This window comes from Pristis pectinata, chromosome 20 (genome assembly GCF_009764475.1).
Source record: "Pristis pectinata isolate sPriPec2 chromosome 20, sPriPec2.1.pri, whole genome shotgun sequence".
In the NCBI taxonomy this organism is placed as follows: Eukaryota; Metazoa; Chordata; class Chondrichthyes; order Rhinopristiformes; family Pristidae; genus Pristis; species Pristis pectinata.
In genome coordinates, this window is record NC_067424.1 from 42,197,380 (window position 1) to 42,269,468 (window position 72,089).

At 49.7% G+C, this 72,089-nt stretch overlaps 1 protein-coding gene across 1 annotated transcript; it reads left to right on the top strand.

Annotated features, from left to right (window-relative positions):
* Nucleotides 1-14,166: 14,166 nt before the first annotated feature.
* On the top strand, nt 14,167-38,670 carry LOC127581009 (calsequestrin-1-like). The gene is given in 14 exon segments (XM_052035067.1): nt 14,167-14,400; nt 19,254-19,338; nt 19,660-19,760; nt 21,499-21,610; nt 24,578-24,651; nt 32,165-32,191; nt 32,193-32,235; nt 32,238-32,295; nt 32,543-32,588; nt 32,791-32,817; nt 32,819-32,842; nt 33,462-33,566; nt 34,190-34,264; nt 38,483-38,670. Coding segments are annotated over 14 exon segments (1,188 nt in total). The 3' UTR covers nt 38,660-38,670.
* The last annotated feature ends 33,419 nt before the right edge of the window (nt 38,671-72,089 follow it).

Here is a 72,089-nt window from a genome sequence, read left to right on the forward strand (position 1 = left end):
AATATCTTGTCAGGCCCGGGGGATTTATCTACCTCTATTCACTGTAAGGCAGCAAGCACCTCCTCCTCTTTAATCTCTATATGTTCCATGACACTATTGCTTGTTTCCCTTCCTTCCATATCCACTATGGCCATTTCTTAAGTAAATACTGATGCAAAAAAATGTTTAAGATCTCCCCCATCTCCTCAGGCTCCACATGTAGATGTCCACTCTGATCTTCGAGAGGACCAATTTTGTCCCTTACTATCCTTTTACTCTTCATATACTTGTAGAAACCCTTGGGGTTTACCTTCACATTGTCTGCCAAAGCAACCTCATGTCTTCTTTTTGCCTTCCTGATTTCCTTCTTTAGTATTTTCTTACTTTTTCTATACTCTTCAAGTACCTCATTTGTTCCTAGTTGCCTATACCTGCTGTACACCTCTCTCTTTTTCTTAACCAGATCGCCAATATCCCTTGAAAACCAAGGTTCCCTATGCTTGTTAACTTTGCCTTTAATCCTGGCAGGAACATGCAAACTCTGTACTCTCAAAATTTCACCTTTGAAGGCCTTCCACTTACTGAACACATCCCTGCCAGAAAACAACTTATCCCAATCCACTTTTCCTAGATCCTTTCTCATTTCCACAAAATTGGCCTTTCTCCAATTTAGAACCTCAACCCAAGGACCAGACCTGTCCTTATCCATAATTAACTTGAAACTAATGACATTATGGTCACTGGACCCAAAATGCTCCCCTGCACATACTTCTGTCACCTGGCCTGTCTGGTTCCCTAATAGGAGATCAAGTATTGCATTCTCTCTCATTGGTACCTCTATATATTGATTTAGAAAACTTTCCTGAATACATTTGACAAATTCCAAGCCATCCAGCCCTTTCACAGTGTGGGAGTCCCAGTCAATACATGGAAAGTTAAAATCCCCTACTATTACAACTTTCTGTTTCTTACATCGGTCTGCTATCTCCCTACAGATTTGTTCCTCCAATTCTCTCTGACTATTGGGCGGTCTATAATACAACCCTATTAGTGTGGCCCCACCTTTCCTGTTCCTCAGCTCCACCCATATGGCCTCTGTAGACGAGTCCTCCGGGCTGTCCTGTCTCCGCACTGTTCCCTGACCAGTAATGCCGCTCCTCCCCCTTTCATCCCTCCCCCTCCATCACGTCTGAAACAACTGAACATCATAATCCCACGTGCCAATCCACACCCTCAGCTCATCCGCCTTACCTATGATACTCCTTGCATTGAAATAGATGCACCTGAGAACATTACTATCATGTACAAACCTTTGATTTCTGTCCATACCTGCAGTCCTCGCATGACCTTCTTCCTCCTCCACCTCACTATCTGCTCGAACACTCCAGTTCCCCTCCCCCTGCAAATCTAGTTTAAATCCCCCGGAGCAGCACTAGCAAACCTACCTTCAAAGCAGGTCCTCTGGTGATTGACATTTCTACCCTGCAGAACAGATTCTGACTGTCTGCCCTATCTGTGCCTCTCATAATTTTAACAACCTCTATCAGGTCTCCCCTCAGCCTACGACACTCTGAGGGGAACAACCCCAGTTTGTCCAACCTCTCCTTGTAGCTCATTCCCCCAATCCAGGCAGCATCCTAGTGAAACTCTTCTGCACCCTCTCCACAGTCTCCACATCCTCCCTATAATTGGATGACCAGAACTGCAAACAACACTCCATCTGTGCTCTGACAAACTTGTTTCCCTTATCTCTTGAGCAACCATGATTTTCTCCTCAGTAAACACCAAGGAGAAATGTTCGTTAAAAATCCCACCCATCTCTTACGGCTCCAGACATCGGCGGCCCTGCTGATCTCTGAGGAGTCCTACTCTCTCCCTGGCCACCCTCTTACTCTTAATACAGCTATAGAACCTCTTGGGATTTTCCCTAACCTTCCCTGCCAGATCCACCTTACACCCACAGTTTGCTTTCTGATTTCCCTCGTGTATTCTTAACTTTTTATAGTCATCAAGGGATTCACTCTTCCCCGACCTCCTGAACCCAATGTGTGCTTCCTTCTTTTTCTTGGCCAAAAGCTCAATATCCCTCATCAGCCAAGGTTCCCTACACTTGCCAGATTTACCCTTCACCGTAACAGGAACTTGCTGCTCCTGGAATCTTGACATCTCACTCTTGAAAACCTTCACGTGCCATTTGTTCCTTTCCCTTCAAACAGGCTCACCCAATCAACCTCCGCCAGATCCTGCCTAATTCCCCCCAAATGAGCCCTGCTCCAGTTAAGGACCCTGACCTGTGGACCTGTCCTGTCCTTTGCCATCACTGTCTTAAAGCTAATGGAATTTTGGTCACTGGAGCCAGAGTGCTCCCCGACTGCCGCTTCTGTTACCTGCCCTGCCTCGTTCCCCAAGAGAAGGTCCAGTGTTGCAGCTGCCCGAGTAGGGCCCTCCACATATTGACTCAGGAAACTTTCCTGGAAACATTTCACAAGTTCCATCCCATCCAGGCCCTTAACACTCTGGGTGGCCCAGTCAGTACTAGGGAAATTAAAATCTCCCACTAATACAACCCCATTATTCTTGCAACTGTAGTAATTTCTCTACACACCTGCTCCTCAAGTTTCCGCTGACTATTGTGGGGTCTAGAATACAGCCCCACTCGTGACCCTCCCTTCTTGTTCCTGAGTTCACCCCACATGGCCTCACTGGATGATCCCCCAAGAATGTCATCTCTGAGCTCTGCTGTTATATCCTCTCCTCAAAAAGGCAACACCCCTCCTCGCTTCCCTGGACCTCTTGTCACCCCTGTAGCATCTGTATCCTGGAACATTGAGCTGCCAGTCCTGCCCTTCCCTCAGCCATGTTTCTGTTATGGCTATGACATCCCAGTCCCCAGAGCCGATCCACACTCTGAGTTCATCCGCCTTACCTGTTAAACCTCGAGCATTGAAGTAGATGCAGTTTAACTGGGTATTCCTTTCCCTGCATTTACTGTGCCCCCGGCTATCCCGCTCGTTAAACTTGCTCTCACTGGCCACTGCTCTATCCCATGACTTGCTCCTGCTCAGAGTCCCACCCCCGCCAGATCTAAACCCTCCTATGTAGCACCAGCAAATTTCCCTGCGGACTCACGGAGAAATTTCCTCTGCCTGTGGGACTGGGCAACACTGACCAGTCCAACATTTTATTGTCCATCCCCAGTTACTCCAGAGAAGGTGGGGGGCGGTGGTGAGCTGCCCCCTGGATCCGCTGCAGTCCCTTTGGTGAAGGTGCTCCCACAGCGCTGTTGGGGAGGGAGTTTCAGGGTTCAGACCCAGTGAGGGTGAAGGACTGGTGATAGAATTCCCAGTGAGGATGGAGGGAGGGGAACCTGCAGGTGGCGGTGATCCCCTGGGCCTCAGAGAGTCTGCAGCACCTTCGACCCACCAAGTCCGTGCCAACCCCCATCCCCATCTACACTGATCGCATTTCCAAGCACTTGGTCCGTACTGTCTCTGCCCTGGTGATACAAGTATGGTCCAGGTACTTCAGTGTTGTGGGAGTCTCTGCTCCCAAACCACCCGCCCCCCCCCCCCACCCCACCACCACCCCTCAGGCAGTGCGATCCAGGTTCCAGCCGCCACCGCTCCCCCCCCCCCGACCCCGCCACCGCCAATTATAAGACTCTCCCTCAGATCCCCTCTAAACCTCTCACTCACCACCTTAAACCTCAGCCCTCTGGTCCTGGACACCTCTGTGTTGGAAAAAAAAGTTTCCAATCGACGTCTGTCCCCACAGCTTCCCCACAGCAGGGAGAACAAACCCAGCCTCTCCAGTCTCTCCTTATCACTGAATCCTTCAATCCCAGGCACAGTCCTTCCAAGTTTCAAGATTTCGATGCACAAGGATCGGTCTGGACCTTTTGTTAAATTGGAGGAGGGTAGACGACAGAAGCATCCGGCAGGAACTCGGGAGAGTGAACTGGGAACAGCTGCTTGTGGGCAAGTCCACATCTGACGTGTGGAGGGTGTTTAAAGACCAACTGCAGAGAGCACAGGACAGGGATGTTCCAGGGAGAAGGACGGACAAGGATGGCAAGGTGAGGGGACCTTGGATGTTGAGAGCGGTGGTGAATTTAGTCAAGAAGGGAAAGGAAGAATCTTGGGGTCCAAGTCCATAGGTCCTTGAATGTGGCTGCACAGGTTGATGGGATGGTAAAGAAGGTGTACAGCACGCTTGACTGAGTTCAAGAGTCAGGAAGTTATGTTGCAAGCTTTATAAAAATCTGGTTAGACCACATCTGGAGTATTGCATTAGGTTCTGGTCGCCCCATTACAGGAAGGGTGTGGAGGCTTTGGAGAGGGTGAGGAAGGGGTTCACCAGAATGATGCCTGGATGTGCTGTAAGGAGAGGCTGGAAACACTTGGGTTGTTTTGTCTGGAGCAGCGGAAGCTGAGGGAAGACCTGGTGGAGATTTATATGATTATGAGAGGTATAGATAGACAGCTGGTATCTTTTTTCTCAGAATCAAAATGTCTAATACAAAAGGGCATGCATTTCAGGTGAGAGGGTGTAAGTTCAAAGGAGATGTGTGGGGCAAGTTTTTTACTGGTGGGTGCCTGGAATGTGCTGCCAGGGGTGGTGGTGGAGGCAGATTCGATAGAGGGGTTTAAGAGGTTCTTAGATCGGCACATGGACGTGCAGGGACTGGAGGGAGACGGACATTGTGTGGGCAGAAGGGTTTAGTTAGGCATTTAATTACTAATTTAATTGGTTCAACACAACATCGTGGGCTGCCTGCACCATGGCCATCTCCCTCCATTCCCTGCACATCAAAATGCCCATCTCCAAACCTCTGAAAAACACCTCTATCGTGGTCCTGTGCTGCATGTTCTATGTGCTGTATCCATTACCCCTCTGGCCCCTACACCCCGATCCGTCTCTGTAACCTCCTCCTTCCCCTACACCCCTCCCCGTCTCTGTAACCCCCTACTTCTCCTACACCCCTCCCCGTCTCTGTAGCCCCCTCCTGATCAAGATGCCCATCAAAGCTCATGCCATTTGTCCCTGTTTGTTCCATATCCCTCATACCTTTCCTATCCATGTAACTGTCTAAACTTTTAAATGTTGTTATTGTACCTGCCTCAACCACTTCCTCTGGCAGCTCGTTCCACACACTGACCACTCTCTGAGTGAAAAGCCCTGAACCTGTGCCCTCTAGTTCTTTATTCCCAACACTGGGAAAAGACTGAGTGCATTCACCCTGTCTAAGTCCCTCGTGATTTTATACACCTCTGTAAGATCACCTCTCAGTCTCCTATGTTAGAATGGAAAGTGTCCCAACCTGCTCAACCTCTCTCCATAGCTTCAAGGACTGATAATTACAAGGAGTCCCAGCAACATCCTTGTAATCCTCCTCTGTACTCTTTCCAGCTTAATGGCATCTATCCAATAGCAGGGCGGCCAAAACTGAACACAGTATTCTAAATGCGGCCTCACAAACGTCTTGTACAACTGCAACGTAACATTCCAACTCCTGTACTCAGTGCCCATTTTTATACTCAGTGCCCTGACTGATGAAGGCCAGTGTGCCAAAAGCCTTCTTCACCACCCTGTCTACCTGCGGCGCCACTTTCAGGGAACTATGTACCTGTAATCCTAGGTGCCTCTGTTCTACAACATTCTCCAGGGCCCTACCATTCACTGTGAAAGTCCCACACTCATTTGTCTTCCCAAAATGCAACACCTCGCACTTACCTGAATTAAACTCCATTTGCCATTCCTTGGCCAACTTACCCAGCTGATCAAGATTCCTCTGTAACTCCCGATAACCATCTTCACTGGCAAGGAAACCACCTATTTTAGCGTCAGCTGAAAACTTACTAACCATGGCCTGAACATTCTCATCCAAATCGTTGACATCGATGACAAACAACAACGGGCCCAGCACCGAGCCCCGGGAACACCACTGGTCACGGGCCTCTAGTCTGAGAAACAACCTTCCACCATCACTGCCTGCTTCCTACCATTGAGTGGGTTCAGCTATCTCTTCCTGGATCCCATATGATCCAAACTTCAAGACAATCTGTCCATGAGGGAACTTGTCAAAGGCCTTGCTAAAGTCCACACGGACGATGGCCACTGCCGTGACCTCATCAATTGTCCTGCTTACACAGAACATAGAACATGGAACAGTCCAGCACAGGAACAGGCCCTTCGGCCCACCATGTTGTGCCAAACTAATTAAGCCAGTAGTTAAAGACCTAACTAAACTAATCCCTTCTGCCTACACTGTGTCCACATCCCTCCATTTTCTGCACATCAATGAGCCTGTCTAAGAGCCTTTCAAATCCCTCTGTCGTATATGTCTCCACCCCACCCCTGGCAGCACATTCCAGGCACTCACCGCTCCCTGTGTAACAAAACTTGCCCCACACATCTCCTTTGAACTTACCCCCTCTCACCTTAAATGCATGCCCTCTGGTATTAGACATTTCGACCCTGGGAGAAAGATACTGACTGTCTTCTCTATCTGTACCTCTCATAATCCTCTATCAGGTCTCCCCTCAGCCTCCGCTTCTCCAGAGAAAACAACCCCAGTTTGTCCAACTTCTGCTCATACCACATTCCCTCTAATCCTCTTCTGTCCTCTCTTCAAAGCCTCCACATCGCTCCTGTAACAGGGCGACCGGAACTGAATGCAATACTCCAGATGCGGCCTAACCAGATTTTTATAAAGCTGCAACATAACTTCCTGACTCTTGAACTCAGTGCCTCGACTAATGAAGGCAGCATGCCGTACGCCTTCTTTACCACTCACTTTCAGGGAGCTGTGGACTGGGACCCCACGATCCCTCTGTACATCAACACTGTCAATCACCTTCATAAGCTCCTCAAAAAACACAACCAAGTTAGTAATTCATGACTTGCCCGGCACAAAGCCTTGCTGACCGTCCCCAATTAAGCTATGGTTTTCCAAATGCTCATGAATCCTATCCCTAAGAATCCTCTCCAATAGCTTCCCTACCACTGACATGAGATCCACCGATCTATAGTTTCGAGGATTATCCCTATTTCAAAGTGCAACACCTCACACTTGGCCGGATTAAACTCCATCTGTCATTTCTCCGCCCATATCTGCAATTGATCTATATCCCGCTGTATCCTTTGGCAATCTCCTACACTGTCCACAACACCACCAATCTTTGTATCGTCTGCGAACTTACTAACCCAGCCATCCACATTTTCATCCAGGTCATTTATATACATCACATACAGCAGAGGTCCCAGTACGGATCCCTGCGGAACACCACCAGTCACAGACCTCCAGCCAGAATGAGTCCCATCGACCACTTGTCTTCTATGGGAAGCCAATGCTGAATCCAAACAGCCAAGTCACCGTGGATCCCATGCATCTTAATCTTCTGGATGAGCCTCCCATGTCCATAAAGATTCACCAGGACATTGCCTGAACTTGGGGACCTGAGTCGCAAGGAGGTTGGGTAGACTGAGATTTTATTCCCTGGAACGTAGGATATTGTGGGGTATCCTGTTCGAAGTGTCTAAGATCATGAGGGGCATAGACAGGGTGAACGCACACAGTCTTTCTCCCAGGGAGGGGGAGCTAAAAGCAAGAGGGCATAGGTTTAAGATCAGAAGCAAGAGATTTAAAAGGGACATCAGGGGCAGCTTCTTCACACAAAGGGCGGTGCGTATTTGGAAAGAGCTGCCAGAAATAGTGGCTGAGGTGGGTACATTAGCAACATTGAAAACCGATCCAGATAAGTCCATGGTTGGAGAGGTCTAGAGGGCTGTGGGCCAAACGTGGGCAGATGGGAGCAGCTCGCTGGGGCAACACGGTCGGCACAGGCCAGTTGGACTTTAGGGCCTATTCCTGTGCTGTGTGACTCTATGTGGAACTTCGTCAAACACCTCACTAAAATCCACGTAGACAACATACACAGTTCTAATCAGAAGCTGAATCAGGTTTGTTATCACTGACTTATAGGTCGTGAAATGTGTTGTTTTGTGGCAACAATGCAGTGCAAAGATGTAACATTACTAACAAAATAAATAAAGAGTGCAAAAAAAAAGGAATAATGAGGCAGTGTGCATGGGTTCATGGACCGTTCAGGAATCTGATGGCGAAGGGGAAGAAGATGTTCCTGAATCGTTGAGTGTGGGTCTTCAGGCTCCTGTACCTCCTCCCCGATGACAGTAACAAGAGGGCATGTCCCGGTTGCTGAGGGTCCGTAGTGATGGATTCCGTCTTCTTCAGGCACCGCCTGAAGATGTCCTCGATGGTGGGGAGGGTTGTGCCCTTGGTGGAGCTGGCTGAGTCTACAGCTCTCTGCAGCCTTTTACAATCCTGCGCATTGGAGCCTCCGTACCAGGCAGAATGCTCCACACCATACATCTGTAGAAATTTGCAAGAATCTTTGGTGACATACTGAATCTCCTCAAATTCCTAATGAAGTAGACACTGGTGTGCCTTCTTCATGATGGCATCAATGTGTTGGGTCCAGGACAGATCCTCCGAGATCTACCTACCCTCATCAGAACTGAATGCAATACTCCAGAAGCGGCCTAACCAGAGTTTTATGAAGCTGCAGCATAACTTTCTGACTCTTGAACTCAGTGCTTTGGCTAATAAAGGCAAGCATACCATACGCTTCTTTACCACCCTAACAACCTGTGCAGCCTCTTTCAGGGAGCTACGGACTTGGACCCCAAGATCCCTCTGTACATCAACACTGTCAATCACCTTCATAACCTCCTGTGTAAACAATCAAGTTAGCAAGAGCTGAATTGCCCCACAAAAAGCCATGCTGACTGTCCCTAAATACCGACACCACATCCTCAATTAGGATCCTCCGCCTCCAAGCACATGTTCTCTCCTTTACCCTTGAGTGGGCCTACCCGCTCCCTAGTTATCCTCTTGCTCTCGATGTATGTATCGAATTCCTTGAGATTCTCTTTAATCCTACTTGCCAAGGACTTTTCCTGGCCCATCCTGGCTCTCCTAATTCCCTTCTTGAGTTCCTTTCTGGCTTCTTTATAATCTTCAAGGGCCCTTTGATTTTAGCTTCCTGAACCTTACATGAGCTTCCTTTTTCTTCTTGCCTAAGTTCACCACCTCTCTCCACATCCAAGGTCCCCTCACCTTGCCACCTTGTCCCTCCTTCTCACTGGAACATGCCTGTCCTGTGCTCTGTGCAGCTGGTCTTTAAACACACCCCACATGTCAGATGTGGACTTGCCCAAAAGCAGCTGCTCCCAATTAATTCTCCCTAGTTCCTGCCTAATGCTCTTGTAATTTGCTCTGTCCTAATTTAATACCCTCCCGCAAGGTCCATACTTATCCTCGTCGCCATCTTAAAATTTAAGGAGTTTTGGTCATTGTTCCCTAAATGTTCTCCCATTGAAAAATCAATCACCTGACCAGGTTCGTTACCCAACCCCTCCTCTCGTTCGACTGTCTGCAGACTGATTTATGAAACCCTCATGGATGCACTGAACAAATTCTGCCCCGTTTAATCCTCTTGCACTGAGGAGATCCCAGTCTATATTGGGGCAGTTGAAGTTCCCCAGAACAACAATACCTTTCCCTCATTTGCCTGCATATGTTCCTCAATATCCCGGTGCCTACTGGGGGGTCGGTAGTATCATCCCAGCAAAGTGACTGCATTTTTGTTACTATTGAGTTCCACCCATATCGGTTCAGTGGACGGGCCCTCCATTATGTCCCCTCTGAGTGCAGCTGTGTTACTGTCCCTTATTAATAGTGCAACTCCCCCCCCCACCCCACCCACCACTCCCTTTACCTCCCTCCCTATCTTTTGTAAAACATTGAAACTCTGGAACATTAAGCACCCAGTCCTGTCCGTCTCGCAACCAGATCTCTAAAATGGCCACAACATCACAGTTCCGATCCCAACAGCCTTAACCCTGACCAGAGCCTCAATATCCCTCACCAAACAGGGTTTCCTAAACTTGCCAGCCTTGCCCTTCACCTGAGCAGGAACTCGCTGCCCCTGGACTCTTGATATTACACTTTTAAAAGTCTCCCACTTGCCAGTGATCCCTTTACAGGAAAACCATCTCACCCAATCGACCTCTGCATGTTCCTTGCCAACGCCCCTGGAAATGGCCCTGCCCCAGTTTAGCACCTTAACCTGTGGACCCATCCTATCAGCTCCATGACTATTTAAAAACATATAGAATTATGATCACTCGCCCTAAGTGCTTCCTGACTGACACTTCAGTCATTTGTCCTCCCTCGTTACCCAGGAGGAGGTCCAGTGTTGCACCCTCTCTCGTAGGGCCCTCTATATATTGATGAAGAAGCTTTCTTGGAAACAGTGAATGAATTACACCCCATCTAAACCCTCTGCACAATGGGTGACCAAGTCAATATTCGGCGAGTTAACATCTCCCACCAGTTCTTACAGCGATCTGCACTCTCCCTACACACCGGCTCCTCCAATTCCCACTGACTGTTGCAGAGTCCATAACACAGCCCCACTAGAGTGACCCTCCCCTTCTTGTCTCGAAGTTCTCCCCACATGGCCTCATTCGACAACCCCCCAAGAATGCCGACTCCAAGCGCTGCTGTTATGTCCTCCCTCCTCATTAAACTGCACCTCTGTCACACCTGTAGTATCTGGATCCTGGAACAATGGGATCCTGCCCTTCTCTCAGCCATGTTTCTGTCATGGTAAACACATCCCAGTCCTCAGAGCCAATCCACACTGAGTCCGTCCGCATTACCCGTTAGAAGTCCCAGTGTCTGTGACCCCTTCCGACCCCTCCCTAACTCTGTAACCCCCTACGGTCCCAACACACCTCCCTATCTCTGTAACCTCCTCCAGCCCCCACACCCCTCTCCATCTCTGTAAACCACTCCAGCCCCTACACCCCTCCCAAACAATGTAAACCCCTTCAACCACCATATGCCACCTTAACCATGTCTCTTCTTCCAGCACCTGCAGCATTAGAAGTGTGGCCGGTGGGAGTGAGTGGGAAGGGGTGGGGTCTGGTGGGAGTGTCGATGGCTGTGTTGAGGGAGAGACTTTCTGCCTCTCAGTGTTTGAGGGAACGGCTGAGACGAGTGAATTTGGGAGGCTTGGGCCACGCCTGGTTTCGGGCAGTTCGCCGATGTTTGCTTTCAGTCTCCCTGCGCTCCATAGAATGGTTTACTGGCAGTAATTTAATCCTTGGGGCTATATTTAATTGAGTAGATCATATGTGAGCCCAAACTGGCTGGGATTTAAACATAGCTGATGGGTGTTGAATTGAATCCTGCACGGGGTGGGACTCTGGGAGTGGGGTTGGAACAGTCCGGCCCTGCCCTCTTCTCTCCATCTCCATTCTCCTCCAGCCTACCTCTGGGTGCCGGGTATAGGTACGATCAGGTCAAGTGCAGTGGCCCACCTCTGGGAACACAGCTGGTCCTCCCTCCCACAACTCAACACTCTGTCCCGTCCTCCTTCCCTGTCCTGGCGAGGTCTACCCCCAGCTCTCTGATGATTCATCGCAGCGTGGATGTGGCCACAGTCTGACCCATGCACTCCCCCCATCCCCACTCTCACCACCCACTTCTCTCCCCCACCACCTGCAGTCTCTCCACCCCTGCTCTCTCCCTGCCCACCTCTCACCCCCATCCCTGCACTCCCCCAACCCACTCTCTCCACATCCACCTCTCTCCCCCAACCGCTGCACTCCCCCCAGCTTCAGTCTCTCTTCCCCCCCCCCCCCGTGCTCTCTCTCGGCATCCCTTGAACCTTGCCCAGCCCCTGCATTCTCCCCTCCTCCTGCTCTCTCCACCCTCCTACATCCTCCCCACCCACCTCTCCCCCACTATCTCTCCATCCGTCGCTCTCTCTCTCCACCGCCACACCCTCCCCACCCCCTACACCCTCCCCACCCCTACACCCTCCCCACGCCTCAAACCCTCCCCACCCCCCACCCCCTCCCCACCCCCCACCCCCTCCCCACCCCCACACCCTCCACACCCCCTACACCCCCCCACCCCCACACCATCCCCGCCCCAAACACCCTCCCCACCCCACCCCCTCCCAACCCCCACACCCCCCCACCCCCACACCCTCCCCACCCCCTACACCCTCCCCACCGCCACACCCTCCCCACCCCCTACACCCTCCCCACCCCTACACCCTCCCCACGCCTCAAACCCTCCCCACCCCCACCCCCTCCCCACCCCCACACCCTCCCCACCCCTACACCCCCCCACCCCCACACCATCCCCGCCCCAAACACCCTCCCCACCCCCCCTCCCAACCCCCACACCCCCCCACCCCCACACCCTCCCCACCCCCTACACCCTCCCCACCCCAAACACCCTCCCCACCCCCCACACCCTCCCCACCCACTACACCCTCCCCACCCCCACACCCTCCCCACCCCCTACACCCTCCCCACCCCCACAACCTCCCCACCCCCTACACCCTCCCCACCCCTCACACCCTCCCCACCCCCACACCCTCCCCACCCCCTACACCCTCCCCACCCCACACCCTCCCCACCCCCCACACCCTCCCCCCCCCCCACACTCCCCACCCCCTACACCCCACCCCACACCCTCCCCACCCCCCACAACCTCCCCACCCCCTACACCCTCCCCACCCCACACCCTCCCCACCCCCTACACCCTCCCCACCCCCACACCCCACCCCCACACCGTCCCCACTCCCCACACTCTCCCCACCCCCTACACCCTCCCCACCCCCACACCCTCCCCACCCCCTTACACCCCACCCCCCACCCCCTCCCCACCCCCACACCCTCCCCACCCCCTACACCCTCCCCACCCCCCACACCTCCCCACCCCCACACCCCACCCCGCACACCCTCCCCACCCCCCACAACCTCCCCACCCCCTACACCCTCCCCACCCCCCACACCCTCCCCACCCCCTACACCCCACCCCTCACACCCTCCCCCCCCCCTACACCCTCCCCACCCCCCACACCCCACCCCCACACCCTCCCCACCCCCTACACCCTCCCCACCCCCACACCCTCCCCACCCCCCACACCCTCCCCACCCCCCTACACCCTCCCCACCCCCACACCCTCCCCACCCTCTCATCCTCCTCTCCCCGCTCCCTCCCTCTCTCCTTTGCTCTCCCTCTGTTTTTCCCTCTTGCTCTCCTCCCAGCCCCAACCTCCCATGTCTGTCGATAAGGTGACAGCTTAAACCTCAGCCCAGTGACATCATTGTCTGAAAAGCAGCTTCAACGGAAACTGAATCCACCTGGGCCACATCCCCGAGAATATCACACCCACCGCTCATACATTTCTCCACCACCTTGCCCATCCCTCATCCTCGGCTCCCACCCCTCCCTCGTCCCCAACCCTCCCCCAACCCCCACTCCTTCCTCCCTCCTCCCCACCCCTCCCTCCTGCCCAACATTCCACCAACGCCCTCCTTCCTCCCTCCTCCCTCCATCCCTCCATCTCTGAACCTCCCTCTCCCTCGATCGTTTACTCCACTCTCACCGAATGTGCTCCTTCATCTCTCCACCTACCTGCCTGTCTCCATCGATCCCTGACTCTCCCCACCGTTGCCTTCCACCCCACCCCCTCCCTCTCGCTCCACCTCCGTTCCCTCCAGCACCGCTCCCACCACCCCCTCCTCCCGTCTTCCCCTCCCTCCGTTTGCCCTTCTCCCTGCCACTCCTTGGCTCCCTCCTTCCTCCCTCTGCCTGCTGACCTATCGCTCGACCTCTCTCTCTAATTCCCCCGCGCAAGCAATGTATTAGTTTTCCCGGTGCGGTGGTGTGAGCCGTGCTGGCTGCTGCGTTGGGGCAGGACGATCCATGCTCCATCTTTCCCGGGGTCAGCTTCCTTTATTTTTAGAAGTGTTACTTTCTGCCCTGGGTCATTTTCCTTAATATGGGCGTGTAGCTCCCTCGGTGCGAGGCTGCCTCCTGCCAGACACAGAATCTCTCCACCCAGCAAATTACCGTGGCTCCAGGCTGCAGCTGGCTTCACCCGGCTCCCGCTCTCCTCTTTGCATCTCGGCACCGTCCAGCGTGTGGCTGGAGATTTCCCGAGCCCCCCTTTCTGCTTCCCCCATCCGAAGCTGCCTCTCTCTCTCTCTCTGCTCCCCGTGTTCTCTCTCTCTCTCTCTCTCTCTCTCTCTCTCTCTCTCTCTGCCCCGTCCCCAGTCCCACAGTCCGGCTGCACCATGAGATGCCCCTGGCTGCTGCTCCTCTTGGCCGCAACTCTCGCCCTGAGCCACGCAGAGGAGGGAATCAACATCCCCGAGTACGACGGCGAGGACCGGGTCATCCACCTCTCCCCCAAGAACTACAAGCAGGTCCTGAAGAAGTATGACATCCTCTGCCTGTACTATCACGAGCCCGTTGGCGACGACAAGATCTCCATCAAGCAGTTTGAATGGGACGAGCTCACGCTGGAGGTAGGAGCGGCCGTTCCTGCGGACCCCGGCGGACGGGGCCGTCCGTGGCCCCGATTGTGTGGTGGGCGGGGGTGGCGGCAGGGGCGGGGGTCTTGTGCGCCCTGAAAGCAAAGTATTTCAGTGTTCACCAGGGCAGGGAGCGGGGCTTGGCTCTGAGTGATGACTGGGCTTGTGGGGATGCAACCGGGGGCCGCACAGGTCGCAGAAACCGGATTCTTATGTGTGGGCGCACACTCTTCACGAGTGTCAGTGTGTGTGTGTGTGAGAGAGAGCGTGTGTCTGTATCTGAGTGTGTGTCAGTGGGTTTCTGTGTATGTGTGTGTGTATATGTGTCAGTATGTGTGTGTCAATGTGTGTGTATGTGTATGTGTGTGTGAGTGTCTGTGTGTGTGTGTTGATTGTACGTGTGACAGGTATGGGCTGTGTTTCTGAGGTGACGAGTGTTGAATGAGCATGTCCTGAATTGGATGCTAATTTGTCCATCTGTTCCTCTCTCCTTGTCTCCCTGTCTCTGTCCCAGAGCGAGTGAAAAAGGTGTGTGTGTATGTGTGTGTGTGTGTGTGTGTGTGTGTGTGTGTGTGTGAATGAGGGAAAGAGACAGACAGAGAGACAGTGTGTGTTTACGCACTGGTCAGCACAGTGTGCCTGTATACAGCATGTGTCTGTAATTGCCCTGTACACCCACCCAGCACAGTAAAACCACCAGCGCTGCCAGCTTGGGAATAGATTTACTGGACGGACCAAAGCCAAGGCGTCTCTAATCCTACACGTGCCTCTGAGACCTAAAATTGCTTGAACCCGACACCTCGGCTGCAGCACTGAGCCCTGCAGTGTACAAGTAACTTAACCCAGACCCATATGTCCACCTCCGTCACCTTCTCTCCAGTTGGTACAGTGAAGGGGGAAAACCTCTGCCCTCGACATGCACTGGTCACATACAGCCCAGACATTCCCCGGCTTTCTCTGATTCCTGCCACAATGAGGATTCCTATTTGATTCCAGAGCAGCAGAACGACCAGGTCCCCTCCTGGACCCTCCAGTAAATGGCCTTCAGCTTCAGAGCTCAACACAGCAGCGCCAACTTCACTCTTACTTGTCAAAACCACCCCAAATGGGGTTACAGAGATGGGGAGGGGTGTAGGGGTCGGAGGGGGTTATAGAGACGGGGAGGAGTGTAGGGGCTGGAGGGGGTTACGGAGACGGGGAGGAGTGCAGGGGCCAGAGGAGGTTACAGAGATCGAAAAGGGGTGTAGGGGCTGGAGGAGGTTACAGAGATTGGGAGGGGTGCAGGGGCCGGAGGAGGTTACAGAGACGGGGAGGGGTGTAGGGTCTGGAGGAAGTTACGGAGATTGGGAGGGGTGCCGGGGCCGGAGATGTTTACAGAGACGGGGAGGAGTTTGGGGGCCGGAGGGGGTTACAGAGATTGGGAGGGGTGTAGGGACCGGAGAGGGTTACAGAGACGGTGAGGGATGTAGGGGCCAGAGGGGGTTCAAGAGAGTTGGGTCGTTATGTTACAACTGTACCAAATGTTGGTGAGACCGGACTTGGAGCGCTGTCTGCAGTTCTGGTCGCCCAGTTACAGGAAGGTTGTTATGAAGCTGGAAATGGTGCAGCAAAGTTTCACAAGAATGTTGCTGTATCTGGAGGGTTTGTGTTACAAGGAGGGTCTGGAAAGGCTGAGATTGTTTTCACCGAGAGTTGGAATCTGAGGTTGACCTTTTAAAATTATAAGGGGCCGAGATAAAGAGAATGGCAGAAGTCTTTTCCCCAGGGTAGGGGAGTCTAAACCTAGAGGGTGCCTTTCTGTGCTGCATAGCTCTATAATTCTCTGTAACCTCCTCTGGCCCCTACACCCCTCCCTGTCTCTGTGACCCCCTCCGGCCCCTACACTCCTCCTTGTTTCTGTAACCTCCTCTGGTCACTAAACACCTCCATGTTGTAGAGTTATACGGCACAGAAACAGGCCCTTCGACCTAACTCATCCATGCCGACCAAAGTTCCGACCTCGGTTGCCCACGTTTGGCCCGCTTCCCCCTTATGCTTTTCAATTGATGAACTTATCCAAACATCTTTTGAATGTTGTTGCTGTACCTGCCTCTGCCACCTCCTCTGGCATCTCGTTCCATACATGCACCACCCTCTGTGTGAAAAAGTTACCCCTCAGGTCCCTTTTAAATCTCTTCCCTCTCAGCACAAATCTGTGCCCTCTGGTTTTAGACTCCCCTGCTCTGGGGACAAGACTGACTCCTTACCCTAGCTCTGCCCCTCATAATTGCATGAAGCTCCATCAGGTCACCCCTCGGCCTCCTCCGTCTCAGTGAGAGCAAACCCAGCCTCCCCAGTCTCTCCCTGTAACTCCAGCCCTCTGTTCCAGCCACCACACCGGCGACACTCTTCTGCAGCCTCTCTATTGCTGCCATGTCCTTCCTCTGATGGTGACCAGGACTGCCCACAATGATCCAAGTGTGGCTGAATGCTCCAAGTGTAACATGATGTTCCAATGCTTATACTCAATGCGCCTGCTGACGAAGGCCAGCAGGCCAAATGCCTTTTTCACTGCCCTGTCCTTGTGTCTCTCTGAACTTGCTCCCCAACGTTTTTCTGTACATCAAAGCTTCTAAGGTTCCGGCCATTTACTGTACATGTCCTGCCAAAATTAGATGACCAAAGTGTATTGCCTCACCTTCGTCCGGATTAAGTTCATCTGCCACCGCCCCGCCCAATGTTCCAGCTGATCTGCGTTCTTCTGTATCCTTTCACAACTTTCTTCGCTCTCTGTGACTCCACCGATCTTCAAATATACGAAACAGACCGCAGACATTCTCATCCAGATCAGTCATACAGAAGGTCCCAGCACCGACCCCTGTGGGACACCACTTGTCACTGACCTCCAGTCAGGTAAACACTGCTCCACCCCCCGCCTCCTGACACATAGACAGCTTTGGGATGCAGTTCACCAACACACCTTGGATCCAATGTGCCCTAACCTTCTGGACGAGCCTACCCAGCCAGAACCTGTAGACCCTGACAGAGGTCCATGTAAACCATGTCTATCGCCCTTCCTTCCTCAATTTTATCCTCAAAATCTCCTCATTCAGATTTGTGAGAAATGATCTCCCCTGCATAGACCATGCTGACTCCTCCTAATTGGTCCCTGCCTTTCCAAGTGAACATAAACTCTTTCCCCAAGAATTATTTCCAATAGTTTCTCCACCACTGGCATAAGACTCACCGGCCTGTTGTTTCCAGGCTTAACCCTACTGAACTCCTTGAACATGGGAACCACATTATCACCCTCCAGTCTTCCGGTACCGCACCCATGGCTAAAGGTCTGTCACAGCCTCAGCAATCTTCTTCCTTGCTTCCAACATGGGAGAGATTTCATCGGGTCCCGGAGATTTGTGCACATCAATGTGCAACAATATCTCCAACGCTTCCTCTCCTGATACACACATGTTCCAGACTGTCAGTGTCCATCTCCCCAACTCCACTCCCTGTCGAGAGAGAGGAGCAGGGACCAGAGGGGGTTACAGAGATGGGGTGGGGTGTAGGAGCCAGAGGAGGTTACAGAGACGGGGAGGGGTGTAGGGGCGGAGGGGGCTACAGAGACGGGGAGGGGTGTATGGGCCGGAAGGGGTTACAGAGATGGGGAGTGGTCTATGGGCCAGAGTGGGTTACAGAGACGGGGAGGGGTGAAGAGGCCGGAGGGGGTTACAGAGACGGGGAGGGGTGTAAGGGCGGAGGGGGTTACAGCGACGGCGAGGGGTGTATGGGCCGGAGGGGGTTACAGAAACGGAGAGGGGTGTATGGGCCAGAGGGTGTTACAGAGACGGGGAGGGGTGTAGAGGCCGGAGGGGGTTACAGAGACAGGGAGGGGTGTATGGGCCAGAGAGGGTTACAGAGACAGGGAGGGGTGTATGGGCCAGAGGGTGTTACAGAGACGGGGAGGGGTGTAGAGGCCGAAGGGGTTACAGAGACAGGGAGGGGTGTATGGGCCAGAGGGGGTTACAGAGACAGGGAGGGGTGTAGAGGCCGGAGGGGGTTACAGAGACGGGGAGTGGTGTAGAGGCCGGAGGGGGTTACAGAGACGGGGAGGGGTGTAGGGGCCGGAGGGGGTTACAGAGACGGGGAGAGGTCTAGGGGATGGAGGGGGTTACAGAGACCGGGAGGGGTGTAGGGGCCGGAGCGGGTTACAGAGACGGGGAGGGGTGTAGGGGCCGTAAGGGGTTACAGAAAAGGGGAGGGGTGTAGGGGCCGGAGGGTGTTACAGAGATGGGGATGGGTGCAGGAGCCAGTGGTTTTACTTTATTGACACCCAAATACTCGACAAGGTGCCAAGGTTATCAAAGACTTGCTGACTATGCATGAACCCTTTAGAGATCGCAATGTGCTTCCAGAAAACCATCAAAAATCCAGAATTGAACAGAGGCCCATCAAAGAGTCACTCAGGTCCTTAGATCTCAGCAAAGGCCCGAAGTCTCAACAAGGACCCAACAGACTCAAGAAAGTGTTTCCAGGAACACAACGAAAGCACAGAGCTTCTGGGATCTTTTCTTCAGTGTACGATCAGTGTTGAATGTTTAATGAGTCTTCTTTCAGTCTCTTTGTTGAGATCTCATCTCCTTGTTGATTCATCCTTGTTCAATTTTGGCATTTATGTAAGTATTTGACGGGTCTTTATTGAGATTTTGATGGCACCAATGAGTTTCTGTTCGTCTATTTACTGCGTCACTTCTCGATCTCCCCTGGACCTTTGGGTCTTGGCTGAGTCAGTTTTAGGTGTAGGGATCTGGAGCTCGGCACTGAGTAACCCTCTCCTCCCTCTCCCTCCCACCACCAATCCCATCTTCCAGCTGGCAGCACAGGTCCTGGAAGATAAGAACGTTGGGTTTGGCCTGGTTAATGCAGAGGAGGACGAGGCCATCGCCAAGAAACTCGGTGAGTCCAATCAATTCTGCCGCACTCGAGAGGGGAGAGAAGGAGGGGAGGGGTTGGTGAAATAGTCATTGGAAGAGAGGAGCATGGAGTGGAGGGGTGAGGAGAAGGGGAAGTGGAGGGTGGCGAGTGGGGGACGGGGGATTTGGGTGAGGGTCTCCTGTACACAGGTGAATGTGAGTTGGAGGGGAGGCAGCGGATGGTGGATGGAGGGAGTTGGGTGGGAGGGTGGAGCAGGGATACGAGTCCCAACCAGATAGAAGCCGACTGACCTCCCTCCCTCTCCTCCTCTCTGACCCTCCTCTGAATGACGTCCCATGACAGGCCTGGATGAAGAAGGCAGTATTTACGTCTTCAAAGAAGATGAGGTGATCGAATACGATGGCGAGCTGGCAGCTGACACCATAGTGGAGTTTCTCTTGGATGTAAGTGATTGGGTGTTGGGGGAGGGTGGGGGAAAGGTTGTTGGGGGTGTTGCTTGCGAGAGGACATCAGCAATATCTATAGTAGATAGCCCACTTTCAATGGCAGACAGAGCACCAAACCACCAATGGTTTCTGTGGAGACAGAGGTGACAATCTCTGACCAGGCACCAGCTGAGAATCTCCCCTCCTTTCCCAAGCACAACTGGTTTGTCCCCCATCAGGCACAAAATGACTACCCACATCTTCTCTCAGCACTCCGCAGCCCGACCACTACTGGGCCACCCCTCTTCCCCACAACATGGCACTGGACATGCAGCCTCCCCACAGACAACGGACACCTTCCTTCCCCACACTGGCTGCCAGTGGCCCTCAGAAATGGTGAACCACCATCTTCAGTGTGACCGATAATTGCAGCCCCTCCCCTTTATTGGATCGCAACCTGGTTACCGCATGTCTCTGGGGCAGGCCGGCCACAAGGTGGAGCCAGGCCTGGTTCACCACGCTCCTGAGTCTTGGTTCCAAACTGGAGGACCTTCTGTCCCAAACAAGGAGATGTGATGTTCCTGCTTATCCCACTGAGGTCCCATCCACATTGCAAATGTCCAGACACGGGCTGAGAAGTGAGTGATGGGTAACATTCATACCACACAGGTACCAGGCGGTGACCATCTCCAGCAAAGGAGAGTCTGACCACATCCCCCTGACATTCTCATCGTCCAGTCCCCACCATCAACATCCTGGGGTCACCACTGACCAGAAACACAACTGGAGCAGTCACATAAACACCGTGGCTACAGGAGCAAGTCAGAGACTGGGTATCCTGTGGGGAGTGACTCACCTCCTGACAGCCCAAGGCCTTTCCCCCATCTCCAAGGCACCAGCCAGGAGTGTGATGGAACACTCTCCACTGCCTGAGTGGCTGCAGATCCAACAGCTCTCGAGAAGCTCGACACCATCCAGGACAAAGCAGTCGTTCGATCGGCTCCCCAACCACCTCCATTAACATTCCCTCCTTCTGCCACCCTCAACACACCCTCCCTCCCCCAGCCTAAACACTCCCCTCCCTCCGACACCCTCAACACTCCCTCCCTCCCCCTTAAACACGCCCTCCACCTCCCTAAACACTCCCTCCCCGCCACCGGGAGTGCACCATCCATAACCCAGGTGACTCCGACAGAACCTCCCAAACCCATCACACTGTGCACGGTTCTGGTCTCTCTGTCCCTGAGTTAGCCACAAGGGGAGGCCTGTGCATTGATCTCCCAGTCTGGTCTAACCAAGGTGGGACCTGGGTCCAGTGTAACCCCCTCCAATCCAGCCCTGTCCCTCTCGGAGTGACCTGGTGTGGACGTGCCTTCTTTATAGCCCCAATAACCTGTGGAGCGACCTCCAGCGATGGGCATGCTCCCAGACCCTGCTGTTCCTGAAGTTCATCCTTCCAGACAACAAGGGACCTCCCCCCTGCTCGTCCCAAAAGATACCCTTTCCCGTTTCACTGTTCCCAACCTCGTTGGGGTATCAGGAACCTAGATTGCGGGGTGAACCACCTCTGGTCACCTGCGGGATCCCTGACCAGCATCTCCTGTGTGAGCAACATTGCCTGGTGTGGGAGTTCAGACATAGGGTGTGAGTGACTGGCAGAGGGCAGGGTGGTGGGGGGTGGGATTGGGAGGAGTGTGCCGTAGCGGGCTCTTCCTGTGCCTTGATAGTGACTGGTGACCTGCTGGTATCTCTGAAGGTTATGGAAGACCCAGTGGAGATGATCGATGATGAGAACGAGCTGGAAGCCTTTGAGGAAAATGAAGATGAAATCAAACTGGTTGGGTACTTCAAGAACGAGGATTCAGAACGTAAGATTCCACCGTCATGGGATTCCCCGTAGCTGCTCCCACCCTCCTGTCTGACTGTGCCCACGGACTCAGCATTGCCCTCCGCTTCCCACAGCTCCCCCTGAAGTGCAGAGGGAGATCCAAACAGTCGCAGGTGTGATATGGAGACCTGGACTGTACAGGGTGGTACCCCTGTAGTCTGACCCAGGGGTACGGAGACCAGAACTGTGCACGGTGCTCCCAGTGTGTTCTGACCCAGGGGTACGGAGACCAGAACTGTACACGGTGATCCCAACGTGTTCTGACCCAGGGCTACGGAGACCAGAACTGTGCATAGTGCTCCCAGTGTGGTCTGACCCAGGGGTACGGAGACCAGAACTGTGCATAGTGCTCCCAGTGTGGTCTGACCCAGGGGTTGAGGGGCAGGTGTTGTGACACATTTGAGTGGAAGGTGTGGCAGGGCGGTGAAGACGGTGGGACCGAGGGGCTGATGTTTTTTATTGCATGGATTATTACGGGTAAGGCAGATGGACTTAAAAAGCCTGCATCAGTCTGTAGAACTGTTGTTGTGGCCATTACGGAGACTTGCTTACAAGAGGGACAGGACTGCGTTTCGGTGTTTTAGTCGTGATAGAATGGGACATAAGAACAAGAACATAACTGGGGAGAGGGTAGGACCACTCAGGGATAAAACAGGGAATTTATGCGTGGAGGCAGAGGATGTGGGCGAGGTGCTCACATGAGTATTTTCTGTCAGTATTCACCAAGGAGGATTTCATGGAGGGCCATGAGAGTAGTGTGGGGCCTGCCAATACACTCGAGCATTTTGAAATCAATAAGGAGGAGGTGTTGGGTCTCTTGAATGATGTCCCCAGGGCCTGATGGCACATACCCCAATTTATTGAGACAGGAGAGGAGATTGCTGGGGCCTTAATGACGGTGGGGCGCTGGGGTCTTTGTATCCTCCCCAGCCACAGGCAAGGTTTCAGAGGACCAGTGAGAAGCGAAATTTGTTCCTTTGTTCATGAAGGGAAATAGGGATAATCCAGGATATTATAGACCGCCGAGTCACATCAGTGGAAGGGAAGCTGCTGGAGAGGATTCATAGGAATAGGATTTATCAGCATTTTGAAATGCATGGGCTGATTAGGGACAGTCAGCATGGATTTATGTGGGGGCAGATCATGTCTTTGAGGAGGTGACGAGGGTGATAAATGAAGGAGAGCTGTGGATGTTGTCTGCATGGATTTTAGGAAGGCGTTTGACAAGGTACCTCATGCTCAGCTGATTCACAAGATTAAGATGCACGGGATCCATGGTGACTTGTCCGTTTGGATTCACCATTGGCTTGTCCATGGAAGACAAGAGGGTAGTGGTCCGTGGGCCTTATTCTGGCTGCAGGTCCGTGACTAGTGGTGTTCTGCAGGGATCAGCACTGGGACCTCTGCTGTTTGTGTTGTATATAATGACCTGGATGAAAATGTGGATGGGTGGGTTAGTAAGTTAGAACCATAGAACACTACTGCACAGAAAACAGGCCATTCGGCTCTTATAGTCTGTACAAAACTTTATTCCGCTAGTCCCATTGACCTGCACCCAGTCCATAACCCTCCAGACCGCTCCTGTCCATGTATCTATCCAATTTATTCTTAAAACTTAAGAGTGAGCCCGCATTTACCACGTCAGATGGCAGCTCGTTCCACACTCCCACCATTTTCTGAGTGAAGAAGTTCCCCCTAATGTTTGCCCAAACCTTTCCCCTTTCACCCTAAAGCCATGTCCTCTCGTACTTATCTCTCCTAATCTAGGTGGAAAGAGCCTACTCGCAGAGGATACAAAGATTAGTGGTGTTGTGGACGGTGTAGAAGACCGGCGACGGATACAGCGGGACATAGATCAGTTGCAGATGTGGGCAAAGAAATGGCAGATGGAGGTTAATCCGGGCAACGTGTGAGGTATTGCACTTTGGGGAGGCCAAATGTAAAGGGACAGGACACAGTTAATGGCAGGATCCCTAACAGCATTGATGTACACAGGTCCAATTCCACAGCTCCCGGAAAATGGCCGGGCAAACAGAAAGGGTGGTAAAGGCGGCGTATGGCATGCTTTCCTTCTTTGGCCAGGGCATTTTTGAAGTCACGTTGCAGCTTTATAAAACTTTGGTTCAGTTACACTTGGAGTATTGCATTCAGTTCTGGTCGCCCCATTACGGGAAGGATATGGAGGCTTCGGAGAGGGTGTCGAGGAGGTTCACCAAGGTTGCTGCCTGGATTACAGGGCATGTGCTAAGAGGTTGGACAAACTGGGGTTGTTCTCTCTGGACCGGCGGGGGCTGAGGGGAGACCTGATCGATGTTTATAAGATTATGAGAGGCATGGATAGAGTAGACAGCCGGTATCTTTTTATACAGTGTTGAAATGTCTAACACCAGAGGGCGTGCATTTAATGTGAGAGGGATAAGTTCAAAGGGAATGTGCGGAGAAAGCTATTGGTGTTTAAGAGGCTCTTAAATTTTTAAAATTTTTTAAAAATTTTAAATTTTATTTACAGCGTGTAACAGGCCCTTGCTGTCCAACGAGTCCATGCCGCCCATTTTAAACCCCAAATTAACCTACCCGTACATCTTTGGAATGTAGGAGGAAACCAGAGCACCCGGAGGAAACCCACACAGACACGGGAGAACGTACGAACTCCTCACGGAGAGCGACGGGAATCGAACCCCCGATCGCTGGCGCTGTAATAGCGTCGCGTTAACCGCTACGCTACTGTGCCGCCTTCTTAGGTACATGGATGTGCAGAGAATGAAGGGATATGGAGCGATTAGTTTAATTAGGTGTCATAAGTTTAATTAGTTCAGCACAACATGGTGGGCAGAAGGGTCTGTTCCTGTGCTGTACTGTTCTGTGTTCTATGTGGAGACCAGAACTGTGCATGGTGCTCCGAATACAACTGACAAACAATAATTTACATTATTTCCTTGATCCTCAGATTTCAAAGCGTTTGAAGATGCAGCAGAGGAATTTCAACCCTACATTGCATTCTACGCCACATTCAGCAAACGGGTGAGTGTGCAGGAGATGTATGTGCTGGACCGGCAGTTTCTGGCGCAGGTCATGGTGGCTTTGTGCCAGGGGCAGAGCTCGTCTCATCCACGGCAGTTCTAAGGGAGTGCCGCACTGAAGGAGCGCCGCACCGTGGTAGGGACAGTGAGGGAGGGGCCGCGCAATGTGATGGGTGGTGAGGGAGCACCGCACCGTGGAAGAGGCGGTGAGGGATCGCCGCGCTGGGGGAGGGGCTGTGGAAGTAGGTGGGTGCCTGGAATGCGCTGCCAGGGGTGGTGGTGGAGGCAGATACGATAGAGGTGTTTAAGTCTCTTAGATGGGCACATGGATGTGCAGAAAGGTGGAGGGAGGTGGACATTGTGTGGCAGAAGGGATGAGTTGTAATTAGTTTAATTAATTCTGCACAACATTGTGGGCTGAAAAGCCTGTTCCTGTGCTGTACTGTTCTATGTTCTATGAGGCGTGGGTCAGGAACAGGCAGCTGGGATCAAGGATGACACCAGGACCTGAGGAGATGAGTTATCGGGAGAGGTGGACAGGCTCAGACTTCTTTCCTTGAAGGGTAGGTGATTGAGAGGTGACCTTATACAGGTGTATAAAATCATGAGGGGGCATAGAGAGAGTGAATGCACACAGTCTATTCCTAGGGCTGGGGCATAGGTTTAGCGTGAGAGGGGAGAAATTTCATGGGAACTTGAAGGGCAATGTTTTTACACATAGAGGGTGGTATGTATGTGGAATGAGCTGCCAGAAAGAAGGGGTTGAGGCAGGTATAATAACGTTTAAACGACAGTTGAACAGGCGCATGGATTGGGAAGGTTTAGAAGATTATGGGCAAACGCTGACAAACAGGACAAGCCTGGATGGACACTTTGGTCGGTATGGACCAGTTGGGCCGAAGGGCCTGTTTCTGTGCTGTATGACTGTGACTCTCAGTGGTATTAAGGAAACACAGTACCGAGAGAGCGAATAGGGCCCCTCAACAACTAATGTGGCCACCTATGTGTGGAACCGCAGGAGATGGGCCAGTTTGTCAATGAGTATTTCTCCTCTTTTTTTACCATGGAGAAAGGTATGAAGAATTTGGAAGTTGAGATAGTTAATGGGGACGTCCTGGGATAAGCCTGTGTTACAGCAGAGGAGGCACTGGATGTGAAGGTCGATAAATCTCTGGGGCCTGGCCTGACCAGGCTTTGTCCAAGACACACTGTGGGAGGCTGGAGAATAAATTACTGAAGACCAAGCTGAGCTACAGAACACAGAACAGCCTTTCAGCCCACCATGTTTTTACGAACTGATTAAACTTGTAATTAGATGTCTAACTAAACGAATCCTTCTGCCTGCACAACCTCCGTATCCCCCCATTCCCTGCACAGTTCTAACGTCTCTGGCGTATTTGCCTCCGCTGCCACCCCGGCAGCACATTTCAGAAACCCCCCTCAGGGTCCTGTCCCTTTACATTTGATCTCCCAAAGTGCAGCACCTCACATTTGGCCGGATTCAACTCATCTGCCATATTTCCATCCACATCTGCAACTGATTTATATCCCGCTGTATCCTTCCGCAATCTTCTACACTATTGGTTTGGTATTGGTATTGGTTTATTATTGTCACTGTGTACCGAGGTACAGTGAAAAACTTGTCTTGCATACCGATCCTACAGGTCAATTCATTACACAGTGCAGTTACATTGAGTTAGTACAGAGTGCATTGAGGGAGTACAGGTAAAAACAATAACAGTACATAGTAAAGTGTCACCGCTACAGAAAAAGTGCAGTGCAATAAGGTGCAAGGTCAAAACAAGGTAGATCGTGAGGTCAGAGTCCATCTCATCGTATAGGGAACCGTTCAATAGTCTTATCACAGTGTCTTATCACAGGTAGAAGCTGTCCTTAAGTCTGGTGGTACGTGCCCCAGGCTCCTGTATCTTCTACCTGATGGAAGAGGAGAGAAGAGAGAGAATGACCCGGGTGGGTGGGGTATTTGATTATGCTGGCTGCTTCACCAAGACAGCGAGAGGTAAGGACAAGAGTCCAAGGAGGGGAGGATGGTGTCCGTGATGCGCTGGGTTGTGTCCACAACTCTCCAGTTTCTTACGGTCCTGGGCAGAGCAGTTGCTGTACCAAGCCATGATGCATGCAGATAAGATGCTATCTATGGTGCATCGATAAATGTTGGTGAGTGTCAAAGGGGACAAACCGAATTTCTTTAGCCTCCTGAGGAGTAGAGAGGGGCTGGTGAACTTTCTTGGCCATGGCATCTACGTGATTTGACCAGGACAGGCTGTTGGTGATGTTCACTCCCAGGAACTTGAAGCTCTCAACCCTCTCGACCTCAGCACTGTTGATATAGACAGGTGCATGTACACCGCCCCCTTTCCTGAAGTCATGACCAGACCTTTTGTTTTGTTGACATTGAGGGAAAGGTTGTTGTCATGAGCTCTCTATCTCCTTCCTGTACTCGACTCATTGCTGTTTGAGATACGGCCTACAACGGTGGTATCATTTGCAAACTTGTAGATGGAGTTAGAGCAGTGGCCACACAGTGTATAGGGAGTAGAGTAGAGGATGAGACGCAGCCTTGAGGGACACCAGTGTTGAGAATAATCGTGCCGGAGGTATTGCTACCTATCCTCACTGATTGGGGTCTGTTGGTTAGGAAAGTCAAGGATATCCACAACACCACCAATCTTCGCATTGTCTGCAACTTATTAACCCACTCATCTATAGTTTCATCCAGGTCATTTATGTACATCACAAACAGCAGAGGTCCCAGTACGGATCCCTGCAGAACACCACTAGTCACAGACCTTCAGCCAGAATAAGTCCCATCGACTACCACCCTCTGTCTTCTATGGGAAGCCAATTCTGAATCCAAACGGCCAAGTCACTGTGGATCCCATGCATCTTAATCTTCTGGATGAGCCTCCCATGAGGGACCTAATCCATGCAGACAACATCCACAGCTCTCCCTTCATCGATCACCTTTGTCATCTCCTCAAAAATCTCAATCACAGTTAGTAAGACACAACTTGCCCCACACAAATCCCCACGCTGACTGTCCCTGGTTAGGCACGGTTTTCCAAAAGCTTGTGAATCCTATCCCTAATTCTCCTCTCCAATAGCTTCCAGACTCACTGGTCTCATAATGGCATCATTATTGGCCACGGGTGGAATGCCAGATCATCGGAGGATAACAAATGTCGTGCCTTTATTTCAAAAGGACTGCATAGGAAAACCTGGGCACTATCGACCAGACCCTATTTGTTGCAGCATCGGAGAATGAGGGTGATCTCACAGAGGTGTATAAAATTATAGGGTGAATGTGCATAGTCTTTTCCCCAGCGTTGGGGAATCAAGAACCAGAGGTTTGAAGTAAGAGGGGAAAGATTTAACAGGAGTCTGAGGGGCAGCTTCTTCACCCAGAGGGTGATCCGTGTAATGGAACGAGCTGCCGAGAGAAGTGGTCGAGGCATGTACATTAACAACATTTAAAAGTCACGTACAGGTACATATATATGGGAAAGGTTGAGGCCAATACAGGCCAAATGCGGGCAAAAGGGACTGGCTTAGATGGAATCTTGGTCGGCATGAACCAGTTGGTCCGAAAGGCCTGTTTCTGTGCTGTGTGAGACTGTGAGTGTATTTGTTGTTCTTCAGTCAATCTGGTACCTCAGCTTTGACTGGGGAAGATTTCAACATCTCCTTCAGGGCCCCAGCGATCTCCTCCCTGCCTCCCCAACCTCCGTCTGGGACACATCTCATCAGCCCCTGGGCATTTATCCATTTTTACTCCACTAAGGCATTGAACACCTCCTTCCTTTTGAATCTTAACATGCTTCAGAATATCTGACCAACAACTTACTTCTCCTAGTGCAATACCGATGAGAAGTGTCCGTTTGAAGACCTCTCCCACGTGTGCTGACGATCACACACGGGCCCCTTTGCCCCAGAATGACCGACTCTTTCCCTGTTACCCTCCTTGCTGCTTACTCCTGATAGCGTCTTGGGGTTTTCCCTCCTCCGGCCTGCCAGGGGATATTTCGAGGCCTGTTTTTGTCCTCAAATTCATTGTTTAGATATCCGCCCCCGCCCCACACCCCCCACAGCACTCTCTATATCCTGAATGTCCGCCATCCATCCAGCCCCGGTTCTCTGCACCTGTCACTCACATCCCTTTTCCCATTACCAAACCCTCCAACACCCATTCACATTTCGTGTCCCCTGCACTTCTTTATCATTCACGCCTCACAGGAACACGCTGGCCCCTGAACTCCCATGGTTCCACTTCTGAAAAGACTCTCACTGATCAGCAGCATCTCCCAGTCTCTGAGAGGAGAGGGTGCGTTGTGAGACAGGAGCAGGCAGCCGATAGGTGAAGTCCGCTGAGGAGAAGGGGGATGGGTAGACGGCGGCGTGGGGGAGGGGAGAGCTTGGAGGGAGAGACAGAGACTGGACCCGGAACAGCACAGGAACAGGCCTTTCGGCCCACCATGATGCCAATTTAAATTCACCCCACCTGCCTGCAAATGATCCCTATTCCTCCATCCCCTGCCTGGTCCACGTATGCCAGTTTCAAAACCCGCTATCAACGCCCGCCACCTCCCCCGGTTGCCCGTTCCAGGCACCACCCGCTTCTGTTTTAAAAAAACTTGCTGCGCACGATCTCCTTTCAACACTCCCCCCACCCCCTCATCTTACATCTATGCCCTCGTTTCATCCTTTACAAACGACACTGACTCTCACAACAACTACCCATCCATGCCAGACCCTGAGGGTGATAGTGTGAGGCATCAAGGGCTGCAGGACTCTGGAATCTGGTCAGGATGGGCGGGTGATGTGGAACCTGACCAAGTGGTTCACTTCCCTGGCTTCTCTTGCTAACTCTACCATCCAGACAGAACAGGGATAGAGTTCCCTGGTTCTTACCATTCACGCCCACCACAGCCTCTGCACCCTTCGCCATTTCTGCCAGCTGCAACATGCCCCCCCCCCGCCTGTCACACATACACTCCTCCCCCGTTTCCGACCAATCTCTCCGTGACTCCCTGGTCCACTCATCCCCCCCCCACCCACCTCTGCCCGTTCCCTGGTACTGACCTCTGCAACTGGAGGAGGTTAACACCTGTCAGACATTTCTAACCTCTCCCTGCTTCAATCTTAGGTTCCCACCTGCTTAAGAAGGCTACTATCATTCCAGTTAGTTATAGAAAAAGTAGGTAACGTGCCTTAATGACAATCGCCCGGTTGCTCTGACATCCATCACCTTCAAGAGGCTGGTTACGGCATACATTAGCTCCAGCCTCCCAGACAACCTCGAGCCATTGCAATTTGCCTACCGCCGAAACAGGTCCTAGGGCAGATGCCATCTTCTTGGCCCTACCCTAATCTCTGAAGCATCTGGACAGTAAAGACCCCTATGTTAGCCTATTGTTTATTGACTACAGCTCTGCCTTCAATACCATAATTCCAAGCAAATTAATTTCCAAAATCCGAGACCTGGGACTCAGCCACCTCCCTCTGAAACTGGATCCTTGACTTCCTGACCAACAGACCACATTCAGTGAGGATAGGCAAGCAACACCTCCAGCATAATTATTCTCACACTGGTGCACAACAAGGCTGCGTCCTCAGCCCCCCTACTCTACTCCCTATACACCTCTAAACTGCGTGGCTAGATTGTGCTCTAACTCCATCGGCAAGTTTGCAGATGATACCACTGTAGTGGGCTTTATCTCAAATAACAATAAGTCGGAGTACGGGATGGAGATAGAGAGCTTAGTGATATGGTGTCATGACAACAACCTTTCCTCAATGTCAGCAAAACAAAAGAGCTGGTAATTAAACTTCAGGAAGGGGGCGGTGTACATCCACCTGTCTACATCGACGGTGCTGAGGTCGAGAGGGTTGATAGCTTCAAGTTCCTTGGAGTGAACATCACCAATAGCCTGTCCTGGTCCAACCACATTGATGCTATGGGCAAGAAAGCTCATCAGTGCCTCTGCTTCCTCAATAATAATTGGTGAGGGCCTTGATCCACCATAGAAAGCATCCTATCCGGATGCATCACGGTTTGGTATGGCAACTGTTCTGCCCGTGACCGTAAGTAACGACAGAGAGTTGTGGACACAGCTCAGCACATCACAGAAACCAGGCTCCCCTCCATGGACTCCATCTACACATCTCGTTGCTTCAGTAAAGCAGCCAGCATAACCAAAGACCCCACCCATCCCGGACATTCTCTCTTCTCCCCCTCTCCCATTAGGCATAAGATACAAAAGCCTAAAGCACGTACCACCAGGCTCAAGGACAGCTTCTATCCTGCTGTTATAAGCCTATTGAATGGTCCTCTAGTACGATAAGATGGACTCTTGACCTTACAATCTACCTCGTTATGGCCTTTCATGTCATTGTCTGCCTGCGCTGCACTTTCTCTGTAACTGTAACACCTTATTCTGTATTCTTTTTTTCCCCTGGCACTACCTCAATGCACTGTTGTAATGAATTGACCTATATGAACGGGATGCAAGACAAGTTTTACACTGTACCTCAGTACATGCAACAATAAAAATCCAATTTACCTTTCCCCTCACCACCATCCAGGGACCTAAACAGCCCTTTCAGGTGAGGCAGATACTGGCCTGCACCTCCTCCCACACTATCTCCTGCATTCGGTGCCTTCGATGTGGCCTCCTCTACATCGGCAAGGAAAAGCGCAGACGAAGCGATCATTTGACCGATCACCTTGCCTCTGTCCACAATAGCCACCCGGAGCTCCTGGTTGCATTTCACTTCAGCTCTGCTCCCTAGTTTTCCACACTCCTGTTCCTATCAGGTTCCATAATCTGCAGCCCTTTGTTGTCTCAACATCACCTTCACCCCTCACCTGCCCATCATCCCTCTCCTCACCTGCTTCCACCTATCACCTCCCGGCCCCTGCCTCACCACCCACATCCCCTCTTTATACTGGCTTACCTTCCCTCCACACTCTCAGAACAGACGCTGCTGGATCTGTTCTTCCTCCAGCCCTTTGTTATTCCCTCTCAATAACCCAGCACCTTCGGTTTCTTGTGTCTCCAGCTCCAAGGTCTTGTCTAATGATATTGAAATCAGCCTTCCCCCACCATTGAGGGCCTGAATTTCCAGAATGCCCTTAGCCCTTCCCACAACTGTCTCCAAACTTACCATCAGACTCTTCCGTGTTGGAGACGATCATTACCTGGTACTTACCTGGTGTGAATGTTACCTGTCACTTCTCAGACATCCCTGAAGGTTGACCACGTCTCACTGCACGCAGCTACGGCCTGCTCCATTGGTTGAGAGGTTGCGAATGGGATTGATGACTCTGCGATCACTGGAGATCATCCCAACTCCAGACCGAGAGGAGTGCGGGAAAACCAAGAGGGAAGGACATCTGGGGGATCTGGTGATCGGCGTGGGGCATGGTGTCAGGGGTGAGGGATGGTGTGCGCACTACACCGCAGATTTCCAAACTCACCCTCAGCTCCCTGCAGGTGGCAAATAACCTGGACCTTAAAATGAAACCAAGTTGACTTCTATGAGCCATTTATGGATGAGCCGGATACAATCCCGGAAAACCCTACACAGAGAAAGAAATTGTCGATTACGTCAATGAACATAAAAGGTGAGCAGAGAGCAACTGTGTAGCGGGGAGCTTCACTCTGGGACTGACCCTGGGAGTATGTGATGGGACTGTGTGAGAGGGAACTTCACCCTGTGTCTGACCCGTGCCCAGGGAGTGCGTGATGGGACGGTGTAGAGGGAGCTTCACCCTGTGTCTGACTCTGGGAGTGTGTGATGGGACGGTGTAGAGGGAGCTCACTATGGAGATGTTTGAGGGTTTATTGACGGAACAATTTGAATAATTGCAGGCCGACTCTGCGGAAGCTGAAGGCGGATAGTATGTACGAGACCTGGGTGAGTGTTTCAGGTTCCTCTGAGACTGTTCTGTCCCATCACCGTTTTGGTGACCTTACTCTTTCGCTGCCTGTGATACCGGCTCAGTGATCCAAGCTGATTGATGACATTGTGAATATCTGTCCTCCCCATACCCACCCCCACCTCCATCCCCACATCCCACCCCCACCTCCCCCTCCCACCACCTCCCACGATGACTCAGGAGGACGACCTCAATGGAATTCATATTGGTGGCCTTTGCAGAGGAGGATGACGCCAGGTGATGCGCAGAGGCAGGGCTGATGTTCAACGTGGTGGGCATCATGTCGGAACACAAGGCAGGGGGACTGGGTAGTGGTCACAACGAGACAGCATTCCCAACCCTGGAACCCCACTGGCCCCTTCACCCTTCCTGATCTCTGTAACCCATCCGAGCCCTACAACCCCTCTTTGTCCCTGGAACGCCTTCAGGAACCCACAACCCTCCCCGTCTCTGTCACCCCCTCCGGCCTCTGCACCCATCCCTGTCTCTATAAACCCCTCCGGCCGTTACATCCTTGTTATCTGACCTCATTCCCACATGAAGGAACCCCTCCCTGTTTAAGGGAACTGCAAGCTATGGGAGGGGCAGTGAGGGAGCTCCGCGCTGTGGGAGGGGGCGGTGAGGGTGTTCCGCGCTGTGGGAGGGGCGGTGAGGGAGCTCCGCGCTGTGGGAGGTGGTGGTGAGGAATCTTCGTGCTGTGGGGGGCGGTGAAGGAGTTCGTGCTGTGGAGGGGCGGTGAGGGAGCTCCGCGCTGTGGGAGGGGCGGTGAGGGAGCATCGTGCTGTGGGAGGGGCTCAGCTAAGGTAGAGGTGAATATCTGCTTCTCTCTCTTCCCCTGGACCCTCACTGGAACAGACGGTTATGAATTCCTGGAGATTTTGAAGGACGTGGCGGAGGACAACACGGACAATCCCGACCTCAGTATCATCTGGATCGATCCCGAGGACTTTCCTCTGGTACCCACCGCACTGAGACTTTTGTATCTCCTGAGAGTCCCCACCACAACACAGCCTGAATCAGGACACTGCATCCAAACCCGACACTAATTCGCGTGTCCCTTGTCCAATCCTGAGATCATGCTGAGCCCGAACTCACATAAACCCTGATCCAAATGCAGCCTCACTGCCAGGAACAACCCAACCCGTCCCGTCTCCCTCACTCCACCTCTCCCCGTCTCCCACTCCCCATCCCCTCCCCGTCTCCCTCACTCCCCACCCCGTCTCCCCAACACTCCCCGTCTCCACTTCCCATCCCTCCCCATCTCCCTCACTCACCACCCCACCGTCTCCCCAACACTCCCCGCCCTTCCCCGTCTCCCTCAGTTCCCACCCCTCCCCGTCTTCCTATCTCACTCCAACATCTGCCTCATTCCGTCACCCACTCTCCGTCCTGCCTTTTGCCGGGACCCATGAATGCTGCCTCGTAATTCCTCTTTTGTAAGATTTATTTATTGTGTAACTTACAGTAATGTTTACACCTTGCACTGCCCCTGCCACCGCGAAGTAACACATTTCACGACATAAGTTGTGATAATAAATCTGATGCTGATTCTGAGCTCGCTCCATTTCTCTCACTGCAGCTAAACCCATACTGGGAGAAAACATTCGACATCGATCTGTCCCCAGCCCCAGATCGGGTCGTCAATGTCACCGACGTAAGTGTTTCAAATGTGTAAGCTGGGATTTGCCTCAGGTGACCTGGCTGTGGACTTACTGTGGTGGTTTGGGGACGTTGGGGGGGGGGGGGTAGATGTGGTGGGGTGATTGGGGTGGGGTGGGGTGAGGAACAGCAGTGCTGGGGATTTGGTTCAAGACAGATCAGGTGACTTTGACGGAATGGGAGCGGGTATTTAGGAAGCTGTTAATGTGTTAGTAATGCGACTGGAACTAAGAATCAGGGACTAAATTTATTCGGGCAAGCTGACTCACTTCACCAGATTAAACTGTGACAGCCACACTCCTGCCCACTCTCTCATCCAAATTAACCTGAAGTTTCTCTGCCCCCTTACCACCCATCACCCACCTCCCACACCGCACCCCTCACTCCCCACCTCCCACCTCCCAACCCCGCCACCCACACCCACCTCCCACACCCCATCACCCAACCCCTATCGCCCACCCCCCATTGCCCACCTCCCACCGCCCACCTCCCACCTCCACCCCCCATCTCCCACCTCCCACGTCCCACCTCCCGCCTCCCACAGTCCGCCTCCCACCGTCCGCCTCCCACGCCTCCCACCCCCCCCCCCACATCCCACCCCCTGCCTCAACTTCCCGCCTCCCACCCCCCCCCCCCACCTCCCACCTTCCTCCCAGCTTCCTGTCATCCACAATCCGGAGATGATGTGTTTAGTTCCCTTATTAGATGCTGTGAACAAAGATGTATAACTGTCCTCTCCTGCTGCATGCCTGTTCACAAGCTACAGGACAGCAAGGGCTTGTGTTGTATCCATGATGTATTCCTTATGGAGTGCCGGGCAGTGCCCAAACCAGGGAAGTTTCTGTTTCCTATTCAGTCTGAAACACCACGTTTTGTTTTCGCTCCCTCTTTGGTCTGTTTCTGCTCACCACGAGACTTTGTTTTAAGAGGCATTGAGACAGACACACATAAGCAAGGCAGAGAAGGATATGGCGCTGATGTGAACAAGTGTGATCAGTGTAGATGGGCAAACAGGTGGTATAGACGTGGTGGGCTGAAGGCCCTGCTTCTGTGCTGTACAACCCCGTGAGTCTGTGTCTCTGCAGCTCTGTGTCTCCAAACTGTGACTCCTTCCACCTGAAGGATTCCCCACTTGAAGCCCCGGCTGCCCCTGTTCCTGCAGAGTTGTATTGTGAAGTCTGTATTGCCCACACACCACCTCATTTCACCCTTCCCTCTGTTGGATTCTGCTTGTCTCTGTCAGTGGGTGGTGTCCTGAGCAGTGTGGAGGGACGGCTCAATTCGGGGTTAGGAAGGCAGACGGCTCACTTTCCTTCGGCCGAGACACGGAGTGTAAGGTCTGGGAGGAGATGCAGGAACCGTGTCCCACACCAGTGAGACCCTAGCCCGACACTGGGGACCGTTGTGGTCACCATATCCCGGGGCGACGGGGTGCCCACCGGAGAGGCTGGGGGGGGGGGGTGGCGGGTGGTGGGTCTGGTTGGTTTACGAGGATGTTGTCGGGATTGGAACACCGTCACTGTGAGAAGAGGCGGCAGAGGCTGGTGTTGTTCCCCCTGGAACAGAGGAGGCAGAGGGGAGACGGTGGAGGGGTGTAAAATGATAAGGCGTCTGGGCAGAGTAAGTAGGAAGGAGCAATTTCCCAGAGACCAGGGGCAGGGATTTACAGCAACTGGGGCACGGATTAGAGGGGAGAGGAGGGAAGGTGTTTCTCCAGAGGGTGCGGGTCTGGGACTCGCTGCTTGACGGGGAGGGGGAGGGAGGCAGAGACCCTCCCCACAGTTACACAGCAGGAGGTGGGTGAAGCGCCGTGTCCTGCAGGGGTACAGACCCAGTGTGTGAGGGTGGGGTGTTCAGGGAAAGGATTTTCTGTGTCATAAAGTCATAGAGCACGGAACAAGGTCTTTCGGCCCAACTGATCGATGCCGACCAAGCCAGTCCCATATGCCAGCATTTGGCTCATAACCTTCTAAACCTTTCCCATCCATGTACTTGTCCAACTGTCTTTTAAAAGTGTTTATTGTACCTACCTCAACCATTCCTGTGGCAACTCATTCCACATATATACCACCCGCTATTTAAAAACGTTGCTCCTTTAAGTTCCTATTAAATCTCTCCCCTCTCACCTTAAACGCATGCCCTCTAGTTCTTGATACCCCATCCCTAGGAAAAAGACCGTGTGCATTCACCCTATCTATGCCTGTCATGATTGTATACACCTTTATAAGATCACCCCAGTCTCCAATGCTCCAAGAAATAAAGTCCTAGCCTGTCCAACCTCTCATGATAACTCTGTCCCTCAAGGCCTGGCGGCATCCTCATAAATCTATCCTGCACTCTTTCCAGTTTAATAAGCTTTCCTATAGCAGGGCGAACAAAACTGAAGACAATACTGCAGGTGCGGTTGCACCAATGTCCTGTACAACCTCACCATGACCTCCCAACTTTTATACTCAATGCCATGACTGATGAAGGCCAGCGCGCCAAATTCCTTCTGCACCAGCCTGTCTACCTATAACTCCACTTTCATTGAACCGAGTACTTGTACTGCAAGGTCCCTCTGTTTAACAACACACCCAGGGCCCTCCCACTCACTGTGAAAGTCCTACCTTGATTTGAATTTCTAAAATGCAACACCTCACATTTATCCGAATTAAACGCCATTTGCCATCCCTCAGCCCACTTACTCAGCTGATCAAGATCCCCCTGTGATTTTTGACAACCTTCTTTGTCACTGTTCACTATACCACCCATTTTAGTGTCGTCCGGACACTAACTAACCATGCCTTATACATTCTTATCCAAATTGTGGATGCAGTTGGCAAGCAACAATGGGCCCAGCACCATACCGTGAGGCACATCACTAATCATAGGCCTCCAGTCTGAGAAACAACCCTCTGCTTCCTACCATCAGGACAGTTGTGTATCCAGTCAGCCAGCTGTCCCTGAACACCATGCGATCTAACCTTCCAGAGCAGCCTACCATGTGGAACCTTACTGAGGCCCATGTATACCACGTCTACCACCCTGCCCTCATCGACCTTTTTGGTCATATGATCAAGAAACTCAATTAAATTCGAAAGACATGATCTCCCGCGCACATAGCCATACCGACTAGCCCTAATCAACCCGTCTTTCCAGGTGTGCGTATATCATATCCCTCAGAATCCTCTGCAGTAACTTACTGACCACAGATGTTGGGCTCACAGGTCCATAGTTTCTAGGTTTTTCATTGCTGCCCTTATCAAATAAAAGCACAATATACGGCCCCCTCCAGCTACCGGCAACTTACCCGTGGCTCACCTCACCTCACCTGTGGTTCCAGAATTGGTATTAGAATCTCGCAGCACAGAAGGGCACAGATGTGGTGGCCCTTCGGCCCACCAAATCTGTGCTGAACACCAAGTCCACATTTGCACGAATCCCATTTCCTAGCAGTCTCTCTGTACCATCTCTGCCCTGATGCTTCAAGTATGGTCCAGCTACTTCTAAGTTGTGAGAGTCTCTGCGTCCACCCCCTCCCAGGTAGTGAGTTCCAGATTCCAAACCCTCTCTGGGGAGAACATTCCTCCTCAGATCCCCTCTAAACCCTCCTGTCCGATAGGCCGCCATCATGGGAAATAGATTCTCATTATCCACATCATTTGATACACTTCAGTCAGATAGCCTGTTTCCGTGTCCTGTGACTGGATGATTTTCATGTCCCCTCCACCTCTTCCATTCCGGAGATAACAGCCTCAGTCTCTCCCCATAATTGAAAGGCTCCATCGCAGGTAACACCCCGGGGGACCTCTGCACTGTCCCTAGTGCAGTATTGCCTCTCCGATGATGATGGTCCTCACTGCCTGCACGTTATTGATGATTCTGCTCCCCAGCTTGTGGGGCAGAGGATAGGCGGGTGATCACTGATCATTGGGTGCTGAATGGTCTCTGCCGACATCTGCTTCTTATCCTTCTGCACCTCACCGTCCTGGTACCGAGTTCTTCCAAGCACCCGCCCCCTCCTCCTCCTGTGGCGGCGTTTTTCTGCACCCTGCACATTCCGCAGAGTCCCCTCCCTGACAACTCAGGCATCAACCAGCCCCTCAGATCAGCGCCACCACCCCCCCCCCCCACCCCCCGAACTGCAGCCCTGACTGTGGTGAAGACCAGCCACCCCCTCGGTCACTGTGTCTCTCTCCCTGCTTCCCTTTCGGCCTCTCTCTCGCTGCAGGCGGACAGCGTGTGGTTCGACATGGACGAGGACGACCTGCCCAGCAGCGATGAACTTGAGGACTGGATTGAGGACGTTCTGTCGGGTGAGATCAACACCGAGGATGACGACGACGACGATAACGATGACGATGACGACGATGAAGTTGATGACGATGATGATGACGACGATGATTAATCTGCCGTCCAATCAGCACCCGCTCTGGAGTTCCAGGTGGATGAGACTCCGGGCTGTCCCTGCGCCTCCACTCCCGCTGGCCGCCACCTGATGTTCCTTTTCTATCTGTAAAGCTCTTTAACTTAATCTTTTTCTATTGAGAAATCACCACGAAAGTCTCGTGGGAATAGAGGTAAAGAGAAAGAAAATATAAACAGACACTAAACTGACAAATTTGTCTCTTTCTTGGAAAGCTGGGGAGAGGAGACCTAACGTGGCCCAGACGTCCGTTGTCCCACCGTCCCACAGGCCCTCAGCCCCAGAGTCCCACAGCCCCACCATCCCACAGCCCCATCGTAACACGTTCCCACAGCTCCAGAGTCCCACTGTCCCACAGTCCAACAGACCCACAGCCCCGCTCACTCCCACACTCACAGTTACACCCACAGACCTGAAGTCTCGCTGTCCCACAGTCCGACTCAGTCCCACCGTCCCACAGACCCACAGTCCTGATGAATCTGACAGTCTCACAGCCCCACAGTCCCGCTCTGTCAGACATTCCCTCTGTCCCACAGCCACACAGCTCCACAGTCCCACAGCCGCCAGCTCTACAGTCCCACATTCCCGCTCATTCCCAAAGATCTACCTTCCCACAGCCCCGCTCATCGCCACAGACCCGCCTTCCCACAGCCCCATAGTCTCGCTCAGTCCCACAGTCCCGCTCAATCCGACAGTCCAAAAGCCCCACCGCCCCATAGTCCCACTGAGTCTTACAGCCCCACATTCCCACAGCCCCGCTCTGTCAGACAGTCCTGCTGTCCCTCAGCTACACAGCTCCACAGTCCCACAGTCCCGCTCAGTCCGACAGCCCCCACAGGCCCCACTGCATCTGAATCAAACAAACTTCGGTTCGAGCAGGTTTGTTGAAACATCCCAGCTGAACCTTGCAAACATTGCTGAACAAGTCAGACAACTCCCACAAGATAGAATACTTTTTACCCTTCCCTAGGTCGGTCGCTCTCCCTCTATCAACGTGCAAGTTTATTCTTGCCATTGGATTACCCGAAAAGGCTGTAAAGGCTATAGAATCAGCTTCTTGCCGCAGTCGCACAGTACATTGCAAGACAAGGACAAACGTAAGTTAACGTAAACACAATGAACACTCATTGTTACAGGTTCGCAAACAAAACCAACAAAATAAACGTAACGACACTGGTGCATGAAGCTTGCTACCCTGGTCGTTCGCGCTCTCTGTCTCTCCATGGTCTGAATCTCAATCTCCATCCCTCCCTCTCTCCCTGTCCACCTCATCCTTGCTCCCCCTTCCCCTCCCCTCCCTCTCTCTCCCACCCTCCCTGCCTCCTCCTTCCCCTCTCCCTGTCTCCATCCTACTCGCTCCCTCCCCTCTGACCCTCACCATCCCTCTCCCTCGCCTATACTCTCCCTCCCTGTCCCCCTCCTCCTCACTCCCCGTCTCCCCCTTATGCTCACCCTTCTCTCTTTGTCCCGCGCTCTCTCTCTGCCTCTGCCTCCTGTCTTTTCTCACACATTTATCCCCCTCCCTCCCTTGGTCATTTGCTCCTAAGAAAAGTTTTATTGACATATTTATAATATTTACTTGATTGTCATTCAAATTAAAACATGACCACCCTTATCCAGGATGCCGTCAGCTCCTGTGGCACCCACTGATCTGGAACCCCTCGAAGCTGCCCGTGGGCACCTTGTCTTTCCTCTCTAGTAACTCCTGGACACAGACATCTCCCTAGAAGAGGCACATGCTCGGGCTGATCCCCCTACGCTACGCTACTCCGTCGTGTATAGCCAACTTGGCCGGGCCCAGGAGTAGATCGACGAGGAGATATCCCGACCAACACCCCCCTCTGCACACCGAATACCCAAAATCAAGATCGTGGGGCTGAAGTGTCACCAGGACTCAAGGGGCAGCCACTTCAAATCCTCAAACAGGGGCTGAAACATATCACACTCCATACATACACCCACAGAGACAAGAGTCAGACAGCATAGAACCTTTAGTAAGGCAGTCGACAAGGTCCTTCATGGCAGCTGATCAAGAAAATTAAGATGCATGGGATCCACAATGACTTGGTAAATTGGATTCAAAATTGGCTTTCCCACAGAAGGCAGAGGGAAGTGGTCCATGCAATTTATTTTGGCTGGAGGTCTGTGACCAATGGTGCTCTGCAGGGATCCATACTGGGAACTCTGTTTTATGAACAGAAATGTAGATGGACTGCTGAGTAAGTTTGCAGGTGACACAAACACTGAAGAGGCTGTGGAAAGTGAAGAATGTTGTCAAAGGATACAGCGGGGTGTAGATCAATTGCAGATGTAGGCAGGTAGCAGACGGAGTTTAATCCGGGAGGTGGGAGGTGTTGCACTTTGGGAGGTCAAAGGTAAGGGGAAAATAGACATTTCATGGCAGGAATCTGAGGAGCACTGAGGTGTGCAAGTCTACAGCTCCCTGAAAGTGGCAACACAAGTAGATCGGATGGTAAAGAAGGCAAACGGCACTCTTGCCTTCGTCATTTGGGCCATTGAGTAGTAAAGATGGCAAATCATGTTGCAGCTGTTAAACGGGATTGGCAGTGGGTGGGATCCTAAGCAGCAGGGAGGCAATTAAGAGGCTAGAAAGTGAATCAAATTCAGCAGCGTCCAGCTGAATTGACGAGACAAGCAGGAGCACGAGGAAAATCAGTTGGATTCAGTTGCAATGATTTCATGCAAGAGGGATGACAGGTAAGGGAGGATGAACTTAGGGCTTGGATAGCTACGTGGGGCTGGGATGTTACAGACAATACGGAAATATATCAAAGGGAGGGACAGGCCTGGCAGCTCTGTTCCAGTGTACAGGGGCTTTCGGTGGGATAGAGGTGGCGGAAAGAGAGCAGGAGGAGTTGCATTTCTGATGAAGGGAAATGTCACAGCAGCAGTCACAGATGAAATTACTGAGGGATCGTCCAGTGAGATTTTGTGGGAGGTGCTGAGAAATAGGAAGAGGATGATCACATTGTTGCGGTAGGTTTGCTGGGGCTGCTCCGGGGGTTTAAACTAGGGGGGAAATGAACCAGAGTGTTACAGCAGATAGTGATGTGGAGGAGGGAAAAGGTCATACGAGGACTGCAGGTATAGACAGAAATCAAAGGTTTGTACCTAATAGAAATGTTCTCAGGAGCATGTATTGTAGGTAAGGCAGATGAGCTGAGGGCGTGGATTGGCACGTCAGCTTACGGCATTATTTCTATCAGTGAAACTTGGATGCGGGAGGGGCAGGACTGGCAGTTTAATATTCCGGGGTTCCGTTGTTTCAAACGTGATAGAGGGGGAGGGATGAAAGGGGGAGGAGTGGCGTTACTAGTCAGGGAAAATATCACAGCTGTGTGGAGACAGGACAGCCCAGAGGGTTCGTCTACAGAGGCAATATGGGTGGAGCTGAGGAACGGGAAGGTGTGACCACACTAATAGACCGCCCAGTAGTCAGAGAGATTTAGAGGAGCAAATCTGTAGAGAGATAGCAGACCGATGTAGGAAACAGAAAGTTGTAATAGCAGGGGATTTTAACTTTCCACATATTTACTGGGACTCCCAGACTGTGAAAGTTTGTCAAATGTTTTGAGGAAAATTTTCTAAATCAATATACAGACGTACCAACGAGAATGCAATACTTGATCTCCTATTAAGGAACCAGACAGGGCAGGTGACAGAAGTATGTATAGGTGGACATTTTGGGTTGAATGACCATAATGCATTAGTTTCAAGTTAATTCTGGATAAGGACAGGTCTGTTCCTCGAGTTGAGGTTCTAAATTGGAGAAAGGCCAATTTTGTGGAAATGAGAAAGGATCTAGGAAGAGTGGATTGGGATAAGTTGTTTTCTGGCAGGGATATGTTCAGTAAGTGGAAGGCCTTCAAAGGCGAAATTTTGAGAGTTCATAGTTTGCATGTTCCTGCCAGGATTAAAGGCAAAGTTAACAAGCATAGGGAACCTTGGTTTTCAAGGGATATTGGCGATCTGGTTAAGAAAAAGAGAGAGGTGTATAGCAGGTATAGGCAACTAGAAACAAATGAGGTCCTTGAAGAGTATAGAAAAGGTAGGAAAATACTAAAGAAGGAAGTCAGGAAGGCAAAAAGAAGACATAGCGTTGCTTTGGCAGATAATGTGAAGGTAAACCCGAAGGGTTTCTACAAGTATATGAAGAGTAAAAGGATAGTAAGGGACAAAATTGGTCCCCTAGAAGATCAGAGTGGTCGTCTATGTGTGGAGCCTCAGGAGATGGGGTAGATCTTAAACAGTTTTTTTTCCATCAGTATTTACTCAGGAAACGGACATAGAGGATATGGAAGGAAGGGAAACAAGCAGTAGTGTCATGGAACATAAGTAGGAGGTGCTTGCTACCTTACAGTGAATAAAGGTAGAAAAATCCCGCGGGCCTGACATATTTCCTCGGACCTTGAGAGAGACTAGTGTAGAAATTGCAGGGGCCCTGGCAGATATATTTAAAATATCCTTAGCCACAGGTGTGGTGCCGGAGGACTGGAGGGTAGCTCATGTTTTTCTATTGATTAAAAAAAGGCTCTAAAAGTAAACCAGGTAATTACAGTCCGGTGAGCCTGACATCAGTAGTGGGTAAATTATTGGAAGGTGTTCTCAGAGATCGGATATGGACAGCCAAGGGCTGATTAAGGATAGTCAGCATGGCTTTCTGCGCGGTAAATTGTGTTTAAGGAATCTTGTGGCGTTTTTCGAGGAGGTTGCCAAGAAAGTAGACGAAGGAAAGGCTGAGGATGTTGTCCACATGGCCTTTAGTAAGGCCCTTGACAAAGTCCCGCTTGGGAGGTTAGTTCAGAAGAGGATGTAAACTGGATTCGAAATTGGCTGTGTGGGAGAGGAGGTTATAAACTGGATTCGAAATTGGCTGTGTGGGACAAGAGGTTGTAAAGAAGGCTTTTGGCATCCTGGCATTCATAAATGAAAGTACTGAGTATAGGAGTTGGGATGTTATGGTGAGGTTGTATAAAATGTTGATAAGGCCAAATTTGGAGTATTGTGTGCAGTTTTGGTCACCTAACTATAGGAAGGATATCAGTAAGATTGAAAGAGTGCAGAGGAGATTTACTAGAATGTTGCCGGGTCTTCAGGAGTTGAGTAACAGGGAAAAGATTGAACAGGTTAGGACTTTATTCCTTCCAGCACAGAAGAATGAGGGGAGATTTGATAGAGGTTTACAAAATTATGAGGAGTATAGACAGAGTAAATGGGAGTAGGCTCTTTCCTCCTAGATTAGGTGAGATAAGTAGGGGAGGACATGGCTTTAGGGTGAAAGGGGAAAGGTTTAGGGGGAACATTAGGGGTAACTTCACTCAGTGAGTGGTGGGAGTGTGGAAGAACTGCCATCTGACGTGTTAAATGCGGGCTCACTCTTAAGTTTTAAGAATAAATTGGATAGATACATGGATGGGAGAGGTCTGGAGGGTTATGGACTGGGTGAAGGTTAATGGGACGTGGAATAACGTTTCGGAACAGACTAGAAGGGCCGAATGGCCTGTTTTCTCTGCTGTAGCGTTCTATGCTTTTATTGTACTATCGGCCACCAAACAGTCAACGGGAATAAGAAGAACAAATATGTCGGGAGATTGTGCAGAGTTGTCAGAATAATAGGGTTGTCATAGTGGGCGATGTCAACTTTCTGAATATAGACTGGGACAGCCATAGCGCCAAGGACTTAGAGTGGGTGGAATTTGTTTAGACTTTTCAGGAAAGTTTCCTCAGGCAATATATGGAGGGCCCTACTTGGGAGAGGGCAAAGTTCGACCTACTTTTGGATGATAGGGTGGGGTAGGTGACTGAGGTGACAGTGGGAGGAGCACTTCCGGACCAGTCACCACAGTTCTATGAGTTTTAAAATGGTTATGGAAGGGAACAGAACACAAAATGCTGGAGGAAGTGAGCAGGTCAGGCAGCATCTATGTAGCGAAATAAACTGTCGACGTTTCGGGTCGAGGCCCTTTATCAGAACCCTTCATGGATGCTGCCTGACCTGCTGAGTTCCTCCAGCATTTTGTGTGTGTTGCTCCAGATTCCAGCGTCTGCAGAATCCCTTGTGTCATGGAAAGGAACAGAACTGGTTCACAGGTTCAAGTTTAAATTGGGGCAAGGCGAATCTTGACGGTACGAGATAGGAGCTTTGCAAAGGTTGATTGGAGCAGGTTGTGGGAAAAAGAACGTCCGGTAAATGGGAGACCTTTATAAATGAGATAACCAGAATTCAGGGTCTGTTAGACTGCAGGGAACCCTGGCTGACGAAGGATGTTGAGGGCCCGGCCAGGCTAAAGTAGAGGACATGGATCAGGTACAGGCGGCTGAGATCAAGAGAACCCCTGAAGGAGTACAAGGGATGCAGAAAGAAACCAGGAGGGCAAAAAGGGAGCACAATGTAGCTCTGGCAGGGAAGATTAAAGAGAATTCGGAGAGAAAAAGAGTAAAGAGAGAGAGAGAGAATAGGGTCCCTCCAGGACCAAAGGGGCCATCTTTATGCGGATCCATAGGAGATGGGCAAAGTCCTTAATGAATATTTCTCTATTTTTAACGTGGAGAAAGGCAAAGATTTTAGAACCAGGGAAAGTAAATTGGGAGGTCCTGGGGTTAGTCCACATGGCAGTAGAGGAGATGCTAGATGTCTTAAAAGGTATGGAGGATGACAAATCTCCAGGGCCTGACCAGGTTTATCCAAGAACATTGTGGGGGGCGGAGGGCTGGAGAAGAAATTGCGGGAGTCCCGGTTGAGATATTTGCATCATCGTTAGCTGTGGGTGAGGTGCCAGTCCACTGGAGGGTGGTGAATATTGTGTCTTTAATTAAGAAGGGCAGCAAAGAAAAACCTGGGGAACGCACAGTAGCCTAGCGGTTAGCGCGACGCTATTACAGCGCCAGCGATCGGGGTTCGATTCCCGTCGCTCTCTGTGAGGAGTTTGTACGTTCTCCCGTGTCTGCGTGGGTTTCCTTCGGGAGCTCCGGTTTCCTCCCACATTCCAAAGACGTACGGGCAGGTTAATTTGGGTTAAAATGGGTGGGGTGGACTCGTTGGGCCGGAAGGGCCTGTTACCACGCTGTAAATAAAAAAAAATAAAAAAAAATAGTGCGCCATTAAGTCCAATATCAGTGGTTGGTAAGTTACTGGAGAGGATCCTGAGGGATAAGATCTGGAAAGACAAGGGTTGATTTGAGGTAGTCAGCGCAGCTTTGTACGTGGGAGATCTTGTCTTGCGAACTTGATTGAGTTTTCTTTTGATGAGATGACCAAGAAGGGCGGTAGGGAATGATTTATATGGACTGAAGAAGTGCCACGTGGTGGGCTGCTCTGGAAGGGAATCCAGGGAAAGCTGGCTCATTGGATACACAATTGGGTTGATGGTAGAATGCGGGGGTGATGGTGGAAGGTTGTTTCTCGGACTGGAGCTGTGATCCTCAGGGGTTGGTGTTGGGCCCATTGTTGTTTGTCATCTATGTCAACGATTTGGATGAGAATGGTTAGTAAGTTTGCAGATGAGAGTAAAACAGGTGGTGATATTGACAGTGGAGGTGATTATCAAAAATTACAGGGGAATCTTGATCAGCTGGGTTAGTTTAATTCAGGTAAGTGCGAGGTTTTGCATTTTGGAAGTCAAATCCATGTCGGACTTCACAGTGAAGAGTTGGACCCTGGGGAGAGTGGAGCTGAATATAGAAGTTGGGAGGTTATGGTGCGGTTGTACAGAATGCTGATGAGACCGCACTTGGAGTATTTGTGTTCAATTTTGGTCACCCTGCTAAGGAAAAGATGTTATTAAACTGAAAGGAGCGCAGAAAATGTTTATAAAGATGTTGCCGGGACTCGAGGTACTGAGTTATAGGGAGGGGTTGGACAGGCTGGAACTTTTTTCCTTGGAGCGTAGGAAACTGAGACGTGATCTTCATAGAGGAGTATAAAATCATTGGGGGCGTATACACAGTCTTTTTCCCTGGGTTGAGGCGTCAGGAAATACGTTTAAGGTGAAAGAGGAACGACGGAATAGGAATTTGGGAAGCAACTTTTTCATCCAGATGGTAGTACATATATCGAATGAGCTGCCAGAGGAAGTGGATGAGGCAGGTACAATAACAACTTTTAAAAGACACTTGGACAGGTATGTGGATTGGAAAGGTTCAGAAGGTTATGGGCCAAATGGAACTGGCTTGGATGGGGCATCTTGGTTGGTGTAGGCAAGTTGGACGAAGGGCCTGTTTCCATGCTGTATGAGTCCATGACTCTCGCAGTACAACTTTGGTTAGGCCAGACATGAAATATCATGTGCAGTTTTGATCGCACCATTACAGGAAGGATATGGGGGCTTTGGAGAGAGTGCAGAACAGGTTCACCAGGATGCTGCCTGGATTTGAGGGCACGAGCTACAAGGAGAGGTTGGACGAAATTTTGATGTTTGCTCTGGAGCGTCGGAGGCTGAGGGGAGACCTGACAGAGGCTTTGATAATTATAAGGGTCATAGATAGAGTAGGTAGTCAGAGTCTCTTTGAAGGGTGGAAATATCATACACTGGAGGGCATAGCTTTAAGGTGAATAGGGAAATGTTTAAAGGAGGTGAGCGAGGTAATTGTTTTTTTTACACAGAGGGTGGTGGGTGCCTGAAGCGGGCTGTCAGGGGTGGTGGTGGAGGCAGGTACGATAGAAGTGTTTAAAAGGCATCCAGACAGGCACATGAACAGTCAGGGGACGTTGGGATATGCATCATGTGGAGCCAGACAGGTTTAATTTAATTGAGCATCACGGTCGGCATAGACATACTGGGTTGCATGGCCTGTTCCTGTGCTGTGCTGTGCTGTGCTGTTCTGCGAGAGATGTTGTAAGATTAGTCAAAAAGGAAACAAAAGCGTGTGTAATTTTCAGGAACCTGAATTCGGGCAGGGCCCTAATGGAATATAAAGGAAGTAGGAAAGAGCTTAAACAGGGAATCAGCAGGGATAAAGGGGCCATGAAATGTTTCTGGTGAGTAGGACCAAACAGACTCCCAAGGCATTTTATACATACATTCAAAACAAGCGGGAGAGGGTAGGATCACTCACGGACAAATGTGGAAATTTATGCCTGGAGCCGGAGGATATTGGCCAGGTATTAACCGAGTACTTCTCATCGGTATTTACCCTCCCTGACCTCACTATCCATGGAGGGTAGTAATCAGGGGAGATATGCTGATATTCCAGGTCATGTTGATATCAAGAAAGACAAGATTTTCGGTCATTCAAAGAACATTAAGGTGGATAAGTCCCTAGGGCCTGATGGGATCTATCCCAGGATATTAGGAGAGGAAATTAATAGGGCCTGGACAGAGATATTTGTACCGTCCTTAGTCACAGGTGAGGTCTGAAGAACAACCAAAGTTGCTTTAAACGTTGCTAATGTGCCCGACTCAACCGCTAATTCCGGCAGCTCGTTCCAAATATGCACCATCCTTTGCGTGAGGAATCTGCCCCTGTTGTCCCTTTTAAATCTCTCCCCTCTGATCTTAAACCCATGCCTTCTTGTTTTTAGCACCCCTCCCTGGGATTTCATCCTGTCTATGCCCCTCGTGATCTTATATACCTCTATCAGGTCATAGAAACATAGAAACATAGAAAAACTATAGCACAATTCCGGCCCTTCAGCCCACAAAGCTGTGCCGAACGTGTCGCTACCCTAGATATTACTAGGCTTACCCATAGCCCTCTATTTTACTCAGCTCCATGTACCTATCCAACAGTCTCTTAAAAGACCCTATCGTATCCGCCTCCACCACCGCTGCCGGCAGCCCATTCCACACACTCACCACTCTTTGAGTAAAAAACTTACCCCTGATATCTCCTCAATCTCCTGCGTTCCAGGGAATAAAGTCCTAGTTTACACAACCTTTCCTTGTAACTCAGGCCCCCAAGTTCAGGCAAGATCCTGGTAAATCTTTTCTGCACTCTTTCTAGTTTAATAACATCCTTCCTGTAATAGGGAGACCAAAACTGTGAACAATACTCCAAGTGAGGGCTCACTAGTGTCTTATGTATCTGCAACATAACCCCCCAATTCTTATACTCAATGCCATGACTGATGAAGGTCAGCGTGCCTTCATGTGACACCGCTTTCAGTGAACTGTTAATTTGCAGTCCTCCGTCCCTCTGTTCCATAACACTCCCCAGCGCCCTACTATTTACCGTATTCATCGTATTTTAATCTCCCAAAATGCAATACCTCACATCTGAATTAAAAGCCATTTGCCAATCCTCAGCCCGCATACCTAGCTGATCAAAATCCCCTGTAAATTTTCATAACCTTCCACACTATCTACAAAACCTCCTATTTTCTTATCATCCACAAACTTATAAACCATTCACATCAAATTATTTATACAAACAAACAACAAAGGTCCCTACACCCACCCTGTGACACACCACTAGACACAGGCTTCCAGTCGAAGAAACAACCCTTCACCATCACCCTCTGATTCCTACCACTGAGCCAATTCTGAATCCAATCTGCTATCTCCCCCTGGATCCCATGCGACCCAACCTTCCAGACTAGCTTTCCATGAGGAACCCTGTCAAAGGTCTTGCTGAAGTCCACATAGACAACATCCACTGCCCTACCTTCATCTACCTTCTTCGTTACCTCCTCCAAGAGGTTTGTCAGACAGGACTTCCCACGCACAAAGCTTGACTGTCCCGAGTCAGATCCTATCCCTCCCAATGTTGGTAGATCCTGTCCCTCAGAATCCCCTCTAACATCAAACCCACCGCCGATGTTGGACTCAATGGCCTGGAGTTTCATGGCTTGTTTTTGGTCCCCCAATAACAATGGTACGACGTTATCTACTCTCCAGTCCTCCAGAGCTCCGTCTGTGGCTGGAGATGAAGCAAAAATCTGTGCAAGGGCCTCCTCAATTTTTTTTCTCGCTTCCCACAAGGTCTGAGATTGCACCAGATCAGGACCTGGGGATTTATCCACCTTAATGCACTTTAATGCCCCCAGTACCTGCTCCCTGCTAATTCGTATGTGGTCCACGACATCACCACTCATCTCCCCCATTCCCTGAGCCCATCGTTTTCTTCACAATGAAAAATGAAGAGAAATAGTCATTAAAAATCTCGCCATCTCCTCTGGTTCCACACACAGACGGCCATGCTGATCTTTGAGGGGACCTATTCTCTCCCTCGTCACCCTTTTATACCTCCAGAATCTCTTGGAATTTTTCCTCACCTTGCCTGTCAGATCCCTCCCAGATCCTGTTTTTGCCCTCCTAACCTCCCTCTTCAGTGCACTCTGACCCCTCTTGTAGTTAAGAGATTCACTCGTTCCCAATTGCTTATGCAGAGTGTACGCTTCCCTCTATTTGTTAACCAGAGCCCCAATATCTCTCATGAACCAGGGTTCCCGAAACCTACCAAGCTCGCCCTTCACCCTAACAGCAAAATGCAGGCCCTGAACTCTTGACATTACTCTTTTAAAAGCCTCCCGCTCGGTAGATGCTCCTTTCCCTGCAAACAATCTCGTCCAATCAACCTCTGAAAGATCCGTTCCATTGGCTACTAAATTTGCTCTGACCCAGTTCAGGTCCCTCACCTGTGAACCGGTCCTATCCTTCTCCACAACTATTTTAAAACAAATAGAATTATGGTCACTGGACCAACAGACACGTCCTCCACCTGCCCTAACCAACACTTATAAGGCTTCAACACAGATTCCTGTGAATCTTTTCTGCACCTTCTCTAGCGAGTCCCATTGCGCCCAACCGGTGACGTGTAACTTGCCTTCTGCTCAGGTAACTATCTATCACCTCTACCGGTTCAAATGCAAAGTAAGAGAAAGGAATTTTGAACAGAGCAAAATGACAACAGGGCCGAGTGAGGCTGAGGCAGAGGTTGGTAGTCCCTCACCTGATGTGTGTTGACGGCTGGTAGCTGCACCTCGCAGTGTGTTGTCAGCTGACGAAACCACCCCCTGATGTTCGTTTACAGCATTTGAGGCCCCGCCCCTGCTAAGCGCTGACAGCAAGCCCTCTGATGTGTGTTGACAAGTGATTAACATCCGCCCCTGGTGTGCTGGCAGTTAGTGAAGCCCCGCTTCTGATGCGCTCAGGTCATTTGTCAGGGAGCCCCATAACTCGCGTGGACGACGAGTGAGTGGCCGACTGATGATGAGCGAGCAGCTGATGTTGAGTGAGCGGCCGAGTGCGAGGGAACGGCCAGTGTGATTTATTTGACTGGCACGTTTATCTGTTAGTATCTAGCTCATCGTCTTCTGAGATGTGGAAGATCAGGGATAGTTGAAATATCCCTGGTGAATATGTTTGCAGGAAGTTTGCCCCGGCGCAACTCCACTCGGCCCGCGTGTATTTATATTCCACAAAGGCCTGTCAGACTTTAGCTTCCTGAACCTTACATGTTGACTGTTTCTTGTTGACTAAGTTTGAAATATCCCTTGTCATCCAACGTTCCCGCACAATGACACACTTGACTTCCTTCCTCACATGAACATGTCCGTCCTCAACCCTGGCCAGCTGACCTTTGAACAACTCCACGTGTCAGAGGTGCATTTATCAATTCACGTCTGCTCCCAATCTACTCTCCCCAGGTTAGGCCTTACACAGTTATAATTAAGCTTGCCCAATTTAGCACTTTCGCCTCAGGTCAGATCTTATTCTTACCAGAACTATCTGAAAACTTGCGGATTCTGATCACTGTTCCCTAAATGGTCTCCCACTGAAACTCCGATCACCTGGCCAGGCTTATCTCCCAATATAAACTCTAATGTATCCCCTTCCCTGGTCAGAATATCCACATATTGTGTCAAGACACCCTCCTGGACGCACCTAACAAGTTCTGCCTCATCCAAGCCTCTGCACTAAGGGAGTCCCACTTTAACTAACTTGCAACTTCTGCAGCATTCCATGATCTGCTCCTCTATTTCCCGCTGGCATATCTATTTTATAGCCGAATCATAGTGATTGCACATAACTCATTCCCGAGGTCTACCATATAATTTCATTGGTTGAGACCTTCAGGATGTCCTTTCTACGTGTCGATGTGCATTCTCGTTGATCAGCGGTGCAAATCCCCCACATTTTATCCATACCTCTCCTATCACGCTTGAAACACCTGAATTCTGTAAATCTGATCCGCCAATCCTGCTCTTCGCTCAACCAAGTCTCTGTAGTGGCGACTCCATCGTAGCCCCATGCACTAATCCAGCCGCTGCATTCATCTGCCTGACCCGTAATTGTCCTTGTATTGAAATAAATATATCCGCCCATCAACCGCGCTTTGTTTGTTCAATCGCTCTGCCTCCCCTCCTTTCAGATCACATGATCCAACCTCTGACCTGCTGCTCTGGTTCCCAGCTCCCTGCCGATTTCGTTTGATCCCTCCGGTGTGGCACTTGCAAACCTCCCTGCGGTGATATTTGTGCCGCTCCAGTTTAGGAGCAAAGCAGCGATCTTGTACACGTCCATTTAGCCCTGGAAGAGATCCCTGTGCCTGAAGCACTCACCCCGGCACCGGTTCCTTATCCAATTATTCAACTGAATAATTTTCCTGTTTATTACATTCATCGCACGTTTCACCTAACACTACAGCCCTTGAGGCCCTGCCTATCTCCATAACTTCTCTTTGCAGGACATCATCTCTCTTCCTGCTTACGTCGTTGGTACCAATGTGTGTTACGGCCTCTGGCTGATCACCCTCCCATTTAATGTCGCCTGCACCTTCTCAGATACATCCATGACCCTGGCACCAGTGCGACATCATGGCATCCTGGAAACCCGCTCGCGGCCAGAGAGACGCCTGTCGGTGCCCCTGTCTAAAGACTTCCCAAATATTTCTAGCCTAGTCCTCGGTCTACCCTGCTGTTCAACAGGGCCATTAATGGTGTCACTGGAGAACATCCACACAACAGTATGCAAAAGGATATACTTATTTGAAAATTGGTCAACCGCAGGAGAATCCTGCTCTATCTGCCTGCCCGTGGTGGCCGTCACTCATCTATCGAGCTGAATCTGTGGTGTGACCACCTCCCTGAAACTTCTGCACATAACTGCTCCTGTCTGCACCTCACTGAATCTAGCTGTCGTGCAACCGATCCATGCGGTCTGAGAGGAGCTGCAGCAGGACACACTTTCTGCAGACAGAGTCATCTTGGAAAATTACCGCACAAAGAATCAAATCAATTATTTGCAAAAGCAAAGGCAAGAAAATGGCAGACAGTAGGGGTCATAAACGTCGCTGGAAAGCAATATGTCTGTGATCTCCCATATCACGCAGAAAGAACCCACCAGTCCACTCATTCCCACTTAAGAAAAGGGGAAATATTTACCTTGCCTCACCTTGTTGTTGCTCCCCCTGCTCGCCGATGCGCCATATTCACCAAAGCCAGAACTTTAACCATCCAGTTGCGCTTCAACCTCAAAGCAGCCCTTCGCAAAATGGTCCCTTCACAATGGATGTTCCCCAACAGGCCAGCTCCCTATCATTTGCTGTTAAGACTTCTGACACAAAACTAACAGCGGCTCATTTCCAAAGGACTTTTACAACTCCCGCTGCTCCTCCCTCTCCTTTGCCCGTCAGAAGCAAAACTTTGATTAACCCACCTTTGGAGTATTGCCTGCACGTCTGGTCGCCACATAACAGGAAGGATGTGCAGGCTTTGGAAGGGGTGCAGAAGACCTTCACCAGGATGTTGTCTGGATTAAATTATCGGTTCGGAGCACTGTGATAGGCCCTAAGGCTCAGCGGGAAAGGGGGAAATCATGCAGGGATGTAGTGAGAGGAGACTCGATAGTTGTGGGGAGAGACGTTGAGTTTTGTGGACGCAAAGAGAATCTGGGATGGGTGACAGGTCTGGGACGTCTCGTAGCGTGTGCAGAAAATTCTCAAGAGGGTGTGTTATCAGCCAAAGGTCGTGGTGCATGTTGATGCCAACGCTACAGATGGAAAGAAGGATGAGGACCTGCACAGTGAATACAGGGAGTTAGGAGAGAAGCTAAAAAGCAGGACCTCAAGGGTAGTAATCTCTGGTTACTCTCAGTGCCACGTGCTAGTGAGGCTAGAAATAGAAAAATGGCTCAGATAAATTCGTGGAATAGCAGCTGGTGCAGAGGGCATGAATTCATATTCTTGGATCATTGTTTGTCTTCTGGGCTAGCGGTGACAAGACAGACGGATTGCACCAGAACAGGAGGGCGACCAATGTCCTGGCTGGGAGATTTACCAGTGCTAAACTAGAGTGACAAGAGATGGGGCGTGGGAAGTCGTGTCTGAGGAATCTGTTGGACTTCTTCCAGGAGGTAACCAAGAGCACTGGATGTTTTTTGCATGGACTTCGGCAAGGCTTTTGACGAGGTACCTCATTGCAGGTTAGTCTGGAAGTTTAGATCGCATGGGATCCAGGGGAAGACAGCGGATTGGATTCATAACTGGCTCAGTGGGAGAAAGCAGAGAGTGATGGTCAAGGATTGTTTCTCAGAGTGGAGACCTGTGTCTCGTGGTGTGTCACAGGGACGGTTGTTGTTAGTAACGTATATAAACCATTTGTATGTAAATGTACAAGGGTTTTTAGCAATTTTGTGGATGATAATAAAATAGTTGGCGCTGCAGAGAATATAAAAGATGATGAAAGATTGCAGGAGGATCTGGATCAGCTTGGTATGTGGGTAGAGGATTGGCAAATGTTTTTCAATCCCGATAAATGTGAAGTATTGCATTTTGATCTCCCAAAAACCAGGGTAGGGGTTATCACAAGGCCCTGCGGACTGTGATGGAATAGACGGATCTAGGAGTGCAAGTGCATAGTTCTCTGAAAGCGGCTTCCCTGTTGGACAGGTTGGTGAAGACGTTTGTCACGCTGGCCTTCATCAGTCAGGGCATTGAGTACAGGAGTTGGGAAGGTATGTTGCAATTATATGAGACGTTATTGAGGCCGCAAGTAGAGTATTGTGTACAGATTTAGTCACATTGTTACAGCAAATGTGTTAGTCAACTAGAAAGAGTGCAGAAAAAAATTGCTCAAATGTTGTCTGGATTTGGGGAACTGAGTTACAAAGAGATGTTACGTCGACGAAAACTTTATTCCCTGGACTGAGCGGTGGCCTGATAGAGGTGTATAAGATCATGAGCGGCACAGACAGAGTAAAACAACATAGCCTTGTTTTCCCAGATAAGGGCAGCTAAAAACACGAGGACAGAACTTTAAAAGCTGAGGCGAGAAATGTAAAAGGGACATCGGGGCAGCTTCTTCACGCAAAGGGAGCTGCGTATTTGCCATGAGCTGCCAGAAATAGTGATTGAGGTGGGCACATGAGCAACATTGAAAGGAAATACAAATAAGTACATGGATAAGGAGAGGTTTAGAGGTCTCTGGGTCAAAAGGGGACAGATGGAACTTGTTCGTTGGGAAACAAAAGTCGGCATGGACGAGTTGTGCCGAAGGGGCTGTTTTCACCTTGGATGGCTCTATGACTGAATGACTCAATGTATGACCTATAAGAATTTTCGACAAATTTGGATTATTTCCTCTGGAGCGCCTCAGTATCTCTGCGACCTCATGGATACATGGAAAATGATCAGAGGCATAGGCAGGGTATGTAGCCAGAACCTTTTGTTACCAGGGTGGAAAAGTGAAATGCAACCGAAAATATGTTTGAGGCGGGAGGGGGAGTATGTTTAAAGGAGATTTACGAGGCATATTTTTAATACTGACAGTGCTCGGTCTGTAGCGCTCTCTAACAGTGGCGGTGACAGAGGCAGATGACGCATCCAGGCAGACACATGAACTGCGAAAGGAGGGATATGTATTATATACCGGCTGATTCCATTAGTTTAAATTGGCTTCAGGGTCGGCACGGATATCGTGTGCTGAAGGGCCCGTTCTACGTTCTCTGTTCAGTGTTCATGCTCCTTTTCACCTGATCTGTCTCATCATCTCCTCACGTAGCCTCACATCTTAAACGTCACTCTTATACCTTGTTCTGTTTTGAAACCCTCCGCCTATCCCCCAGTTCTCAGGAAGGGTTATTGACCCAAAACAGTAACTATGTTCTCTTTGCTGCTTGATTGGCTGAGTTCTTCCATCATTTCTGGTTTTGTTTTTGTTTCAGATACCAGCATCGGCACATTTATATGTTTTTTTTTTCAGTGCCAGTGTCTTCTTTTCATAAACACAGCAACTGAAACGGTACATAATATTCCAGTGTGGCTTGACAAACACGTAGTAGTGAATGCACTTCACTGTTGGTAAATTCCAGCCTCCTCTTAATACATGCCGAAATGGCATTTTCCGTCCTAACTAATTGCTGCACCTTCCTGATAACTTTCCCAGTGTTTCATTCGTAAGAAAATCTTAATTCCTCCGAACTGTGAAACTCTCTCCATTCAGACAACGGTCAATCTTTTTATTTAACATCTCCTTATTGATCTAGATTCCCAAAAGAAGTCCGCAAACACAACCCAGTGTCCAGCACTGACCAAGTACTGCTGTCTGGGAGTGCTTTATCCTGTGCCGATCCCTCTGCCACCCTCTCTGTCTATTGTATTTTAACCGCGCCACATTGCTGATTAGAGCAACAGGAGGTGCTGATTGGAGGAATGCGGGAACCTAGCCTCACGGGGGCCTGCATTGAGGGTTTCTGTGGTGTACTTTCTGAATCTTTCCACCTCCTTTATAGTTCCAGAAGACTGACTCACCTGTTCAATCCAGGACCTGTGCTGAGAGTATGAACCAGTTGGAGGCTGGTTCTGAACCGACAGGGGAGGTATTGTGGGAAGTGATGCAACTGGCTTACGAAATAGAGAGAGAGAGAGAGAGAGAGAACACTGTGCAGTGATGTGGTTGATTGTAACGTGATGGTGTTACTGGCTGTTCGTTGTGGGGGTGCTCATGTTGGAGGCGTGGGGTGGTGGGATGTTGGTAATGTACGGGCTGTGTTGCTGTTGGAGGTGTTAGGGTTATTGTGGCTGGTGGGTTCCTGGTGCTTCTGGTGGGATTGTGCGGTTGGCCGTTGTGGCAGGATCGGTGGTACTGCGGCCGCCGTGGGGTGGAGTGTAGCGGGCGACGTGTCTAACACGAGGGACACGAGTTCCTTACGGATGTTCAGAGAGGCGGATGGAAGGAACCGATTTAGGAAGTGGGTAAGGGACAGCTCACAAAGACACCGCGGAGAGCATCACTGTGGGTAGAGTGTCCTTAGTGCTTTGGGGCCGAGGGACTGCGAAGCGTATGAGATGGAGGGAACAGGGATACCTCGGGATTTCGACGCTGGGCGCATTTTACAATTGGAGATCTCACCAACTCCTTCAGCTGCTCCCTGAACTTAGTCTGGGTCACGGCGTACAGAGCCGTGGTTTTTGCAGCAGCTCAGCAGCTACCAAGTTTCCCAGATTCCAACATCTTGGAAACCCACAGTCGGTTCCACATAGTTTCTGCCGTAAGCAGCTCCCACAACGAGATGAAATTGTCGGATATGACCAGCACTAAAATGAGGGAATTCCTGTGGCTCTCCATCTCCGGGTCGCTGGGACTCTCTCAACTGTTGGGACCCCGGAATCTTCTACGAGCTTCGCTCGCCACTAACACGTGTTTAATGGTTAAAACATTGAGCAGGAGAATAAGGACAAATGGGGTCATAGGCGTGAGGAGGGAATGGAGGAACTGGACGGCAATCCATGCCTGCAACCTTACGATACGTTTTATTTCCATGCAAAACAAACGATAATGACCGTTCATGATGAAATACCAAAATATGTTCTTTAAACAGCAGAGCTCCGTCACAGTCCCCAGAAGGATGGCCGCCGTTCTCTCGGTAAAAGAAAATCGTTTTAAGCTTCTGGCAACAAATGGCGACAAATCGAAGAAAGGCGAAAGCGACGGTGAACCAGACAGAACAAGAGGCATAAAGCAAGACGGCGTGCATATTACACACGGGGACTGAGCACAAGAAACGAAACGATCGCAATTAAGCAACCGGAATCTGCCTCAGTATCAGATCGAGTGCAACGACCAGTAGATCCGCCGTTGCCATGGCCGCTTAGTAGCGAGCGCTGCCTCTGGAGAGATCGCATTTTCCCCGGGAGAGGACGACAATAGTCAACAAGTTCTATTCGAGGAAGGAAAGAAACAGAGACATGACAACGGGCTTGGATAAAACACCGTAAATTCACAGAGCGGCAAATCAAATTAAAAGAACTGTTCTTGGATTCATAGCTGAATGTTACTTTATCTGGTATTGGCGTTGCCTGCTGGAGACGGGGATTATAATTCAGAGAAATCGACCTTCACTGGAAAATAACCAGTGAGCTAGAGTCAGTGTATAGAGATTATCACATATTTTGCGTTGGGATCGAAACGCAGCCACTGTCGATATTGGCGTGAAATTGGATTGGGTCCCCGGCAGAGCAGTCTGATTCAGCCGCTCATCGTTGGCAGGAGGATAATGGGGGGCGGGGGGGGGGGGGGCGAGAACTGCGGCCTCAGTCAGGAGAATATGTTTGCAGGAACTGCAATGCAGTTAGCGATGGTTCACCGAATTAATAAAAGCAGTTGTGAACCTGCTTGCAATATTTAAAAGAGAACAACATCGAGAAAGGAAGGAGAAAATAACAGGTCGATAAGCACCATTGAAGACGTTGATCACCCTACACGGACCAGGTCAACGCCTTGCACCTCCCTCAACCGATGCACAGTTGGTGAGGACTTCCAGCATCATTAACTGGAAAATGTAAGTGATGGTTCACTTATCACACAGCTTCATCGGATCCCTTAACCACTGCATCTCACCTGTTTGTTCGTCGTGCATTTGGACAGGCACTTACCTGGAACAGCAACATGGGATAGTGGACGGGCTGAATGGTCCACAAAAAAAACAATAGATCCAAGCATACCATTTTATCCGAGGATTATTTGAAAAAATATTGTCAGTAAATTAAAAGACATCCTTCCCCATCGCAGCAACACCCCAGTCGACTGTTTCGCGATACAGTCCCATTCCTGTAACACCTCACTTAACTGTTCCCAGATTCGTATCGGTGACTGGAACTTCGCACTCTGCTATTCACAGATTCCGAACATTCATGTAACACGCCGCTTTATTGTTGGCAGCTTCCCAATTATCTTCTTTCTTTGTGCAGCTGATGTGCTCTGTCGGTGAAGGAGGGGCTGCTCCCATTGACGCTGTGATATCACATCGAAATGAACTATTTTGAACATGTGGGAACCCCCCCCCCGCGGAAGACGCAACCAGTCAATTACACTCACCGGCGAAACATCTACTGTTAACACCTTTGTATCTGGACGGAAGAAGGAGTAGGGAAAGTGAGCCCGCTGCCGCCCTCACCTCACTATTGACCTGTGTTGTCATTTCCATGGAACTAGGTTTGGACCTCAAGGTCATCCTGTCCAACAAAATTCCTCACTGTCCTCCCATTTACTGTATTTGTCTTCCCCAATTTAACTTCCCAAAAATGCATCATCTCAGTTTGTTGGGATTATATTCCGCCTGACAGACACTCCGCCTGACTTTCCACCTATTGTATATACTGTTTTAGCCTGAGGCAACGTTCCTCTCCGTCGACATCACCATCAAATTTCGTGCCGGACGTGGGCTCAATTATTCGTCCCATTCATATCCAAGTCGCTACGACCTCTCACAGGCATCACCTATTCCCGTGTACACCACAAGTCACAAACTTCTCATCAAAATAAAAAAAAACACACCACTACAGTCTGCCTCCGATCATCAAGGCAATTTTGGATCCCAACAGCCAGCTCGTCTTGCATCACACGTGCCTTAACCTTCGGGACCAGCCAAGCAAGCGGCATTGTCAAATGCCTGACTTCATCCATTGACTTTGTTCCCTCCTGAAAAAAACCCTGAAGTTAGTGAGGCAGGATTTCCCCCTCACGAGACGCTGCAAGTCAGATTTTCACTGCACCTGTGCAAGTATATGTACTTGTGCAAATGACAATAAACTCAAATTTACCATATTCCCAATCAGTCCCAGCCATTACAAATGTCCTAAATGCAGTCGCTCAGAATTTTCTTCAATAATGTCCCCACCACTGTCGTTAGTCTCCCCAGCTTCTAGTCGCCGGTATATTCCCGCTGCCTTTCTTAAATCAACAACAGAAGCAGCCTGATAGTATTCTTGTATCTCACCTCTGGCTAACCAGCAGGAAATATCGCTGTCAGGCACTCAGCCACCTTTTCCCTCGTTTTCAGTGTGTTCTGGGATAAATTATCCGGTCCTGCGGATTATGCTTTCCAGGATATCTAACACCTCAGTTTATTGTAGTTCACAGGGGAAAATGCAAGCTAGTTAATCAGCAAAACATAATCCACCTACTTGTACGTGACTCTGTTTATTTGTATCTGCACAGTTAACGTTTCAGTTTTCATGTGGGAGGGTCAGGACCACAGCAATTCCGGGTGGTAGTAATTGATTATGCTGGACCGTGGAAATACACTGGACCCGGAAGTCACTGGCCCAATGCAAAATGTCATCGTTCAAGAGACATGAGAGGACTTGTCTTCAGCTAGAGGGTAAGGGCAGAGAATGTTTCAAAATTTCAGACCGGAGAGGCTGCGGAGGATCAGTCGCTGGAAACATTCAAGTAGTAGCTTCATAGGATCGATACCAAATGGAACATAAACAGTACAACACAGGAACATACTCTTCGGCCCATCATGTCCGTACCGACCGTGATACCAATTTAAACCAATCACATCTACTGTACCTACACATGGTCTTTGCCTGTCTAAATGTCTCCTGAACGTTGTTATCGCATATGCTTTACTACCCCCTTGGCAGCACGTTCCAGGCACCAACCATTCTCTGTGCAAACAAAATATCACCACGTAAATCTACTTTAAACTTCAATCTCTGACAAATTTATGCCCTCAAATCTTTGACATTTACCCCCTGTAAAATAATCTAACTGTCCACCCTATCTATGCGTCAAATAATTTTACAAACTTCTATCAGGTCGCCACTTAATCTCCTACGCTCCAGAAATAAAAACAATTTTGTCCAACCTCTCGTTATAGCTAATCCAGGCAACATCCTGGGAAGCTCTTCTGCATCCTCTCTAAAGTTTCCACCAGATTTCTGGAATGTGGCGAGCAGAACTGCACACAGCACTCCAAATATGGCCAAACCAAACTTCAATAGAACTACAACATGATTTGCGAACTTTAATACTCAGTGCTCCGACCGTTGAAGGTAAGTATGCCTCTGCCTTCCTTAGCACCCCTTCGAATTCAGTTTCATGGATTTATGGACATACAGCCTAGGATCACTCAATGCTTTTCAAACGTCCTGAATTTTACTGAATATTTTCCTCTTACATTTGCCCTCCCAAAGTACATGAACTCATAGTTGTCTGGATTAACCTCCATCTGCCATTTCTCTGCCCATATTTCCAACTGCTCTATGTCCTGATGCATCTTTTGACAACCATCATCGCCATTCACAACTCAGTTCATTATTATGTCTTCTACAAATGTACTTTTTGAACTACCGACATTTTCCTCCAAATCATTTCCGCGTATTACAAATAACGGAGGTCCCAGCACTGATCATTACAGAACATCACTGGTCACAGACCTCCATTCAGAATAACACACCTCCACCAGTACATTCTATCTGCTATGACCAAGCCAATTTTGAACCGATTCTACCAGTTCTCTATGAATCCCATGTGTCTTAAATCTTCTGGATCAGTCCACCTACCACGAGGAATCTTTCCTAAGGCTTTAATAAAGTCCGTGTATACAACATACACTGCCGACGCTCATCCATCATCTTCAGTAACTTCTCAAAATAACCTCAAAAAGTTTGTGAGACAGAACCTCCCAAGCACAACCCCCTCAGAAATCTATGCTTTTCCAGATGCAAGTAGATCCTATCCTAAGTGTCTTCTGAGTTAGTTTCCCTTCTGCTGATCTAAGGTTCATCGGCCTATACTTGCTCGGTTTGTCGCGATTAGGCTTATTAAACAAAGGCAATAGAGATCGGTGTGTTGCCTGCACTTGAAGCCTCAAGGAGAGAGTGGAGAGGCTGGGAGTGTTTTCCCTGTAGCAAAGGAAGGTAGGAGTGGGGGTGGGGGTGTGGGGGGAGGTGACAGAGAACAATGAACACTACAGAAAACACAGGGACAGGTCTTGCGTCCCAGCATATCTGTGCCGAACATGATTCCAGATGAAACTAATCACTTCTGTCTGCACATGGTCCGTAGTCCTCATTTCCATGTTATATTCATGTGGCTCTCTAAAAGCCTCCTAAAAGCTATGATCGTATTTGCTTCCTCCGCAACCCCTGTCAACGCGTTCTCGGCACCTGCCACGGTCGGAGTAAAGTCTCTCTGCGCACATCTCTCTAATTTTTCCCCTTTGAGCTTGAAGTTGTGCCCTCTACTATTTGACATTTCCACACAAGGGAAATGATTATGATTCTGCGCTGCTTATGTCTACTCACAAAATATTGCAAGCTTATTTCAGATCTTTCCGTCCGAGACCTTGTGGAGATTTAGAAAATCATGAGGGACATAAGTAGCGCAGTCTTGTTTCCAGGATAATAAAGCATAAAAATGGGCATGGGTTTAAGGTGATGGAAGACTCTCCACTTTTCTGGATGAGAGCATCTACAACAACACTCAAGAAGCTCGACGCCACACAGCACGTGGCAGCCCGCTTGATAGGAAACCCATTGATAGTAACTTCCAAACCCAACACTTCCCACCAGAAGCAACGACAGGGGCAGCAAAGCACGGGAACGCCACCACCTGGAAGTTGCCCTCTGAGCCCCACACCATTCTAACTTGGAAATATGTTGCTATTCCTTTAGTATCGCTGGATCAAATTCCTGAAACTCCTTACTCAAAAGTACTGTAGGTATACGCACACCTCACGGAATTCAGCGGTTCAAGAAAACAGTTACCCACCACCTTCTGAAGGGCAATTAGTATTCGCCTCAAAAGACTCCTCGGCACAAACTCCCAAACTAGATTCCACAGGTGGAAAATGGAAGAAGGTGCATGTAAACACCACTGCGCTCTTGTTACCTTCCCTCCTGACTTGGAAGTATATCGCCGGTCCTTTGTCGTCCCTGGGTCTGCAACTTCGAACTCTTTCTTTAAAGGTACTGCGGGAGCTCCTTCACCATAAGGATGGAGAGGGGAAGATCGCCCCACCTTCTGAAGGGCAATTGGGGATGGGCAGAGATCCACTTCAAAAATGAAAGAAAGGTCTTGTAATTTATAAAACAAGGGGCTTGTGTGATACAAAGATAGGCAGGGTCGGCAGTAACAAGCACAAAGAAAGAATTCACTGTGGGAGAAGTAACGTCAATACAAAGTGTATCTAATCGTGGACACTCTCCAGGAGAAAGAAAAGGAATCAAAGCAAACGTGATATAAATTAGGACAGAGCCTTGTATAATATCAACAGAGAAAGGGACCAGAATAAACACATGTGAAGGCTTGACGTGATAGGTCGAGGGGTTTCGGAAATACAGATTAAAACCGGGTCAAGTGGTGTGTAGGTGCAGAAAAGGTTTAATGTCATGTAGTAATTGTGGGGATTTGTTTAATACAAACAAAGACATTATATGGTATAACATATGAAGCTTGCCGTGACGTTCACGTGGTCAAGGCCCTAAATACTACAATTGGAGACTGCGGCCATTACAACTTACAGAGAGACGCGGCCTAATGTGATAACATTATCGAAAGGGACCTTGTGTAGGAAACACATAATTGAGTCAAATATTCACATTGATGGGGCGCCCTGCGATATAAAGAGGGACAGGACCTTCTGTAATACAGAAGCACGGTGCGCAAATCCTATACAGAGAGCCGCACAAGAGTGATGTAAACAGGAGGAGAGGGTAGTGCGTGATATGAACTGGGATGGGGCACTGCAACGTACGTGAATAGAGAGGGCCTGATGACATATGGAGAGCAGTGGGCCCTTGTGACGGATAAACAGTGACAGGGGACAGAATATCACTCAAAGAACCAATGTTATATCAAATGGTACAAACCTCGTATAATCCAGACAGAATGTCCAGAATAACAAGGTAGATTATGAAATACATATGGTCAATGAATTATATGATCAGAACAGGGACAGGATTCAGTATTCAGCGTCAAGAGACAATTCCTGATGGGTATTGTGATGTAAAGCGCCCTGTGTAATTTGAACTGGGGCAAGTTTGCGTATTCAGAGGCAGGGATTAACATTGTGTAGACTGTAGAAGGAGCACCCCCATCACTGACCTCCCACCCACCCATCCCGACAGGCACCTGCTGCGCCGGGAAGTCCCTGGTTCCCACGTTGTCCTCATCAGTGGAAGAAAGGCATCCTCGATCCTGAGTAAGTACCCGATGAAAGGAAAACAACAAGTACCAAGAATTATGTAAGAACACATGGTCCTGTACTAACTATACAGAAACAGGCCAAATGAGATATAAACTGGTGCGAGTGGAAACCGTAAGTCTAAAGCTCCACCCTCTGGACAGACACAGCGTTGTAACTTCTCTCCAAAATCCAAGATGCTGCAACGAACGGGAGGCAACGCGAGAGGGCGCCAGCTGCAGGGTACTGGTGCTTCACTTGTGAACAGAAGCTTTGCTCGTCGTTCTAAATATTGAGAATCCGCAGGGTCCTGAGCATAGGCGTGTCGGGGAACGCAGGTTCCAAGTGCCTAAAAAGTGAAATCGAGTGACGAAGTCACACATCTCCAAGCTGAATTGGTCGATATCTGTACTGGCCAGATACTGACCACGAAAAACTTCAGATGCCCCCCGTGGTACTGTCCCACAGCACCCCCACTCCCATTGCCATGGTATGAATATTTAGGATTAAAGAAGGGAATCGGTTTCAACCATGTGTTCCAAGAGCACATTTGGAAGTTGCGATATATCAGCTCATTCTGTCAACTTTGTCTCAAAATGTGCAGGTCCTAGTGTAATGAAAACAAGCAGGAGACCTGTAAATTGAGAAAGCGCCTGGTTTAATATCAACAAGGACTGGGCCTGCAATCGGTTGGAGAGGAGAGGTGGGTTGAAGGCAGGACACTGTTGATGGTTTGTCTAATAACTGATGGCGAATAACACAATTAGGCCCCGCTGCAATAGAAATAGGAAGTCATGAGAGAATTGAGTCTGGAAGGTGAAAGAAATGGCAGATGGTGATGGATGGAGTCAGTCTGAGCTCGATGGGGTATCTTGAGTTCCAATTCCAGCGTTGGGACAACAAAAAACAGGCTGTTGCGTCAGCGCCGGTACTGGAGGTCCATGTCCCGATAGGGTCCGTGTCTTGCAGTTGAGATGTTCACCTGGTGCCTTCTCTGTTTCTCAGTTGCATGTGCAGACAGGTACTAACATAAGATGGCCGGTCAGGAGGATATGTATCAGGAGGGACTGGTTGTTGCAATATTCGGCACAGCTTTGTGGGTCGAAGGGCCTGAGTTGTGCTGTAGTTTTTCTATGTTCTATCTTCTATAAACAGAGGCATAATTAAAAGAAATATAGTTTGCCCTGCTACAAACAGCGCCATAACAAGCATTTAAATCCAATGAACATGATAAAACAATAATTAAATTGTGATAATAGTGTAAATATAATCAAAGCAACACAATATTTACAAAGGTTTGTGTCCAATGAAATTTAGCAAACACGGGATCTTTGCTAAATGAGTCAAATTTGAAAACAGAGGTGCAGTTTACGGAGAGACTGGATCCAGAGCTGTGACAGCCGTGGCATGGACGTGGAATGAAGTGACTTAGGTCACATGCAATGTGCCCAGAAACAAGACTTAAGCAACGGCCGGGTCTTGTTTGTGAAAAGAATGACTGGGTGCACAGTGGTACATTCAGAGACAGCATTATCTTTGTAACCAGTGTTTAATGCACTAATAACTCAATTAAGCCCTCGTCGAAAATGAAGAGTGACAGATCCTAGTTCCTTTTAAGAAGTCGGACAAAACTCTTTTGATTAGAAACAGGCAGGACAACTACTGTGATAGTGCAGACAACGTCAAGTGTAAGGTATATCACCACAGGCCCTGCTGCAGTGATAAGTCAGGGAAGGCCAGGTGTTATATTAGCACGGACGGCACCTCGCACTATAACCTCGGAATGGACGAGTACGGCCAAAGATACTGTTGCCCTGCTGTTACCATGCTGTATTAAGACAGGCCAACTTCAACTTAAACGGTGACACGGACTTGTACAGCAGCAGTGAGACAGGGCCTGAGCTTGATCCGATATCTACACCGGACTTGACATGCCCACTTGTATCAGTCGTTTCCTGTCCACGGTAATATCTGTCAGACAGTAGCTCGAATTACAAATACAATGTTGGTTATGGGAGCTTGCTGTGCACAGATTGCCTAGTATTATACTGTATTCTGATTACGGACACATCTTCATCTTCTCTGATGGCCACAGGTGAAATATTCATGGGATTGAGTCTCATCGTAATGAGACAGGCAGAACGCAAATAGTGACGGGGTCCAGTGTAATTGGCCTCCTTTGGATTGGAAATCATTTTCAAGTTCAAGTTCATGGACACACATACTGAGGGTATAAACGCCAGGAAAATTAGCTTTGTGCAGCAGCAGCTCAGTACGTTACAGAGCCCTGGTTGCAAGTGTCATGGTTACCCGCAATAAATAGATGACCAGGAGAAACAGAGGAATCCTCAAGAGGTTAAACTTTTATTTGCAAACAAAAGTTGTGACGGTCAGACAGTCAGTTACCAGTCACCCTTTGACTACTGCTCTCTCTGACTGCCCCCGAGCAAAGCTCGCTGGCCATTTTTTATACCTTTTTTCATAGCTCAATTACATTGTTACAATCCATCATGTCTCCTCTTATCTTCACAGTTTCATCCTTCACCATTTGCCTCCTTTCACAGTTGTCTCCTGGCTCACAACCATTTGTCTTTCGGCACAGTCATTTCCTGACTCAATCACAGAATGTCCCAATTATTTATGGACATTGGAAGTGCTGGTACTAGGCTACAGAACTATCAGTTATAAGACAATACTAGGCTTATTCGCTACAAGGCTAACAGTTATAAAACATCACAATGTGTCTCTATTATTTATGAGTTCCAAGACTCGCTGGCACATAACATCAGTTATCAAAATTATCAGCTGCAGAACTACTACAAAATCATTAGTCGCACTCGCCATAACAACCATGAGCTACACAATAGATCAACAGTGTCTTTCTCGCAATGGGATAACCACCTGTTTAATGAGCTGCAATAAATCAAAAGTTTCTCCCTAGGAATGGGCTAACTATTTCTTTAATGAGATATGTGTTCCCGCACAAAGAGTTTCCCGCGCTCGAGCTGAAGAAGAAGGAGGCCCAGCGGCCATCTTAAGTACAATGCAGACTATGAATAAAGAAAAGTATAGCCTTTACTTTCTATATATTCTGTTCAAGAGGGACAGGACCGGCAGCTCAAAGTTCCTGAGTTTCTTTGTATAGTCGTGATAGAGAGGGAGGTAAAAGAGGTGGAGGGGTTGCACTACTGATAATGGAGAATGACACAGCAGTACTCAGAGAGGACACACTGGGGGTCTCGTACACAGAGTCAATTTGGGTGGAGATCAGAAATAAGAAAGGTGCAATTACGCTGATGGGATAAAAACTAAAGGCCTCCCGATAGCCACCGAGAGGTGGAGCAACAGGTATGTAGACAGGTAGTGGAAAGGTGCAGGAACAACAGAGCTGTCATAGTGGGGGACTAACGTCCCAAGTATTGACTGGAACTTCCTTAAAACAAGAGGGATAGATAGGACGGTGTTTCTTCAGTGCATCCAGGGGAGGTTCTTGAAACAGTCTCTGGAGAGTACAACTGGAGGCAAAAACATACTAAACCTTGTTTTGGGAAATGAGCCAGGCCAGCTGACAGATAATGAGTGAACATTTTCGAATAGTGACCACAACTCTTTTGTTTGAAGATAGTTATGAGTAAGGACAAGATCAGATCTTGCGTGAAGGTACTAAATGGGGAGGGGGTGGTTCAAATTCCGACAGGATAAGGGAGGAGCTAAGGGGCGTTCATTGGGAGCCGCTGCTGTCAGACAAGTCCACGTGATGGAGTTCGTTAGAGACCATCTGATCAGGGTTCAGGATTTACCTGTTCCGTTCATCAGCAAAGATAAGGATGGGAAGGTTAGGGAATCTTGGATTACCCGAGAGGTCATAAATTTAGTCCGCAAAAAATAAGGCGGCATGCGTAAGGTTTCGGAAGCTAAAATCAGACTGGGTCCGTGTAGAATATTAAGATAGCAAGGAAGTGCTCAGGCAGGCGATTAGGAAGAACAAAAGGAGTCATGAAATGTCCTTGGTGAGCAGGATCAAGGGGAATCCCAAAGCATTTTAGACTTACATTAAGAAAAAGAGGATAACCAAGGGAGTGTAGGTCCACTTAATGATAAAGGAAGGAAATTGTGCTTGGAGTCAGAGTAAGTGGCTGAGGTACTAAGTTAGTATTTTGTGTCGGTATTTAACTGGAAGATGGATTTGGAGGATAGTGAAGACATTGTGGGGCGTGCTGATGTGCTGGGACATTTTGAGATTAAGGAGGAGCTTCGGCTGGGTCTTTTAAAAAGCATGAAGATGGTTGTGTCCCCATGGCCTGATGGCATGCATCCCAGACTATTGAAAGAAGCAAGTGAGGAGGTTACTGGGGCTTTGACAAAAAATCTTTGTGCCCTCACTGGTAACAGGCGGTGCCAGAGGACTACAGATGAGCAAATATTGTGCCTTTGTTTAAGAAAGGAAATGGGGAAAATCCAGATAAATATTGGCCAGTGAGCCTCATGGAAGTGGGAGGGAAGCTATTGGAGACAATACGGAGGGTCAGGAGTTATGCGCATTTGGAAAAGCATTGGCTGCTTAGGGACAGTCAGCATAGCTTTGTGTGGGGCAGTCATGACTTAGAAAGTTGATCGTTTTTTTTCAATTTTTAAATTTTTTTTTATATTTTATTTACAGCGTGGTAACAGGCCCTTCCGGCCCAACGAGTCTGCGCCGCCCATTATAAACCCAATTAACCTCCCCGTACGTCTTTGCAATGTGGGAGGAAACCGGACCACCCGGAGGAAACCCGCGCAGACACAGGAGACCGTACAAACTCCTTACAGACAGCGACGGGAATCGAACCACGATCGCTGGCTCTGTAATAACGTCGCGATAACTGATACGGTACGAGAAAAGAGTTTGATGAGGGTAAGGCAGTGGACGTTATCTACATGGATTTTAGTAAGGCATTTGATAAGGTCCCTCATGGTAGGCTGATGGAGAAGATGAAGATGCATGGGATCCAAGGTGAATTGCAAGTTTGGATTCAGAACCGGCTTGCCCAGAGAAGACAGAGAGTAGGGGTGGTGGGCTGTTATTCTGGCTGGAGGTCCGTGTCCAGTTGTGTTAAGCAAGGATCTGTGCTCTTTGTGATATATATCAATGACTTGGATGAAAATGTCGATGGGTGGATTTGCAAGTTTGCGGATGACACCAAGATTGGCGGAATTGTGGGCAACGAAAGGTACGATCGAAGGATACAGCGGGGAAAAGATCAGTTACAAATATGGTCAGGGAAGTTGCAGATGGAGTTTAATCGGAGAAAGTGTGAAGTGTCGCAGTTTGGGAGGTCAAATGAAAGAAGTGTACAGTTAATGGCCAACCCCTTAATAGCATTGAGGTGCAGAGGGATCTTGGTGTCCAGGTCACTGAAGGTAGCTACTAAAGTGGATCAGGTGTTAAAGAATGCGTATCACATGCTGTCCTTCATTGGGAGGGGTGTTCAGTGTGAGAGTAAGGAAGTCATGCTGCGGCTATATAAAACATCAGTCAGAACAAACTTGTAGTACAGAGTGCAGGTTTGGTCCCCCCATTACAGGAAGTCTGTGGAAAGGGTTGAGAAGAGGTTTAACAGGATGGTGCCTGGATTAGTGGGAATGAGCAATATGGACAGGTTGGTCAAATCTAGGTTGTTCTCTCCAGAGTACCAGCGGCTGAGGGGAGACCTGATTGAGGTTTTTTAAAATTATAAAAGGCACAGACAGAGTAGACAGTCACAATCTTTTCTCCAGGAAATTTCAAACACCAGAGGACATGCTTTTAAGCTTAGAGGAGGGAAATTTAAAGGCGACGGGCAAGTTCCTTCCGCAGAGACTGCTAGGTACCTGGAGTGGGTTACCGGGATAGTAGTGGAAGCAGGCTGTTTGGCGGAGTTTTTAGACAGAATCAGACATCACATGGTTTTATTTTGACCAGTGAAATATGGATCAGGCCTTCCTTCCTAAAGTGTGCCATGTGAAGAAACACTGGGCATGTATATATTAATTGCACTTGCCCCTTGTCCAATATAGCACTGTTCAAGAAGAACACTGACTTCCCCAGCATGGAAATGGCAAACTCTGCTCGGTGACAGGGTCTGCTGAGGAAGGGTTTGTTTCAAGCGAAGTTGTGATGCAAAAGCTAAAGACTACAGACACTGGAAAACTAAAATAACACAGAGAGTGCTGGAAATGTTCGGAAGTCAGGCGGCAGCGGTGGAGACAAAGTGATGAAATGCATCAGTTTATGGAGTTTCAGGAGAGCAATCATTTCACCGTGTTTAATCGAGATTAATGCGTGACGGAAAGTGACAGCGACTGATGGAGAAGATTGTCGTTCCAAACCAAGAGTCATTGGGTTTCAAGTGGATTTTACAGTTTAATTCAAGCAGACCCCTTGGTACATTGGTCATTCACGAAATTATGAAGAGCGAGTGTGGCGACTGCTTTGGGCCCTCCACTGAGTGACTGGACTCTCTCAGCTATCACTGCACCTGATCTTGCTCTGGTTAATGTAACAGCAGATCATGCCCCTCTTTAGATCAGATGACAACCGTCCGCCTCAGTTCTGATTACCCCAGGCCCAGACCAGAATTATAACAGCACCGCAGACTCTGGTAGAAACACATTAGGCCCGGCCTGAGTTACAGCTGCACTTTGTTTCTCTTTCTTTGTTTTAAATTTCTTTGTTAGCTGTGCCATTGTTGACAAAGCTGGGATTTCCCGTCTACAGCTGAACAAGCAACGAAACAGCTCCATAGTGATGCGTCTGGATTCACATGCAGGCCAGACCAGTTGAGGGTTTAGTTCCCTGAGGGCATTAATGAAGCAGGTGGGTTTAAAATGGCCCCGGGGTTTGTATCATCATTTACACTAACTTTTATTTCAGATGTAAATAATTACATTGCAATCTCCGTGCTGTTGGACCAGTTCACGTCTCCAGACCTCTTAGGCCCCTGGATATTTAATGGACCACTCTGCGACTGCTCTGTTGAACTGCCCACCAAATAGACCGATAGCGAGGGCTGCAGAGGGATGCGGTCTGTTTCTCTCTGCAGGCATCTTGGTGTATGTGAGAGGATCAAATATTATAACGTTTTGAAAGCAAATGTTTACTTTGCTTCACAGCTGTCAACCACTGTGACAGTTTCTGGATGAAGAGACGATGTGCAGGGATTAATTCTCTTGAAAGAACCTACGTGAATCTTGGAACAAAATCCCAGAGATATTTCGGGACTGAGGGACAGCGTTCAATGTGATCACTAGGACACCGCATTTGGTCCATAGAACCACCATAGAATCATAGTAATACAGGCCCTTCAGCCCACCATGTTGTGCCGACCTTCAAACCATTACTAAGACTATCTAACCCCTTCCTCCCATATCTTAAATTCCTCCATATGCTTATCTAACAATCTCTTGAAATTGCCCAACATATCAGCCTCCACCACCACCCCCAGCAGCGTATTCATAAACATCTTGCTGGACCACACTTGGAGTATTGTGTTCGGTTGTTGTCGCCTCATTATTGAAAGAATGTAGAAACTTAGGAGAGGGTGAAGAGGAGATTAACCAGGACGCTGTCTGGATAGAATGCCTTATGAGGACTGGTTGAGCGAGCTGGGGCTTTTCTCTTTGGAGAGAAGGATGATGAGAGGTGACTTGATAGCCGTGTAAAAGATGATAAAAGGTGCAGATCGAGTGGACAGTCAGAGACTATTTGCCAGGGTGAAAATAGCGAACACGAGGGGGCGTAATTTTATGGTGTTTGTTGGAAGGTATGGGGGGAGGGATGTCAGAGATTTTTTTTACACCGAGGGTGGTAGGTCTACGGAACGCTCTGCCGGCAGAGGTTGTGGAGGCAGATATATTTGGGACATTTAAGAGAATCTAATGTAGCCATATAAACGACAGAAAAATGGAGGGCTATATGAGAGGGAAAGTTTTAATGAACGGCCGAAAGCAAATTCTAAATCTAACCTCTGTTGCCTTTTCCCTGGGAGTGTTTGGTGAGACGGTGGAGATGAGGCTTTTCC